The sequence below is a fragment of the Petromyzon marinus genome, unplaced genomic scaffold, assembly GCF_048934315.1.
Source record: "Petromyzon marinus isolate PM22_M1 ecotype Great Lakes invasive population unplaced genomic scaffold, UKy_Petmar_22M1.pri1.0 PM_Scaffold_1, whole genome shotgun sequence".
Taxonomy (NCBI): Eukaryota; Metazoa; Chordata; class Hyperoartia; order Petromyzontiformes; family Petromyzontidae; genus Petromyzon; species Petromyzon marinus.
This window is the reverse complement of record NW_027423057.1, coordinates 4632683-4704771: the sequence shown is the minus strand read 5'-3', so window position 1 is coordinate 4704771 and position 72089 is coordinate 4632683.

Below are 72089 nucleotides of genomic sequence, written 5' to 3'. Positions count from 1 at the left end.
AATATCTGAATTTTCACAGCACAGCAAAATCAGTTGCACCATTCAATTCCGCTCGTCCAGACGGGGAGAATTCAATCACATTCATTCGATGCGACGTTTCTTATGGGATTTAATGAGCGACAACATTTTGACCCCAAACCGAGAGGATTCTGGGATGTTTGTGTTTTTTTGGTAATAACTCTGGAAGGAAACGTCGCAGAACCATCAAGGTGGTACTCGTACTGCTCGCCTCGTCGAGAGGAATCCAAATATATGAATGGTTAAGCTATGTGATATGAAATGGACGAGCGACCAATAAAACAGCATGTATTATGGGGTTGAATCCTTTTTGCTATTCACAAAACAAAACAAAAGCAGTCATGCAAATATCTGAATTTTCACAGCACAGCAAAATCAGTTGCACCATTAAATTCCGCTCGTCCAGACGGGGAGAATTCAATCACATTTATTCGATGCGACGTTTCTTATGGGATTTAATAAGCGACAACATTTTGACCCCAAACCGAGAGGATTCTGGGATGTTTGTGGTTTTTTGGTAATAACTCTGGAAGTAAACGTCGCAGACCCATCAAGGTGGTACTCGTACTGCTCGCCTCATCGAGAGGAATCCAAATATATGAGTTGTTAAGCTATGGGATATGAAATGGACGAGCGACCAATAAAACAACATGTATTATGGGGTTGAATGCTTTTTGCTATTCACAAAATAAAACAAAAGCAGTCATGCAAATATCTGAATTTTCACAGCACAGCAAAATCAGTTGCACCATTCAATTCCGCTCGTCCAGACGGGTAGAATTCAATCACATTCATTCGATGCGACGTTTCTTATGGGATTTAATAAGCGACACCATTTTGACCCCAAACCGAGAGGATTCTGGGATGTTTGTGGTTTTTTGGTAATAACTCTGGAAGGAAACGTCGCAGACCCATCAAGGTGGTACTCGTACTGCTCGCCTCGTCGAGCGGAATCCAAATATATGAGTGTTTCAGCTATGGGATATGAAATGGACGAGCGACCAATAAAACAACATGTATTATGGGGTTGAATGCTTTTTGCTATTCACAAAATAAAACAAAAGCAGTCATGTAAATATCTGAATTTTCACAGCACAGCAAAATCAGTTGCACCATTCAATTCCGCTCGTCCAGACGGGGAGAATTCAATCACATTTATTCGATGCGACGTTTCTTATGGGATTTAATAAGCGACAACATTTTGACCCCAAACCGAGAGGATTCTGGGATGTTTGTGGTTTTTTGGTAATAACTCTGGAAGTAAATGTCGCAGACCCATCAAGGTGGTACTCGTACTGCTCGCCTCATCGAGAGGAATCCAAATATATGAGTTGTTAAGCTATGGGATATGAAATGGACGAGCGACCAATAAAACAACATGTATTATGGGGTTGAATGCTTTTTGCTATTCACAAAATAAAACAAAAGCAGTCATGCAAATATCTGAATTTTCACAGCACAGCAAAATCAGTTGCACCATTCAATTCCGCTCGTCCAGACGGGTAGAATTCAATCACATTCATTCGATGCGACGTTTCTTATGGGATTTAATAAGCGACACCATTTTGACCCCAAACCGAGAGGATTCTGGGATGTTTGTGGTTTTTTGGTAATAACTCTGGAAGGAAACGTCGCAGACCCATCAAGGTGGTACTCGTACTGCTCGCCTCGTCGAGCGGAATTCAAATGTATGAGTGTTTCAGCTATGGGATATGAAATGGACGAGCGACCAATAAAACAGCATGTATTATGGGGTTGAATGCTTTTTGCTATTCACAAAATAAAACAAAAGCAGTCATGCAAATATCTGAATTTTCACAGCACAGCAAAATCAGTTGCACCATTCAATTCCGCTCGTCCAGACGGGGAGAATTCAATCACATTTATTCGATGCGACGTTTCTTATGGGATTTAATAAGCGACAACATTTTGACCCCAAACCGAGAGGATTCTGGGATGTTTGTGGTTTCTTGGTAATAACTCTGGAAGGAAACGTCGCAGACCCATCAAGGTGGTACTCGTACTGCTCGCCTCGTCGAGCGGAATCCAAATATATGAGTGTTTCAGCTATGGGATATGAAATGGACGAGCGACCAATAAAACAACATGTATTATGGGGTTGAATGCTTTTTGCTATTCACAAAATAAAACAAAAGCAGTCATGTAAATATCTGAATTTTCACAGCACAGCAAAATCAGTTGCACCATTCAATTCCGCTCGTCCAGACGGGGAGAATTCAATCACATTTATTCGATGCGACGTTTCTTATGGGATTTAATAAGCGACAACATTTTGACCCCAAACCGAGAGGATTCTGGGATGTTTGTGGTTTTTTGGTAATAACTCTGGAAGTAAACGTCGCAGACCCATCAAGGTGGTACTCGTACTGCTCGCCTCATCGAGAGGAATCCAAATATATGAGTTGTTAAGCTATGGGATATGAAATGGACGAGCGACCAATAAAACAACATGTATTATGGGGTTGAATGCTTTTTGCTATTCACAAAATAAAACAAAAGCAGTCATGCAAATATCTGAATTTTCACAGCACAGCAAAATCAGTTGCACCATTCAATTCCGCTCGTCCAGACGGGTAGAATTCAATCACATTCATTCGATGCGACGTTTCTTATGGGATTTAATAAGCGACACCATTTTGACCCCAAACCGAGAGGATTCTGGGATGTTTGTGGTTTTTTGGTAATAACTCTGGAAGGAAACGTCGCAGACCCATCAAGGTGGTACTCGTACTGCTCGCCTCGTCGAGCGGAATTCAAATGTATGAGTGTTTCAGCTATGGGATATGAAATGGACGAGCGACCAATAAAACAGCATGTATTATGGGGTTGAATGCTTTTTGCTATTCACAAAATAAAACAAAAGCAGTCATGCAAATATCTGAATTTTCACAGCACAGCAAAATCAGTTGCACCATTCAATTCCGCTCGTCCAGACGGGGAGAATTCAATCACATTTATTCGATGCGACGTTTCTTATGGGATTTAATAAGCGACAACATTTTGACCCCAAACCGAGAGGATTCTGGGATGTTTGTGGTTTCTTGGTAATAACTCTGGAAGGAAACGTCGCAGACCCATCAAGGTGGTACTCGTACTGCTCGCCTCATCGAGAGGAATCCAAATATATGAGTTGTTAAGCTATGGGATATGAAATGGACGAGCGACCAATAAAACAACATGTATTATGGGGTTGAATGCTTTTTGCTATTCACAAAATAAAACAAAAGCAGTCATGCAAATATCTGAATTTTCACAGCACAGCAAAATCAGTTGCACCATTCAATTCCGCTCGTCCAGACGGGGAGAATTCAATCACATTTATTCGATGCGACGTTTCTTATGGGATTTAATAAGCGACAACATTTTGACCCCAAACCGAGAGGATTCTGGGATGTTTGTGGTTTTTTGGTAATAACTCTGGAAGTAAACGTCGCAGACCCATCAAGGTGGTACTCGTACTGCTCGCCTCATCGAGAGGAATCCAAATATATGAGTTGTTAAGCTATGGGATATGAAATGGACGAGCGACCAATAAAACAACATGTATTATGGGGTTAAATGCTTTTTGCTATTCACAAAATAAAACAAAAGCAGTCATGCAAATATCTGAATTTTCACAGCACAGCAAAATCAGTTGCACCATTCAATTCCGCTCGTCCAGACGGGTAGAATTCAATCACATTCATTCGATGCGACGTTTCTTATGGGATTTAATAAGCGACACCATTTTGACCCCAAACCGAGAGGATTCTGGGATGTTTGTGGTTTTTTGGTAATAACTCTGGAAGGAAACGTCGCAGACCCATCAAGGTGGTACTCGTACTGCTCGCCTCATCGAGAGGAATCCAAATATATGAGTGTTTCAGCTATGGGATATGAAATGGACGAGCGACCAATAAAACAACATGTATTATGGGGTTGAATGCTTTTTGCTATTCACAAAATAAAACAAAAGCAGTCATGTAAATATCTGAATTTTCACAGCACAGCAAAATCAGTTGCACCATTCAATTCCGCTCGTCCAGACGGGGAGAATTCAATCACATTTATTCGATGCGACGTTTCTTATGGGATTTAATAAGCGACAACATTTTGACCCCAAACCGAGAGGATTCTGGGATGTTTGTGGTTTTTTGGTAATAACTCTGGAAGTAAACGTCGCAGACCCATCAAGGTGGTACTCGTACTGCTCGCCTCATCGAGAGGAATCCAAATATGTGGTTGTTAAGCTATGGGATATGAAATGGACGAGCGACCAATAAAACAACATGTATTATGGGGTTGAATGCTTTTTGCTATTCACAAAATAAAACAAAAGCAGTCATGCAAATATCTGAATTTTCACAGCACAGCAAAATCAGTTGCAGCATTCAATTCCGCTCGTCCAGACGGGGAGAATTCAATCACATTTATTCGATGCGACGTTTCTTATGGGATTTAATAAGCGACAACATTTTGACCCCAAACCGAGAGGATTCTGGGATGTTTGTGGTTTTTTGGTAATAACTCTGGAAGTAAACGTCGCAGACCCATCAAGGTGGTACTCGTACTGCTCGCCTCATCGAGAGGAATCCAAATATATGAGTTGTTAAGCTATGGGATATGAAATGGACGAGCGACCAATAAAACAACATGTATTATGGGGTTGAATGCTTTTTGCTATTCACAAAATAAAACAAAAGCAGTCATGCAAATATCTGAATTTTCACAGCACAGCAAAATCAGTTGCACCATTCAATTCCGCTCGTCCAGACGGGTAGAATTCAATCACATTCATTCGATGCGACGTTTCTTATGGGATTTAATAAGCGACACCATTTTGACCCCAAACCGAGAGGATTCTGGGATGTTTGTGGTTTTTTGGTAATAACTCTGGAAGGAAACGTCGCAGACCCATCAAGGTGGTACTCGTACTGCTCGCCTCATCGAGAGGAATCCAAATATATGAGTGTTTCAGCTATGGGATATGAAATGGACGAGCGACCAATAAAACAGCATGTATTATGGGGTTGAATGCTTTTTGTTATTCACAAAATAAAACAAATGCAGTTATGCAAATATTTGAATTTTCACAGCACAGCAAAATCAGTTGCACCATTCAATTCCGCTCGTCCAGACGGGGAGAATTCAATCACATTTATTCGATGCGACGTTTCTTATGGGATTTAATAAGCGACAACATTTTGACCCCAAACCGAGAGGATTCTGGGATGTTTGTGTTTTTTTGGTAATAACTCTGGAAGGAAACGTCGCAGACCGATCAAGGTGGTACTCGTACTGCTCGCCTCGTCGAGCGGAATCCAAATATATGAGTGTTTCAGCTATGGGATATGAAATGGACGAGCGACCAATAAAACAACATGTATTATGGGGTTGAATGCTTTTTGCTATTCACAAAATAAAACAAAAGCAGTCATGCAAATATCTGAATTTTCACAGCACAGCAAAATCAGTTGCACCATTAAATTCCGCTCGTCCAGACGGGGAGAATTCAATCACATTTATTCGATGCGACGTTTCTTATGGGATTTAATAAGCGACAACATTTTGACCCCAAACCGAGAGGATTCTGGGATGTTTGTGGTTTTTTGGTAATAACTCTGGAAGTAAACGTCGCAGACCCATCAAGGTGGTACTCGTACTGCTCGCCTCATCGAGAGGAATCCATATATATGAGTTGTTAAGCTATGGGATATGAAATGGACGAGCGACCAATAAAACAACATGTATTATGGGGTTGAATGCTTTTTGCTATTCACAAAATAAAACAAAAGCAGTCATGCAAATATCTGAATTTTCACAGCACAGCAAAATCAGTTGCACCATTCAATTCCGCTCGTCCAGACGGGTAGAATTCAATCACATTCATTCGATGCGACGTTTCTTATGGGATTTAATAAGCGACACCATTTTGACCCCAAACCGAGAGGATTCTGGGATGTTTGTGGTTTTTTGGTAATAACTCTGGAAGGAAACGTCGCAGACCCATCAAGGTGGTACTCGTACTGCTCGCCTCATCGAGAGGAATCCAAATATATGAGTGTTTCAGCTATGGGATATGAAATGGACGAGCGACCAATAAAACAGCATGTATTGTGGGGTTGAATGCTTTTTGTTATTCACAAAATAAAACAAATGCAGTTATGCAAATATTTGAATTTTCACAGCACAGCAAAATCAGTTGCACCATTCAATTCCGCTCGTCCAGACGGGGAGAATTCAATCACATTTATTCGATGCGACGTTTCTTATGGGATTTAATAAGCGACAACATTTTGACCCCAAACCGAGAGGATTCTGGGATGTTTGTGTTTTTTTGGTAATAACTCTGGAAGGAAACGTCGCAGACCGATCAAGGTGGTACTCGTACTGCTCGCCTCGTCGAGCGGAATCCAAATATATGAGTGTTTCAGCTATGGGATATGAAATGGACGAGCGACCAATAAAACAACATGTATTATGGGGTTGAATGCTTTTTGCTATTCACAAAATAAAACAAAAGCAGTCATGCAAATATCTGAATTTTCACAGCACAGCAAAATCAGTTGCACCATTAAATTCCGCTCGTCCAGACGGGGAGAATTCAATCACATTTATTCGATGCGACGTTTCTTATGGGATTTAATAAGCGACAACATTTTGACCCCAAACCGAGAGGATTCTGGGATGTTTGTGGTTTTTTGGTAATAACTCTGGAAGTAAACGTCGCAGACCCATCAAGGTGGTACTCGTACTGCTCGCCTCATCGAGAGGAATCCATATATATGAGTTGTTAAGCTATGGGATATGAAATGGACGAGCGACCAATAAAACAACATGTATTATGGGGTTGAATGCTTTTTGCTATTCACAAAATAAAACAAAAGCAGTCATGCAAATATCTGAATTTTCACAGCACATCAAAATCAGTTGCACCATTCAATTCCGCTCGTCCAGACGGGGAGAATTCAATCACATTCATTCGATGCGACGTTTCTTATGGGATTTAATGAGCGACAACATTTTGACCCCAAACCGAGAGGATTCTGGGATGTTTGTGTTTTTTTGGTAATAACTCTGGAAGGAAACGTCGCATACCCATCAAGGTGGTACTCGTACTGCTCGCCTCATCGAGAGGAATCCATATATATGAGTTGTTAAGCTATGGGATATGAAATGGACGAGCGACCAATAAAACAACATGTATTATGGGGTTGAATGCTTTTTGCTATTCACAAAATAAAACAAAAGCAGTCATGCAAATATCTGAATTTTCACAGCACAGCAAAATCAGTTGCACCATTCAATTCCGCTCGTCCAGACGGGGAGAATTCAATCACATTCATTCGATGCGACGTTTCTTATGGGATTTAATGAGCGACAACATTTTGACCCCAAACCGAGAGGATTCTGGGATGTTTGTGGTTTTTTTGGTAATAACTCTGGAAGGAAACGTCGCAGACCCATCAAGGTGGTACTCGTACTGCTCGCCTCGTCGTGCGGAATCCAAATATATGAATGGTTAAGCTATGGGATTTGAAATGGACTAGCGACCAATAAAACAGCATGTATTATGGGGTTGAATGCTTTTTGTTATTCACAAAATAAAACAAATGCAGTCATGCAAATATTTGAATTTTCACAGCACAGCAAAATCAGTTGCACCATTCAATTCCGCTCGTCCAGACGGGGAGAATTCAATCACATTTATTCGATGCGACGTTTCTTATGGGATTTAATAAGCGACAACATTTTGACCCCAAACCGAGAGGATTCTGGGATGTTTGTGTTTTTTTGGTAATAACTCTGGAAGGAAACGTCGCAGAACCATCAAGGTGGTACTCGTACTGCTCGCCTCGTGGAGAGGAATCCAAATATATGAATGGTTAAGCTATGTGATATGAAATGGACGAGCGACCAATAAAACAGCATGTATTATGGGGTTGAATGCTTTTTGCTATTCACAAAACAAAACAAAAGCAGTCATGCAAATATCTGAATTTTCACAGCACAGCAAAATCAGTTGCACCATTCAATTCCGCTCGTCCAGACGGGGAGAATTCAATCACATTCATTCGATGGGACGTTTCTTATGGGATTTAATAAGCGACAACATTTTGACCCCAAACCGAGAGGATTCTGGGATGTTTGTGGTTTTTTGGTAATAACTCTGGAAGGAAACGTCGCAGACCCATCAAGGTGGTACTCGTACTGCTCGCCTCATCGAGAGGAATCCAAATTTATGAGTTGTTAAGCTATGGGATATGAAATGGACGAGCGACCAATAAAACAACATGTATTATGGGGTTGAATGCTTTTTGCTATTCACAAAATAAAACAAAAGCAGTCATGCAAATATCTGAATTTTCACAGCACAGCAAAATCAGTTGCACCATTCAATTCCGCTCGTCCAGACGGGTAGAATTCAATCACATTCATTCGATGCGACGTTTCTTATGGGATTTAATAAGCGACACCATTTTGACCCCAAACCGAGAGGATTCTGGGATGTTTGTGGTTTTTTGGTAATAACTCTGGAAGGAAACGTCGCAGAACCATCAAGGTGGTACTCGTACTGCTCGCCTCGTGGAGAGGAATCCAAATATATGAATGGTTAAGCTATGTGATATGAAATGGACGAGCGACCAATAAAACAGCATGTATTATGGGGTTGAATGCTTTTTGCTATTCACAAAACAAAACAAAAGCAGTCATGCAAATATCTGAATTTTCACAGCACAGCAAAATCAGTTGCACCATTCAATTCCGCTCGTCCAGACGGGGAGAATTCAATCACATTCATTCGATGGGACGTTTCTTATGGGATTTAATAAGCGACAACATTTTGACCCCAAACCGAGAGGATTCTGGGATGTTTGTGTTTTTTTGGTAATAACTCTGGAAGGAAACGTCGCAGACTGATCAAGGTGGTACTCGTACTGCTCGCCTCGTCGAGCGGAATCCAAATATATGAGTGTTTCAGCTATGGGATATGAAATGGACGAGCGACCAATAAAACAACATGTATTATGGGGTTGAATGCTTTTTGCTATTCACAAAATAAAACAAAAGCAGTCATGCAAATATCTGAATTTTCACAGCACAGCAAAATCAGTTGCACCATTCAATTCCGCTCGTCCAGACGGGGAGAATTCAATAACATTTATTCGAAGCGACGTTTCTTATGGGATTTAATAAGCGACAACATTTTGACCCCAAACCGAGAGGATTCTGGGATGTTTGTGTTTTTTTGGTAATAACTCTGGAAGGAAACGTCGCAGAACCATCAAGGTGGTACTCGTACTGCTCGCCTCGTGGAGAGGAATCCAAATATATGAATGGTTAAGCTATGTGATATGAAATGGACGAGCGACCAATAAAACAGCATGTATTATGGGGTTGAATGCTTTTTGCTATTCACAAAACAAAACAAAAGCAGTCATGCAAATATCTGAATTTTCACAGCACAGCAAAATCAGTTGCACCATTCAATTCCGCTCGTCCAGACGGGGAGAATTCAATCACATTCATTCGATGGGACGTTTCTTATGGGATTTAATAAGCGACAACATTTTGACCCCAAACCGAGAGGATTCTGGGATGTTTGTGGTTTTTTGGTAATAACTCTGGAAGAAAACGTCGCAGACCCATCAAGGTGGTACTCGTACTGCTCGCCTCATCGAGAGGAATCCAAATTTATGAGTTGTTAAGCTATGCGATATGAAATGGACGAGCGACCAATAAAACAACATGTATTATGGGGTTGAATGCTTTTTGCTATTCACAAAATAAAACAAAAGCAGTCATGCAAATATCTGAATTTTCACAGCACAGCAAAATCAGTTGCACCATTCAATTCCGCTCGTCCAGACGGGTAGAATTCAATCACATTCATTCGATGCGACGTTTCTTATGGGATTTAATAAGCGACACCATTTTGACCCCAAACCGAGAGGATTCTGGGATGTTTGTGGTTTTTTGGTAATAACTCTGGAAGGAAACGTCGCAGACCCATCAAGGTGGTACTCGTACTGCTCGCCTCATCGAGAGGAATCCAAATATATGAGTGTTTCAGCTATGGGATATGAAATGGACGAGCGACCAATAAAACAGCATGTATTATGGGGTTGAATGCTTTTTGTTATTCACAAAATAAAACAAATGCAGTCATGCAAATATTTGAATTTTCACAGCACAGCAAAATCAGTTGCACCATTCAATTCCGCTCGTCCAGACGGGGAGAATTCAATCACATTTATTCGATGCGACGTTTCTTATGGGATTTAATAAGCGACAACATTTTGACCCCAAACCGAGAGGATTCTGGGATGTTTGTGTTTTTTTGGTAATAACTCTGGAAGGAAACGTCGCAGACTGATCAAGGTGGTACTCGTACTGCTCGCCTCGTCGAGCGGAATCCAAATATATGAGTGTTTCAGCTATGGGATATGAAATGGACGAGCGACCAATAAAACAACATGTATTATGGGGTTGAATGCTTTTTGCTATTCACAAAATAAAACAAAAGCAGTCATGCAAATATCTGAATTTTCACAGCACAGCAAAATCAGTTGCACCATTCAATTCCGCTCGTCCAGACGGGGAGAATTCAATCACATTTATTCGATGCGACGTTTCTTATGGGATTTAATAAGCGATAACATTTTGACCCCAAACCGAGAGGATTCTGGGATGTTTGTGGTTTTTTGGTAATAACTCTGGAAGTAAACGTCGCAGACCCATCAAGGTGGTACTCGTACTGCTCGCCTCATCGAGAGGAATCCATATATATGAGTTGTTAAGCTATGGGATATGAAATGGACGAGCGACCAATAAAACAACATGTATTATGGGGTTGAATGCTTTTTGCTATTCACAAAATAAAACAAAAGCAGTCATGCAAATATCTGAATTTTCACAGCACAGCAAAATCAGTTGCACCATTCAATTCCGCTCGTCCAGACGGGGAGAATTCAATCACATTCATTCGATGCGACGTTTCTTATGGGATTTAATGAGCGACAACATTTTGACCCCAAACCGAGAGGATTCTGGGATGTTTGTGTTTTTTTGGTAATAACTCTGGAAGGAAACGTCGCAGACCCATCAAGGTGGTACTCGTACTGCTCGCCTCATCGAGAGGAATCCATATATATGAGTTGTTAAGCTATGGGATATGAAATGGACGAGCGACCAATAAAACAACATGTATTATGGGGTTGAATGCTTTTTGCTATTCACAAAATAAAACAAAAGCAGTCATGCAAATATCTGAATTTTCACAGCACAGCAAAATCAGTTGCACCATTCAATTCCGCTCGTCCAGACGGGGAGAATTCAATCACATTCATTCGATGCGACGTTTCTTATGGGATTTAATGAGCGACAACATTTTGACCCCAAACCGAGAGGATTCTGGGATGTTTGTGTTTTTTTGGTAATAACTCTGGAAGGAAACGTCGCAGACCCATCAAGGTGGTACTCGTACTGCTCGCCTCGTCGAGAGGAATCCAAATATATGAATGGTTAAGCTATGGGATTTGAAATGGACTAGCGACCAATAAAACAGCATGTATTATGGGGTTGAATGCTTTTTGTTATTCACAAAATAAAACAAATGCAGTCATGCAAATATTTGAATTTTCACAGCACAGCAAAATCAGTTGCACCATTCAATTCCGCTCGTCCAGACGGGGAGAATTCAATCACATTTATTCGATGCGACGTTTCTTATGGGATTTAATAAGCGACAACATTTTGACCCCAAACCGAGAGGATTCTGGGATGTTTGTGTTTTTTTGGTAATAACTCTGGAAGGAAACGTCGCAGACCCATCAAGGTGGTACTCGTACTGCTCGCCTCATCGAGAGGAATCCATATATATGAGTTGTTAAGCTATGGGATATGAAATGGACGAGCGACCAATAAAACAACATGTATTATGGGGTTGAATGCTTTTTGCTATTCACAAAATAAAACAAAAGCAGTCATGCAAATATCTGAATTTTCACAGCACAGCAAAATCAGTTGCACCATTCAATTCCGCTCGTCCAGACGGGGAGAATTCAATCACATTCATTCGATGCGACGTTTCTTATGGGATTTAATGAGCGACAACATTTTGACCCCAAACCGAGAGGATTCTGGGATGTTTGTGTTTTTTTGGTAATAACTCTGGAAGGAAACGTCGCAGACCCATCAAGGTGGTACTCGTACTGCTCGCCTCGTCGAGAGGAATCCAAATATATGAATGGTTAAGCTATGGGATTTGAAATGGACTAGCGACCAATAAAGCAGCATGTATTATGGGGTTGAATGCTTTTTGTTATTCACAAAATAAAACAAATGCAGTCATGCAAATATTTGAATTTTCACAGCACAGCAAAATCAGTTGCACCATTCAATTCCGCTCGTCCAGACGGGGAGAATTCAATCACATTTATTCGATGCGACGTTTCTTATGGGATTTAATAAGCGACAACATTTTGACCCCAAACCGAGAGGATTCTGGGATGTTTGTGTTTTTTTGGTAATAACTCTGGAAGGAAACGTCGCAGAACCATCAAGGTGGTACTCGTACTGCTCGCCTCGTCGAGAGGAATCCAAATATATGAATGGTTAAGCTATGTGATATGAAATGGACGAGCGACCAATAAAACAGCATGTATTATGGGGTTGAATGCTTTTTGCTATTCACAAAACAAAACAAAAGCAGTCATGCAAATATCTGAATTTTCACAGCACAGCAAAATCAGTTGCACCATTCAATTCCGCTCGTCCAGACGGGGAGAATTCAATCACATTCATTCGATGGGACGTTTCTTATGGGATTTAATAAGCGACAACATTTTGACCCCAAACCGAGAGGATTCTGGGATGTTTGTGGTTTTTTGGTAATAACTCTGGAAGGAAACGTCGCAGACCCATCAAGGTGGTACTCGTACTGCTCGCCTCATCGAGAGGAATCCAAATTTATGAGTTGTTAAGCTATGGGATATGAAATGGACGAGCGACCAATAAAACAACATGTATTATGGGGTTGAATGCTTTTTGCTATTCACAAAATAAAACAAAAGCAGTCATGCAAATATCTGAATTTTCACAGCACAGCAAAATAAGTTGCACCATTCAATTCCGCTCGTCCAGACGGGTAGAATTCAATCACATTCATTCGATGCGACGTTTCTTATGGGATTTAATAAGCGACACCATTTTGACCCCAAACCGAGATGATTCTGGGATGTTTGTGGTTTTTTGGTAATAACTCTGGAAGGAAACGTCGCAGACCCATCAAGGTGGTACTCGTACTGCTCGCCTCATCGAGAGGAATCCAAATATATGAGTGTTTCAGCTATGGGATATGAAATGGACGAGCGACCAATAAAACAACATGTATTATGGGGTTGAATGCTTTTTGCTATTCACAAAATAAAACAAAAGCAGTCATGCAAATATCTGAATTTTCACAGCACAGCAAAATCAGTTGCACCATTCAATTCCGCTCGTCCAGACGGGGAGAATTCAATCACATTTATTCGATGCGACGTTTCTTATGGGATTTAATAAGCGACAACATTTTGACCCCAAACCGAGAGGATTCTGGGATGTTTGTGGTTTTTTGGTAATAACTCTGGAAGTAAACGTCGCAGACCCATCAAGGTGGTACTCGTACTGCTCGCCTCATCGAGAGGAATCCATATATATGAGTTGTTAAGCTATGGGATATGAAATGGACGAGCGACCAATAAAACAACATGTATTATGGGGTTGAATGCTTTTTGCTATTCACAAAATAAAACAAAAGCAGTCATGCAAATATCTGAATTTTCACAGCACAGCAAAATCAGTTGCACCATTCAATTCCGCTCGTCCAGACGGGGAGAATTCAATCACATTCATTCGATGCGACGTTTCTTATGGGATTTAATGAGCGACAACATTTTGACCCCAAACCGAGAGGATTCTGGGATGTTTGTGTTTTTTTGGTAATAACTCTGGAAGGAAACGTCGCAGACCCATCAAGGTGGTACTCGTACTGCTCGCCTCATCGAGAGGAATCCATATATATGAGTTGTTAAGCTATGGGATATGAAATGGACGAGCGACCAATAAAACAACATGTATTATGGGGTTGAATGCTTTTTGCTATTCACAAAATAAAACAAAAGCAGTCATGCAAATATCTGAATTTTCACAGCACAGCAAAATCAGTTGCACCATTCAATTCCGCTCGTCCAGACGGGGAGAATTCAATCACATTCATTCGATGCGACGTTTCTTATGGGATTTAATGAGCGACAACATTTTGACCCCAAACCGAGAGGATTCTGGGATGTTTGTGTTTTTTTGGTAATAACTCTGGAAGGAAACGTCGCAGACCCATCAAGGTGGTACTCGTACTGCTCGCCTCGTCGAGAGGAATCCAAATATATGAATGGTTAAGCTATGGGATTTGAAATGGACTAGCGACCAATAAAACAGCATGTATTATGGGGTTGAATGCTTTTTGTTATTCACAAAATAAAACAAATGCAGTCATGCAAATATTTTAATTTTCACAGCACAGCAAAATCAGTTGCACCATTCAATTCCGCTCGTCCAGACGGGGAGAATTCAATCACATTTATTCGATGCGACGTTTCTTATGGGATTTAATAAGCGACAACATTTTGACCCCAAACCGAGAGGATTCTGGGATGTTTGTGTTTTTTTGGTAATAACTCTGGAAGGAAACGTCGCAGACCCATCAAGGTGGTACTCGTACTGCTCGCCTCATCGAGAGGAATCCATATATATGAGTTGTTAAGCTATGGGATATGAAATGGACGAGCGACCAATAAAACAACATGTATTATGGGGTTGAATGCTTTTTGCTATTCACAAAATAAAACAAAAGCAGTCATGCAAATATCTGAATTTTCACAGCACAGCAAAATCAGTTGCACCATTCAATTCCGCTCGTCCAGACGGGGAGAATTCAATCACATTCATTCGATGCGACGTTTCTTATGGGATTTAATGAGCGACAACATTTTGACCCCAAACCGAGAGGATTCTGGGATGTTTGTGTTTTTTTGGTAATAACTCTGGAAGGAAACGTCGCAGACCCATCAAGGTGGTACTCGTACTGCTCGCCTCGTCGAGAGGAATCCAAATATATGAATGGTTAAGCTATGGGATTTGAAATGGACTAGCGACCAATAAAACAGCATGTATTATGGGGTTGAATGCTTTTTGTTATTCACAAAATAAAACAAATGCAGTCATGCAAATATTTGAATTTTCACAGCACAGCAAAATCAGTTGCACCATTCAATTCCGCTCGTCCAGACGGGGAGAATTCAATCACATTTATTCGATGCGACGTTTCTTATGGGATTTAATAAGCGACAACATTTTGACCCCAAACCGAGAGGATTCTGGGATGTTTGTGTTTTTTTGGTAATAACTCTGGAAGGAAACGTCGCAGAACCATCAAGGTGGTACTCGTACTGCTCGCCTCGTCGAGAGGAATCCAAATATATGAATGGTTAAGCTATGTGATATGAAATGGACGAGCGACCAATAAAACAGCATGTATTATGGGGTTGAATGCTTTTTGCTATTCACAAAACAAAACAAAAGCAGTCATGCAAATATCTGAATTTTCACAGCACAGCAAAATCAGTTGCACCATTCAATTCCGCTCGTCCAGACGGGGAGAATTCAATCACATTCATTCGATGGGACGTTTCTTATGGGATTTAATAAGCGACAACATTTTGACCCCAAACCGAGAGGATTCTGGGATGTTTGTGGTTTTTTGGTAATAACTCTGGAAGGAAACGTCGCAGACCCATCAAGGTGGTACTCGTACTGCTCGCCTCATCGAGAGGAATCCAAATTTATGAGTTGTTAAGCTATGGGATATGAAATGGACGAGCGACCAATAAAACAACATGTATTATGGGGTTGAATGCTTTTTTCTATTCACAAAATAAAACAAAAGCAGTCATGCAAATATCTGAATTTTCACAGCACAGCAAAATAAGTTGCACCATTCAATTCCGCTCGTCCAGACGGGTAGAATTCAATCACATTCATTCGATGCGACGTTTCTTATGGGATTTAATAAGCGACACCATTTTGACCCCAAACCGAGATGATTCTGGGATGTTTGTGGTTTTTTGGTAATAACTCTGGAAGGAAACGTCGCAGACCCATCAAGGTGGTACTCGTACTGCTCGCCTCATCGAGAGGAATCCAAATATATGAGTGTTTCAGCTATGGGATATGAAATGGACGAGCGACCAATAAAACAACATGTATTATGGGGTTGAATGCTTTTTGCTATTCACAAAATAAAACAAAAGCAGTCATGCAAATATCTGAATTTTCACAGCACAGCAAAATCAGTTGCACCATTCAATTCCGCTCGTCCAGACGGGGAGAATTCAATCACATTTATTCGATGCGACGTTTCTTATGGGATTTAATAAGCGACAACATTTTGACCCCAAACCGAGAGGATTCTGGGATGTTTGTGGTTTTTTGGTAATAACTCTGGAAGTAAACGTCGCAGACCCATCAAGGTGGTACTCGTACTGCTCGCCTCATCGAGAGGAATCCATATATATGAGTTGTTAAGCTATGGGATATGAAATGGACGAGCGACCAATAAAACAACATGTATTATGGGGTTGAATGCTTTTTGCTATTCACAAAATAAAACAAAAGCAGTCATGCAAATATCTGAATTTTCACAGCACAGCAAAATCAGTTGCACCATTCAATTCCGCTCGTCCAGACGGGGAGAATTCAATCACATTCATTCGATGCGACGTTTCTTATGGGATTTAATGAGCGACAACATTTTGACCCCAAACCGAGAGGATTCTAGGATGTTTGTGTTTTTTTGGTAATAACTCTGGAAGGAAACGTCGCAGACCCATCAAGGTGGTACTCGTACTGCTCGCCTCATCGAGAGGAATCCATATATATGAGTTGTTAAGCTATGGGATATGAAATGGACGAGCGACCAATAAATCAACATGTATTATGGGGTTGAATGCTTTTTGCTATTCACAAAATAAAACAAAAGCAGTCATGCAAATATCTGAATTTTCACAGCACAGCAAAATCAGTTGCACCATTCAATTCCGCTCGTCCAGACGGGGAGAATTCAATCACATTCATTCGATGCGACGTTTCTTATGGGATTTAATGAGCGACAACATTTTGACCCCAAACCGAGAGGATTCTGGGATGTTTGTGTTTTTTTGGTAATAACTCTGGAAGGAAACGTCGCAGACCCATCAAGGTGGTACTCGTACTGCTCGCCTCGTCGAGAGGAATCCAAATATATGAATGGTTAAGCTATGGGATTTGAAATGGACTAGCGACCAATAAAACAGCATGTATTATGGGGTTGAATGCTTTTTGTTATTCACAAAATAAAACAAATGCAGTCATGCAAATATTTGAATTTTCACAGCACAGCAAAATCAGTTGCACCATTCAATTCCGCTCGTCCAGACGGGGAGAATTCACTCACATTTATTCGATGCGACGTTTCTTATGGGATTTAATAAGCGACAACATTTTGACCCCAAACCGAGAGGATTCTGGGATGTTTGTGTTTTTTTGGTAATAACTCTGGAAGGAAACGTCGCAGAACCATCAAGGTGGTACTCGTACTGCTCGCCTCGTCGAGAGGAATCCAAATATATGAATGGTTAAGCTATGTGATATGAAGTGGACGAGCGACCAATAAAACAGCATGTATTATGGGGTTGAATGCTTTTTGCTATTCACAAAACAAAAGCAGTCATGCAAATATCTGAATTTTCACAGCACAGCAAAATCAGTTGCACCATTCAATTCCGCTCGTCCAGACGGGGAGAATTCAATCACATTTATTCGATGCGACGTTTCTTATGGGATTTAATAAGCGACAACATTTTGACCCCAAACCGAGAGGATTCTGGGATGTTTGTGGTTTTTTGGTAATAACTCTGGAAGTAAACGTCGCAGACCCATCAAGGTGGTACTCGTACTGCTCGCCTCATCGAGAGGAATCCATATATATGAGTTGTTAAGCTATGGGATATGAAATGGACGAGCGACCAATAAAACAACATGTATTATGGGGTTGAATGCTTTTTGCTATTCACAAAATAAAACAAAAGCAGTCATGCAAATATCTGAATTTTCACAGCACAGCAAAATCAGTTGCACCATTCAATTCCGCTCGTCCAGACGGGGAGAATTCAATCACATTCATTCGATGCGACGTTTCTTATGGGATTTAATGAGCGACAACATTTTGACCCCAAACCGAGAGGATTCTAGGATGTTTGTGTTTTTTTGGTAATAACTCTGGAAGGAAACGTCGCAGACCCATCAAGGTGGTACTCGTACTGCTCGCCTCATCGAGAGGAATCCATATATATGAGTTGTTAAGCTATGGGATATGAAATGGACGAGCGACCAATAAATCAACATGTATTATGGGGTTGAATGCTTTTTGCTATTCACAAAATAAAACAAAAGCAGTCATGCAAATATCTGAATTTTCACAGCACAGCAAAATCAGTTGCACCATTCAATTCCGCTCGTCCAGACGGGGAGAATTCAATCACATTCATTCGATGCGACGTTTCTTATGGGATTTAATGAGCGACAACATTTTGACCCCAAACCGAGAGGATTCTGGGATGTTTGTGTTTTTTTGGTAATAACTCTGGAAGGAAACGTCGCAGACCCATCAAGGTGGTACTCGTACTGCTCGCCTCGTCGAGAGGAATCCAAATATATGAATGGTTAAGCTATGGGATTTGAAATGGACTAGCGACCAATAAAACAGCATGTATTATGGGGTTGAATGCTTTTTGTTATTCACAAAATAAAACAAATGCAGTCATGCAAATATTTGAATTTTCACAGCACAGCAAAATCAGTTGCACCATTCAATTCCGCTCGTCCAGACGGGGAGAATTCACTCACATTTATTCGATGCGACGTTTCTTATGGGATTTAATAAGCGACAACATTTTGACCCCAAACCGAGAGGATTCTGGGATGTTTGTGTTTTTTTGGTAATAACTCTGGAAGGAAACGTCGCAGAACCATCAAGGTGGTACTCGTACTGCTCGCCTCGTCGAGAGGAATCCAAATATATGAATGGTTAAGCTATGTGATATGAAGTGGACGAGCGACCAATAAAACAGCATGTATTATGGGGTTGAATGCTTTTTGCTATTCACAAAACAAAAGCAGTCATGCAAATATCTGAATTTTCACAGCACAGCAAAATCAGTTGCACCATTCAATTCCGCTCGTCCAGACGGGGAGAATTCAATCACATTCATTCGATGGGACGTTTCTTATGGGATTTAATAAGCGACAACATTTTGACCCCAAACCGAGAGGATTCTGGGATGTTTGTGGTTTTTTGGTAATAACTCTGGAAGGAAACGTCGCAGACCCATCAAGGTGGTACTCGTACTGCTCGCCTCGTCGAGAGGAATCCAAATATATGAATGGTCAAGCTATGTGATATGAAATGGACGAGCGACCAATAAAACAACATCTATTATGGGGTTGAATGCTTTTTGCTATTCACAAAATAAAACAAAAGCAGTCATGTAAATATCTGAATTTTCACAGCACAGCAAAATCAGTTGCACCATTCAATTCCGCTCGTCCAGACGGGGAGAATTCAATCACATTTATTCGATGCGACGTTTCTTATGGGATTTAATAAGCGACAACATTTTGACCCCAAACCGAGAGGATTCTGGGATGTTTGTGGTTTTTTGGTAATAACTCTGGAAGTAAACGTCGCAGATCCATCAAGGTGGTACTCGTACTGCTCGCCTCATCGAGAGGAATCCATATATATGAGTTGTTAAGCTATGGGATATGAAATGGACGAGCGACCAATAAAACAACATGTATTATGGGGTTGAATGCTTTTTGCTATTCACAAAATAAAACAAAAGCAGTCATGCAAATATCTGAATTTTCACAGCACAGCAAAATCAGTTGCACCATTCAATTCCGCTCGTCCAGACGGGGAGAATTCAATCACATTCATTCGATGCGACGTTTCTTATGGGATTTAATGAGCGACAACATTTTGACCCCAAACCGAGAGGATTCTGGGATGTTTGTGTTTTTTTGGTAATAACTCTGGAAGGAAACGTCGCAGACCCATCAAGATGGTACTCGTACTGCTCGCCTCGTCGAGAGGAATCCAAATATATGAATGGTTAAGCTATGGGATTTGAAATGGACTAGCGACCAATAAAACAGCATGTATTATGGGGTTGAATGCTTTTTGTTATTCACAAAATAAAACAAATGCAGTCATGCAAATATTTGAATTTTCACAGCACAGCAAAATCAGTTGCACCATTCAATTCCGCTCGTCCAGACGGGGAGAATTCAATCACATTTATTCGATGCGACGTTTCTTATGGGATTTAATAAGCGACAACATGTTGACCCCAAACCGAGAGGATTCTGGGATGTTTGTGTTTTTTTGGTAATAACTCTGGAAGGAAACGTCGCAGAACCATCAAGGTGGTACTCGTACTGCTCGCCTCGTCGAGAGGAATCCAAATATATGAATGGTCAAGCTATGTGATATGAAATGGACGAGCGACCAATAAAACAACATGTATTATGGGGTTGAATGCTTTTTGCTATTCACAAAATAAAACAAAAGCAGTCATGTAAATATCTGAATTTTCACAGCACAGCAAAATCAGTTGCACCATTCAATTCCGCTCGTCCAGACGGGGAGAATTCAATCACATTTATTCGATGCGACGTTTCTTATGGGATTTAATAAGCGACAACATTTTGACCCCAAACCGAGAGGATTCTGGGATGTTTGTGGTTTTTTGGTAATAACTCTGGAAGTAAACGTCGCAGATCCATCAAGGTGGTACTCGTACTGCTCGCCTCATCGAGAGGAATCCAAATATATGAGTTGTTAAGCTATGGGATATGAAATGGACGAGCGACCAATAAAACAACATGTATTATGGGGTTGAATGCTTTTTGCTATTCACAAAATAAAACAAAAGCAGTCATGCAAATATCTGAATTTTCACAGCACAGCAAAATCAGTTGCACCATTCAATTCCGCTCGTCCAGACGGGGAGAATTCAATCACATTTATTCGATGCGACGTTTCTTATGGGATTTAATAAGCGACAACATTTTGACCCCAAACCGAGAGGATTCTGGGATGTTTGTGTTTTTTTGGTAATAACTCTGGAAGGAAACGTCGCAGAACCATCAAGGTGGTACTCGTACTGCTCGCCTCGTCGAGAGGAATCCAAATATATGAATGGTCAAGCTATGTGATATGAAATGGACGAGCGACCAATAAAACAACATGTATTATGGGGTTGAATGCTTTTTGCTATTCACAAAATAAAACAAAAGCAGTCATGTAAATATCTGAATTTTCACAGCACAGCAAAATCAGTTGCACCATTCAATTCCGCTCGTCCAGACGGGGAGAATTCAATCACATTTATTCGATGCGACGTTTCTTATGGGATTTAATAAGCGACAACATTTTGACCCCAAACCGAGAGGATTCTGGGATGTTTGTGGTTTTTTGGTAATAACTCTGGAAGTAAACGTCGCAGATCCATCAAGGTGGTACTCGTACTGCTCGCCTCATCGAGAGGAATCCATATATATGAGTTGTTAAGCTATGGGATATGAAATGGACGAGCGACCAATAAAACAACATGTATTATGGGGTTGAATGCTTTTTGCTATTCACAAAATAAAACAAAAGCAGTCATGCAAATATCTGAATTTTCACAGCACAGCAAAATCAGTTGCACCATTCAATTCCGCTCGTCCAGACGGGGAGAATTCAATCACATTCATTCGATGCGACGTTTCTTATGGGATTTAATGAGCGACAACATTTTGACCCCAAACCGAGAGGATTCTGGGATGTTTGTGTTTTTTTGGTAATAACTCTGGAAGGAAACGTCGCAGACCCATCAAGGTGGTACTCGTACTGCTCGCCTCGTCGAGAGGAATCCAAATATATGAATGGTTAAGCTATGGGATTTGAAATGGACTAGCGACCAATAAAACAGCATGTATTATGGGGTTGAATGCTTTTTGTTATTCACAAAATAAAACAAATGCAGTCATGCAAATATTTGAATTTTCACAGCACAGCAAAATCAGTTGCACCATTCAATTCCGCTCGTCCAGACGGGGAGAATTCAATCACATTTATTCGATGCGACGTTTCTTATGGGATTTAATAAGCGACAACATTTTGACCCCAAACCGAGAGGATTCTGGGATGTTTGTGTTTTTTTGGTAATAACTCTGGAAGGAAACGTCGCAGAACCATCAAGGTGGTACTCGTACTGCTCGCCTCGTCGAGAGGAATCCAAATATATGAATGGTCAAGCTATGTGATATGAAATGGACGAGCGACCAATAAAACAGCATGTATTATGGGGTTGAATGCTTTTTGCTATTCACAAAACAAAACAAAAGCAGTCATGCAAATATCTGAATTTTCACAGCACAGCAAAATCAGTTGCACCATTCAATTCCGCTCGTCCAGACGGGGAGAATTCAATCACATTCATTCGATGGGACGTTTCTTATGGGATTTAATAAGCGACAACATTTTGACCCCAAACCGAGAGGATTCTGGGATGTTTGTGGTTTTTTGGTAATAACTCTGGAAGGAAACGTCGCAGACCCATCAAGGTGGTACTCGTACTGCTCGCCTCATCGATAGGAATCCAAATATGTGAGTTGTTAAGCTATGGGATATGAAATGGACGAGCGACCAATAAAACAGCATGTATTATGGGGTTGAATGCTTTTTGCTATTCACAAAATAAAACAAAAGCAGTCATGCAAATATCTGAATTTTCACAGCACAGCAAAATCAGTTGCACCATTCAATTCCGCTCGTCCAGACGGGTAGAATTCAATCACATTTATTCGATGCGACGTTTCTTATGGGATTTAATAAGCGACACCATTTTGACCCCAAACCGAGAGGATTCTGGGATGTTTGTGGTTTTTTGGTAATAACTCTGGAAGGAAACGTCGCAGACCCATCAAGGTGGTACTCGTACTGCTCGCCTCATCGAGAGGAATCCAAATATATGAGTGTTTCAGCTATGGGATATGAAATGGACGAGCGACCAATAAAACAGCATGTATTATGGGGTTGAATGCTTTTTGTTATTCACAAAATAAAACAAATGCAGTCATGCAAATATTTGAATTTTCACAGCACAGCAAAATCAGTTGCACCATTCAATTCCGCTCGTCCAGTCGGGGAGAATTCATTCACATTTATTCGATGCGACGTTTCTTATGGGATTTAATAAGCGACAACATTTTGACCCCAAACCGAGAGGATTCTGGGATGTTTGTGTTTTTTTGGTAATAACTCTGGAAGGAAACGTCGCAGACCGATCAAGGTGGTACTCGTACTGCTCGCCTCGTCGAGCGGAATCCAAATATATGAGTGTTTCAGCTATGGGATATGAATTGGACGAGCGACCAATAAAACAACATGTATTATGGAGTTGAATGCTTTTTGCTATTCACAAAATAAAACAAAAGCAGTCATGTAAATATCTGAATTTTCACAGCACAGCAAAATCAGTTGCACCATTCAATTCCGCTCGTCCAGACGGGGAGAATTCAATCACATTTATTCGATGCGACGTTTCTTATGGGATTTAATAAGCGACAACATTTTGACCCCAAACCGAGAGGATTCTGGGATGTTTGTGGTTTTTTGGTAATAACTCTGGAAGTAAACGTCGCAGACCCATCAAGGTGGTACTCGTACTGCTCGCCTCGTCGTCGAGAGGAATCCAAATATATGAATGGTTAAGCTATGGGATTTGAAATGGACTAGCGACCAATAAAACAGCATTTATTATGGGGTTGAATGCTTTTTGTTACTCACAAAATAAAACAAATGCAGTCATGCAAATATTTGAATTTTCACAGCACAGCAAAATCAGTTGCACCATTCAATTCCGCTCGTCCAGACGGGGAGAATTCAATCACATTTATTCGATGGGACGTTTCTTATGGGATTTAATAAGCGACAACATTTTGACCCCAAACCGAGAAGATTCTGGGATGTTTGTGGTTTTTTGGTAATAACTCTGGAAGGAAACGTCGCAGACCCATCAAGGTGGTACTCGTACTGCTCGCCTCATCGAGCAGAATCCAAATATATGAGTGATTCAGCTATGGGATATGAAATGGACGAGCGACCAATAAAACAACATGTATTATGGGGTTGAATGCTTTTTGCTATTCACAAAATAAAACAAAAGCAGTCATGTAAATATCTGAATTTTCACAGCACAGCAAAATCAGTTGCACCATTCAATTCCGCTCGTCCAGACGGGGAGAATTCAATCACATTTATTCGATGCGACGTTTCTTATGGGATTTAATAAGCGACAACATTTTGACCCCAAACCGAGAGGATTCTGGGATGTTTGTGGTTTTTTGGTAATAACTCTGGAAGTAAACGTCGCAGACCCATCAAGGTGGTACTCGTACTGCTCGCCTCATCGATAGGAATCCAAATATGTGAGTTGTTAAGCTATGGGATATGAAATGGACGAGCGACCAATAAAACAACATGTATTATGGAGTTGAATGCTTTTTGCTATTCACAAAATAAAACAAAAGCAGTCATGTAAATATCTGAATTTTCACAGCACAGCAAAATCAGTTGCACCATTCAATTCCGCTCATCCAGACGGGGAGAATTCAATCACATTTATTCGATGCGACGTTTCTTATGGGATTTAATAAGCGACAACATTTTGACCCCAAACCGAGAGGATTCTGGGATGTTTGTGGTTTTTTGGTAATAACTCTGGAAGTAAACGTCGCAGATCCATCAAGGTGGTACTCGTACTGCTCGCCTCATCGAGAGGAATCCATATATATGAGTTGTTAAGCTATGGGATATGAAATGGACGAGCGACCAATAAAACAACATGTATTATGGGGTTGAATGCTTTTTGCTATTCACAAAATAAAACAAAAGCAGTCATGCAAATATCTGAATTTTCACAGCACAGCAAAATCAGTTGCACCATTCAATTCCGCTCGTCCAGACGGGGAGAATTCAATCACATTCATTCGATGCGACGTTTCTTATGGGATTTAATGAGCGACAACATTTTGACCCCAAACCGAGAGGATTCTGGGATGTTTGTGTTTTTTTGGTAATAACTCTGGAAGGAAACGTCGCAGACCCATCAAGGTGGTACTCGTACTGCTCGCCTCGTCGAGAGGAATCCAAATATATGAATGGTTAAGCTATGGGATTTGAAATGGACTAGCGACCAATAAAACAGCATGTATTATGGGGTTGAATGCTTTTTGTTATTCACAAAATAAAACAAATGCAGTCATGCAAATATTTGAATTTTCACAGCACAGCAAAATCAGTTGCACCATTCAATTCCGCTCGTCCAGACGGGGAGAATTCAATCACATTTATTCGATGCGACGTTTCTTATGGGATTTAATAAGCTACAACATTTTGACCCCAAACCGAGAGGATTCTGGGATGTTTGTGTTTTTTTGGTAATAACTCTGGAAGGAAACGTCGCAGAACCATCAAGGTGGTACTCGTACTGCTCGCCTCGTCGAGAGGAATCCAAATATATGAATGGTCAAGCTATGTGATATGAAATGGACGAGCGACCAATAAAACAGCATGTATTATGGGGTTGAATGCTTTTTGCTATTCACAAAACAAAACAAAAGCAGTCATGCAAATATCTGAATTTTCACAGCACAGCAAAATCAGTTGCACCATTCAATTCCGCTCGTCCAGACGGGGAGAATTCAATCACATTCATTCGATGGGACGTTTCTTATGGGATTTAATAAGCGACAACATTTTGACCCCAAACCGAGAGGATTCTGGGATGTTTGTGGTTTTTTGGTAATAACTCTGGAAGGAAACGTCGCAGACCCATCAAGGTGGTACTCGTACTGCTCGCCTCGTCGAGCGGAATCCAAATATATGAGTGTTTCAGCTATGGGATATGAAATGGACGAGCGACCAATAAAACAACATGTATTATGGGGTTGAATGCTTTTTGCTATTCACAAAATAAAACAAAAGCAGTCATGTAAATATCTGAATTTTCACAGCACAGCAAAATCAGTTGCACCATTCAATTCTGCTCGTCCAGACGGGGAGAATTTAATTACATTTATTCGATGCGACGTTTCTTATGGGATTTAATAAGCGACAACATTTTGACCCCAAACCGAGAGGATTCTGGGATGTTTGTGGTTTTTTGGTAATAACTCTGGAAGTAAACGTCGCAGACCCATCAAGGTGGTACTCGTACTGCTCGCCTCATCGATAGGAATCCAAATATGTGAGTTGTTAAGCTATGGGATATGAAATGGACGAGCGACCAATAAAACAGCATGTATTATGGGGTTGAATGCTTTTTGCTATTCACAAAATAAAACAAAAGCAGTCATGCAAATATCTGAATTTTCACAGCACAGCAAAATCAGTTGCACCATTCAATTCCGCTCGTCCAGACGGGTAGAATTCAATCACATTTATTCGATGCGACGTTTCTTATGGGATTTAATAAGCGACACCATTTTGACCCCAAACCGAGAGGATTCTGGGATGTTTGTGGTTTTTTGGTAATAACTCTGGAAGGAAACGTCGCAGACCCATCAAGGTGGTACTCGTACTGCTCGCCTCATCGAGAGGAATCCAAATATATGAGTGTTTCAGCTATGGGATATGAAATGGACGAGCGACCAATAAAACAGCATGTATTATGGGGTTGAATGCTTTTTGTTATTCACAAAATAAAACAAATGCAGTCATGCAAATATTTGAATTTTCACAGCACAGCAAAATCAGTTGCACCATTCAATTCCGCTCGTCCAGTCGGGGAGAATTCATTCACATTTATTCGATGCGACGTTTCTTATGGGATTTAATAAGCGACAACATTTTGACCCCAAACCGAGAGGATTCTGGGATGTTTGTGTTTTTTTGGTAATAACTCTGGAAGGAAACGTCGCAGACCGATCAAGGTGGTACTCGTACTGCTCGCCTCGTCGAGCGGAATCCAAATATATGAGTGTTTCAGCTATGGGATATGAATTGGACGAGCGACCAATAAAACAACATGTATTATGGAGTTGAATGCTTTTTGCTATTCACAAAATAAAACAAAAGCAGTCATGTAAATATCTGAATTTTCACAGCACAGCAAAATCAGTTGCACCATTCAATTCCGCTCGTCCAGACGGGGAGAATTCAATCACATTTATTCGATGCGACGTTTCTTATGGGATTTAATAAGCGACAACATTTTGACCCCAAACCGAGAGGATTCTGGGATGTTTGTGGTTTTTTGGTAATAACTCTGGAAGTAAACGTCGCAGACCCATCAAGGTGGTACTCGTACTGCTCGCCTCGTCGAGAGGAATCCAAATATATGAATGGTTAAGCTATGGGATTTGAAATGGACTAGCGACCAATAAAACAGCATTTATTATGGGGTTGAATGCTTTTTGTTACTCACAAAATAAAACAAATGCAGTCATGCAAATATTTGAATTTTCACAGCACAGCAAAATCAGTTGCACCATTCAATTCCGCTCGTCCAGACGGGGAGAATTCAATCACATTTATTCGATGGGACGTTTCTTATGGGATTTAATAAGCGACAACATTTTGACCCCAAACCGAGAGGATTCTGGGATGTTTGTGGTTTTTTGGTAATAACTCTGGAAGGAAACGTCGCAGACCCATCAAGGTGGTACTCGTACTGCTCGCCTCATCGAGCGGAATCCAAATATATGAGTGATTCAGCTATGGGATATGAAATGGACGAGCGACCAATAAAACAACATGTATTATGGGGTTGAATGCTTTTTGCTATTCACAAAATAAAACAAAAGCAGTCATGTAAATATCTGAATTTTCACAGCACAGCAAAATCAGTTGCACCATTCAATTCTGCTCGTCCAGACGGGGAGAATTCAATCACATTTATTCGATGCGACGTTTCTTATGGGATTTAATAAGCGACAACATTTTGACCCCAAACCGAGAGGATTCTGGGATGTTTGTGGTTTTTTGGTAATAACTCTGGAAGTAAACGTCGCAGACCCATCAAGGTGGTACTCGTACTGCTCGCCTCATCGATAGGAATCCAAATATGTGAGTTGTTAAGCTATGGGATATGAAATGGACGAGCGACCAATAAAACAACATGTATTATGGAGTTGAATGCTTTTTGCTATTCACAAAATAAAACAAAAGCAGTCATGTAAATATCTGAATTTTCACAGCACAGCAAAATCAGTTGCACCATTCAATTCCGCTCGTCCAGACGGGGAGAATTCAATCACATTTATTCGATGCGACGTTTCTTATGGGATTTAATAAGCGACAACATTTTGACCCCAAACCGAGAGGATTCTGGGATGTTTGTGGTTTTTTGGTAATAACTCTGGAAGTAAACGTCGCAGACCCATCAAGGTGGTACTCGTACTGCTCGCCTCGTCGAGAGGAATCCAAATATATGAATGGTTAAGCTATGGGATTTGAAATGGACTAGCGACCAATAAAACAGCATTTATTATGGGGTTGAATGCTTTTTGTTACTCACAAAATAAAACAAATGCAGTCATGCAAATATTTGAATTTTCACAGCACAGCAAAATCAGTTGCACCATTCAATTCCGCTCGTCCAGACGGGGAGAATTCAATCACATTTATTCGATGGGACGTTTCTTATGGGATTTAATAAGCGACAACATTTTGACCCCAAACCGAGAGGATTCTGGGATGTTTGTGGTTTTTTGGTAATAACTCTGGAAGGAAACGTCGCAGACCCATCAAGGTGGTACTCGTACTGCTCGCCTCGTCGAGCGGAATCCAAATATATGAGTGATTCAGCTATGGGATATGAAATGGACGAGCGACCAATAAAACAACATGTATTATGGGGTTGAATGCTTTTTGCTATTCACAAAATAAAACAAAAGCAGTCATGTAAATATCTGAATTTTCACAGCACAGCAAAATCAGTTGCACCATTCAATTCCGCTCGTCCAGACGGGGAGAATTCAATCACATTTATTCGATGCGACGTTTCTTATGGGATTTAATAAGCGACAACATTTTGACCCCAAACCGAGAGGATTCTGGGATGTTTGTGGTTTTTTGGTAATAACTCTGGAAGTAAACGTCGCAGACCCATCAAGGTGGTACTCGTACTGCTCGCCTCATCGATAGGAATCCAAATATGTGAGTTGTTAAGCTATGGGATATGAAATGGACGAGCGACCAATAAAACAACATGTATTATGGAGTTGAATGCTTTTTGCTATTCACAAAATAAAACAAAAGCAGTCATGTAAATATCTGAATTTTCACAGCACAGCAAAATCAGTTGCACCATTCAATTCCGCTCGTCCAGACGGGGAGAATTCAATCACATTTATTCGATGCGACGTTTCTTATGGGATTTAATAAGCGACAACATTTTGACCCCAAACCGAGAGGATTCTGGGATGTTTGTGGTTTTTTGGTAATAACTCTGGAAGTAAACGTCACAGACCCATCAAGGTGGTACTCGTACTGCTCGCCTCGTCGAGAGGAATCCAAATATATGAATGGTTAAGCTATGGGATATGAAATGGACTAGCGACCAATAAAACAGCATGTATTATGGGGTTGAATGCTTTTTGTTACTCACAAAATAAAACAAATGCAGTCATGCAAATATTTGAATTTTCACAGCACCGCAAAATCAGTTGCACCATTCAATTCCGCTCGTCCAGACGGGGAGAATTCAATCACATTTATTCGATGGGACGTTTCTTATGGGATTTAATAAGCGACAACATTTTAACCCCAAACCGAGAGGATTCTGGGATGTTTGTGGTTTTTTGGTAATAACTCTGGAAGGAAACGTCGCAGACCCATCAAGGTGGTACTCGTACTGCTCGCCTCGTCGAGCGGAATCCAAATATATGAGTGATTCAGCTATGGGATATGAAATGGACGAGCGACCAATAAAACAACATGTATTATGGGGTTGAATGCTTTTTGCTATTCACAAAATAAAACAAAAGCAGTCATGTAAATATCTGAATTTTCACAGCACAGCAAAATCAGTTGCACCATTCAATTCCGCTCGTCCAGACGGGGAGAATTCAATCACATTTATTCGATGCGACGTTTCTTATGGGATTTAATAAGCGACAACATTTTGACCCCAAACCGAGAGGATTCTGGGATGTTTGTGGTTTTTTGGTAATAACTCTGGAAGTAAACGTCGCAGACCCATCAAGGTGGTACTCGTACTGCTCGCCTCATCGATAGGAATCCAAATATGTGAGTTGTTAAGCTATGGGATATGAAATGGACGAGCGACCAATAAAACAGCATGTATTATGGGGTTGAATGCTTTTTGCTATTCACAAAATAAAACAAAAGCAGTCATGCAAATATCTGAATTTTCACAGCACAGCAAAATCAGTTGCACCATTCAATTCCGCTCGTCCAGACGGGTAGAATTCAATCACATTTATTCGATGCGACGTTTCTTATGGGATTTAATAAGCGACACCATTTTGACCCCAAACCGAGAGGATTCTGGGATGTTTGTGGTTTTTTGGTAATAACTCTGGAAGGAAACGTCGCAGACCCATCAAGGTGGTACTCGTACTGCTCGCCTCATCGAGAGGAATCCAAATATATGAGTGTTTCAGCTATGGGATATGAAATGGACGAGCGACCAATAAAACAGCATGTATTATGGGGTTGAATGCTTTTTGTTATTCACAAAATAAAACAAATGCAGTCATGCAAATATTTGAATTTTCACAGCACAGCAAAATCAGTTGCACCATTCAATTCCGCTCGTCCAGTCGGGGAGAATTCAATCACATTTATTCGATGCGACGTTTCTTATGGGATTTAATAAGCGACAACATTTTGACCCCAAACCGAGAGGATTCTGGGATGTTTGTGTTTTTTTGGAAATAACTCTGGAAGGAAACGTCGCAGACCGATCAAGGTGGTACTCGTACTGCTCGCCTCGTCGAGCGGAATCCAAATATATGAGTGTTTCAGCTATGGGATATGAAATGGACGAGCGACCAATAAAACAACATGTATTATGGAGTTGAATGCTTTTTGCTATTCACAAAATAAAACAAAAGCAGTCATGTAAATATCTGAATTTTCACAGCACAGCAAAATCAGTTGCACCATTCAATTCCGCTCGTCCAGACGGGGAGAATTTAATTACATTTATTCGATGCGACGTTTCTTATGGGATTTAATAAGCGACAACATTTTGACCCCAAACCGAGAGGATTCTGGGATGTTTGTGGTTTTTTGGTAATAACTCTGGAAGTAAACGTCGCAGACCCATCAAGGTGGTACTCGTACTGCTCGCCTCATCGATAGGAATCCAAATATGTGAGTTGTTAAGCTATGGGATATGAAATGGACGAGCGACCAATAAAACAGCATGTATTATGGGGTTGAATGCTTTTTGCTATTCACAAAATAAAACAAAAGCAGTCATGCAAATATCTGAATTTTCACAGCACAGCAAAATCAGTTGCACCATTCAATTCCGCTCGTCCAGACGGGTAGAATTCAATCACATTTATTCGATGCGACGTTTCTTATGGGATTTAATAAGCGACACCATTTTGACCCCAAACCGAGAGGATTCTGGGATGTTTGTGGTTTTTTGGTAATAACTCTGGAAGGAAACGTCGCAGACCCATCAAGGTGGTACTCGTACTGCTCGCCTCATCGAGAGGAATCCAAATATATGAGGGTTTCAGCTATGGGATATGAAATGGACGAGCGACCAATAAAACAGCATGTATTATGGGGTTGAATGCTTTTTGTTATTCACAAAATAAAACAAATGCAGTCATGCAAATATTTGAATTTTCACAGCACAGCAAAATCAGTTGCACCATTCAATTCCGCTCGTCCAGTCGGGGAGAATTCATTCACATTTATTCGATGCGACGTTTCTTATGGGATTTAATAAGCGACAACATTTTGACCCCAAACCGAGAGGATTCTGGAATGTTTGTGTTTTTTTGGTAATAACTCTGGAAGGAAACGTCGCAGACCGATCAAGGTGGTACTCATACTGCTCGCCTCGTCGAGCGGAATCCAAATATATGAGTGTTTCAGCTATGGGATATGAATTGGACGAGCGACCAATAAAACAACATGTATTATGGAGTTGAATGCTTTTTGCTATTCACAAAATAAAACAAAAGCAGTCATGTAAATATCTGAATTTTCACAGCACAGCAAAATCAGTTGCACCATTCAATTCCGCTCATCCAGACGGGGAGAATTCAATCACATTTATTCGATGCGACGTTTCTTATGGGATTTAATAAGCGACAACATTTTGACCCCAAACCGAGAGGATTCTGGGATGTTTGTGGTTTTTTGGTAATAACTCTGGAAGTAAACGTCGCAGACCCATCAAGGTGGTACTCGTACTGCTCGCCTCGTCGAGAGGAATCCAAATATATGAATGGTTAAGCTATGGGATTTGAAATGGACTAGCGACCAATAAAACAGCATGTATTATGGGGTTGAATGCTTTTTGTTACTCACAAAATAAAACAAATGCAGTCATGCAAATATTTGAATTTTCACAGCACAGCAAAATCAGTTGCACCATTCAATTCCGCTCGTCCAGACGGGGAGAATTCAATCACATTTATTCGATGGGACGTTTCTTATGGGATTTAATAAGCGACAACATTTTGACCCCAAACCGAGAGGATTCTGGGATGTTTGTGGTTTTTTGGTAATAACTCTGGAAGGAAACGTCGCAGACCCATCAAGGTGGTACTCGTACTGCTCGCCTCGTCGAGCGGAATCCAAATATATGAGTGATTCAGCTATGGGATATGAAATGGACGAGCGACCAATAAAACAACATGTATTATGGGGTTGAATGCTTTTTGCTATTCACAAAATAAAACAAAAGCAGTCATGTAAATATCTGAATTTTCACAGCACAGCAAAATCAGTTGCACCATTCAATTCCGCTCGTCCAGACGGGGAGAATTCAATCACATTTATTCGATGCGACGTTTCTTATGGGATTTAATAAGCGACAACATTTTGACCCCAAACCGAGAGGATTCTGGGATGTTTGTGGTTTTTTGGTAATAACTCTGGAAGTAAACGTCGCAGACCCAACAAGGTGGTACTCGTACTGCTCGCCTCATCGATAGGAATCCAAATATGTGAGTTGTTAAGCTATGGGATATGAAATGGACGAGCGACCAATAAAACAGCATGTATTATGGGGTTGAATGCTTTTTGCTATTCACAAAATAAAACAAAAGCAGTCATGCAAATATCTGAATTTTCACAGCACAGCAAAATCAGTTGCACCATTCAATTCCGCTCGTCCAGACGGGTAGAATTCAATCACATTTATTCGATGCGACGTTTCTTATGGGATTTAATAAGCGACACCATTTTGACCCCAAACCGAGAGGATTCTGGGATGTTTGTGGTTTTTTGGTAATAACTCTGGAAGGAAACGTCGCAGACCCATCAAGGTGGTACTCGTACTGCTCGCCTCATCGAGAGGAATCCAAATATATGAGTGTTTCAGCTATGGGATATGAAATGGACGAGCGACCAATAAAACAGCATGTATTATGGGGTTGAATGCTTTTTGTTATTCACAAAATAAAACAAATGCAGTCATGCAAATATTTGAATTTTCACAGCACAGCAAAATCAGTTGCACCATTCAATTCCGCTCGTCCAGTCGGGGAGAATTCAATCACATTTATTCGATGCGACGTTTCTTATGGGATTTAATAAGCGACAACATTTTGACCCCAAACCGAGAGGATTCTGGGATGTTTGTGTTTTTTTGGAAATAACTCTGGAAGGAAACGTCGCAGACCGATCAAGGTGGTACTCGTACTGCTCGCCTCGTCGAGCGGAATCCAAATATATGAGTGTTTCAGCTATGGGATATGAAATGGACGAGCGACCAATAAAACAACATGTATTATGGAGTTGAATGCTTTTTGCTATTCACAAAATAAAACAAAAGCAGTCATGTAAATATCTGAATTTTCACAGCACAGCAAAATCAGTTGCACCATTCAATTCCACTCGTCCAGACGGGGAGAATTCAATCACATTTATTCGATGCGACGTTTCTTATGGGATTTAATAAGCGACAACATTTTGACCACAAACCGAGAGGATTCTGGGATGTTTGTGGTTTTTTGGTAATAACTCTGGAAGTAAACGTCGCAGACCCATCAAGGTGGTACTCGTACTGCTCGCCTCATCGAGAGGAATCCATATATATGAGTTGTTAAGCTATGGGATATGAAATGGACGAGCGACCAATAAAACAGCATGTATTATGGGGTTGAATGCTTTTTGCTATTCACAAAACAAAACAAAAGCAGTCATGCAAATATCTGAATTTTCACAGCACAGCAAAATCAGTTGCACCATTCAATTCCGCTCGTCCAGACGGGGAGAATTCAATCACATTCATTCGATGCGACGTTTCTTATGGGATTTAATGAGCGACAACATTTTGACCCCAAACAGAGAGGATTCTGGGATGTTTGTGGTTTTTTGGTAATAACTCTGGAAGGAAACGTCGCAGCCCCATCAAGGTGGTACTCGTACTGCTCGCCTCGTCGAGAGGAATCCAAATATATGAATGGTTAAGCTATGGGATTTGAAATGGACTAGCGACCAATAAAACAGCATGTATTATGGGGTTGAATGCTTTTTGTTACTCACAAAATAAAACAAATGCAGTCATGCAAATATTTGAATTTTCACAGCACAGCAAAATCAGTTGCACCATTCAATTCCGCTCGTCCAGACGGGGAGAATTCAATCACATTTATTCGATGGGACGTTTCTTATGGGATTTAATAAGCGACAACATTTTGACCCCAAACCGAGAGGATTCTGGGATGTTTGTGGTTTTTTGGTAATAACTCTGGAAGGAAACGTCGCAGACCCATCAAGGTGGTACTCGTACTGCTCGCCTCGTCGAGCGGAATCCAAATATATGAGTGATTCAGCTATGGGATATGAAATGGACGAGCGACCAATAAAACAACATGTATTATGGGGTTGAATGCTTTTTGTTATTCACAAAATAAAACAAAAGCAGTCATGCAAATATCTGAATTTTCACAGCACAGCAAAATCAGTTGCACCATTCAATTCCGCTCGTCCAGACGGGGAGAATTCAATCACATTCATTCGATGCGACGTTTTTTATGGGATTTAATGAGCAACAACATTTTGACCCCAAATCGAGAGGATTCTGGGATGTTTGTGTTTTTTTGGTAATAACTCTGGAAGGAAACGTCGCAGACCCAGCAACGTGGTACTCGTACTGCTCGCTTCGTCGAGAGGAATCCAAATATATGAATGCTTAATCTATGGGATATGAAATGGACGAGCGACCAATAAAACAGCATGTATCATGGGGTTGAATGCTTTTTGCTATTCACAAAATAAAACAAAAGCAGTCATGCAAATATCTGAATTTTCACAGCACAGCAAAATCAGTTGCACCATTCAATTCCGCTCGTCCAGACGGGGAGAATTCAATCACATTCATTCGATGCGACGTTTCTTATAGGATTTAATAAGCGACAACATTTTGACCCCAAACCGAGAGGATTCTGGGATGTTTGTGGTTTTTTGGTAATAACTCTGGAAGGAAACGTCGCAGACCCATCATGGTGGTACTCGTACTGCTCGACTCGTCGAGAGGAATCCAAATATATGAGTGGTTAAGCTATGGGATATGAAATGGACGAGCGACCAATAAAACAGCATGTATTATGGGGTTGAATGCTTTTTGCTATTCACAAAATAAAACAAAAGCAGTCATGCAAATATCTGAATTTTCACAGCACAGCAAAATCAGTTGCACCATTCAATTCCGCTCGTCCAGACGGGTAGAATTCAATCACATTTATTCGATGCGACGTTTCTTATGGGATTTAATAAGCGACACCATTTTGACCCCAAACCGAGAGGATTCTGGGATGTTTGTGGTTTTTTGGTAATAACTCTGGAAGGAAACGTCGCAGACCCATCAAGGTGGTACTCGTACTGCTCGCCTCATCGAGAGGAATCCAAATATATGAGTGTTTCAGCTATGGGATATGAAATGGACGAGCGACCAATAAAACAGCATGTATTATGGGGTTGAATGCTTTTTGTTATTCACAAAATAAAACAAATGCAGTCATGCAAATATTTGAATTTTCACAGCACAGCAAAATCAGTTGCACCATTCAATTCCGCTCGTCCAGACGGAGAGAATTCAATCACATTCATTCGATGCGACGTTTATTATGGGATTTAATAAGCGACAACATTTTGACCCCAAACCGAGAGGATTCTGGGATGTTTGTGTTTTTTTGGTAATAACTCTGGAAGGAAACGTCGCAGACCGATCAAGGTGGTACTCGTACTGCTCGCCTCGTCGAGCGGAATCCAAATATATGAGTGTTTCAGCTATGGGATATGAAATGGACGAGCGACCAATAAAACAACATGTATTATGGAGTTGAATGCTTTTTGCTATTCACAAAATAAAACAAAAGCAGTCATGTAAATATCTGAATTTTCACAGCACAGCAAAATCAGTTGCACCATTCAATTCCGCTCGTCCAGACGGGGAGAATTCAATCACATTTATTCGATGCGACGTTTCTTATGGGATTTAATAAGCGACAACATTTTGACCCCAGACCGAGAGGATTCTGGGATGTTTGTGGTTTTTTGGTAATAACTATGGAAGTAAACGTCGCAGACCCATCAAGGTGGTACTCGTACTGCTCGCCTCATCGAGAGGAATCCAAATATATGAGTGTTTCAGCTATGGGATATGAAATGGACGAGCGACCAATAAAACAGCATGTATTATGGGGTTGAATGCTTTTTGCTATTCACAAAATAAAACAAAAGCAGTCATGCAAATATCTGAATTTTCACAGCACAGCAAAATCAGTTGCACCATTCAATTCCGCTCGTCCAGACGGGGAGAATTCAATCACATTCATTCGATGCGACGTTTCTTATGGGATTTAATGAGCGACAACATTTTGACCCCAAACCGAGAGGATTCTGGGATGTTTGTGGTTTTTTGGTAATAACTCTGGAAGTAAACGTCGCAGACCGATCAAGGTGGTACTCGTACTGCTCGCCTCGTCGAGCGGAATCCAAATATATGAGTGATTCAGCTATGGGATATGAAATGGACGAGCGACCAATAAAACAGCATGTATTATGGGGTTGAATGCTTTTTGCTATTCACAAAATAAAACAAAAGCAGTCATGCAAATATCTGAATTTTCACAGCACAGCAAAATCAGTTGCACCATTCAATTCCGCTCGTCCAGACGGGGAGAATTCAATCACATTCATTCGATGCGACGTTTCTTATGGGATTTAATGAGCGACAACATTTTGACCCCAAACCGAGAGGATTCTGGGATGTTTGTGGTTTTTTGGTAATAACTCTGGAAGGAAACGTCGCAGACCCATCAAGGTGGTACTCGTACTGCTCGCCTCGTCGAGAGGAATCCAAATATATGAATGGTTAAGCTATGGGATTTGAAATGGACTAGCGACCAATAAAACAGCATGTATTATGGGGTTGAATGCTTTTTGTTACTCACAAAATAAAACAAATGCAGTTATGCAAATATTTGAATTTTCACAGCACAGCAAAATCAGTTGCACCATTCAATTCCGCTCGTCCAGACGGGGAGAATTCAATCACATTTATTCGATGCGACGTTTCTTATGGGATTTAATAAGCGACAACATTTTGACCCCAAACCGAGAGGATTCTGGGATGTTTGTGGTTTTTTGGTAATAACTCTGGAAGTAAACGTCGCAGACCCATCAAGGTGGTACTCGTACTGCTCGCCTCATCGAGAGGAATCCAAATATATGAGTTGTTAAGCTATGGTATATGAAATGGACGAGCGACCAATAAAACAGCATGTATTATGGGGTTGAATGCTTTTTGCTATGCACAAAATAAAACAAAAGCAGTCATGCAAATATCTGAATTTTCACAGCACAGCAAAATCAGTTGCACCATTCAATTCCGCTCGTCCAGACGGGTAGAATTCAATCACATTTATTCGATGCGACGTTTCTTATGGGATTTAATAAGCGACACCATTTTGACCCCAAACCGAGAGGATTCTGGGATGTTTGTGGTTTTTTGGTAATAACTCTGGAAGGAAACGTCGCAGACCCATCAAGGTGGTACTCGTACTGCTCGCCTCGTCGAGAGGAATCCAAATATATGAATGGTTAAGCTATGGGATTTGAAATGGACTAGCGACCAATAAAACAGCATGTATTATGGGGTTGAATGCTTTTTGTTATTCACAAAATAAAACAAAAGCAGTCATGCAAATATCTGAATTTTCACAGCACAGCAAAATCAGTTGCACCATTCAATTCCGCTCGTCCAGACGGGGAGAATTCAATCACATTCATTCGATGCGACGTTTTTTATGGGATTTAATGAGCAACAACATTTTGACCCCAAATCGAGAGGATTCTGGGATGTTTGTGTTTTTTTGGTAATAACTCTGGAAGGAAACGTCGCAGACCCAGCAACGTGGTACTCGTACTGCTCGCTTCGTCGAGAGGAATCCAAATATATGAATGGTTAATCTATGGGATATGAAATGGACGAGCGACCAATAAAACAGCATGTATTATGGGGTTGAATGCTTTTTGCTATTCACAAAATAAAACAAAAGCAGTCATGCAAATATCTGAATTTTCACAGCACAGCAAAATCAGTTGCACCATTCAATTCCGCTCGTCCAGACGGGGAGAATTCAATCACATTCATTCGATGCGACGTTTCTTATGGGATTTAATAAGCGACAACATTTTGACCCCAAACCGAGAGGATTCTGGGATGTTTGTGGTTTTTTGGTAATAACTCTGGAAGGAAACGTCGCAGACCCATCATGGTGGTACTCGTACTGCTCGACTCGTCGAGAGGAATCCAAATATATGAGTGGTTAAGCTATGGGATATGAAATGGACGAGCGACCAATAAAACAACATGTATTATGGGGTTGAATGCGTTTTGCTATTCACAAAATAAAACAAAAGCAGTCATGCAAATATCTGATTTAACACAGCACAGCAAAATCAGTTGCACCATTCAATTCCGCTCGTCCAGACGGGGAGAATTCAATCACATTTATTCGATGCGACGTTTCTTATGGGATTTAATAAGCGACATCATTTTGACCCCAAACCGAGAGGATTCTGGGATGTTTGTGGTTTTTTGGTAATAACTCTGGAAGTAAACGTCGCAGACCCATCAAGGTGGTACTCGTACTGCTCGCCTCATCGATAGGAATCCAAATATGTGAGTTGTTAAGCTATGGGATATGAAATGGACGAGCGACCAATAAAACAGCATGTATTATGGGGTTGAATGCTTTTTGCTATTCACAAAATAAAACAAAAGCAGTCATGCAAATATCTGAATTTTCACAGCACAGCAAAATCAGTTGCACCATTCAATTCCGCTCGTCCAGACGGGTAGAATTCAATCACATTTATTCGATGCGACGTTTCTTATGGGATTTAATAAGCGACACCATTTTGACCCCAAACCGAGAGGATTCTGGGATGTTTGTGGTTTTTTGGTAATAACTCTGGAAGGAAACGTCGCAGACCCATCAAGGTGGTACTCGTACTGCTCGCCTCATCGAGAGGAATCCAAATATATGAGTGTTTCAGCTATGGGATATGAAATGGACGAGCGACCAATAAAACAGCATGTATTATGGGGTTGAATGCTTTTTGTTATTCACAAAATAAAACAAATGCAGTCATGCAAATATTTGAATTTTCACAGCACAGCAAAATCAGTTGCACCATTCAATTCCGCTCGTCCAGACGGAGAGAATTCAATCACATTCATTCGATGCGACGTTTATTATGGGATTTAATAAGCGACAACATTTTGACCCCAAACCGAGAGGATTCTGGGATGTTTGTGTTTTTTTGGTAATAACTCTGGAAGGAAACGTCGCAGACCGATCAAGGTGGTACTCGTACTGCTCGCCTCGTCGTGCGGAATCCAAATATATGAGTGTTTCAGCTATGGGATATGAAATGGACGAGCGACCAATAAAACAACATGTATTATGGAGTTGAATGCTTTTTGCTATTCACAAAATAAAACAAAAGCAGTCATGTAAATATCTGAATTTTCACAGCACAGCAAAATCAGTTGCACCATTCAATTCCGCTCGTCCAGACGGGGAGAATTCAATCACATTTATTCGATGCGACGTTTCTTATGGGATTTAATAAGCGACAACATTTTGACCCCAAACCGAGAGGATTCTGGGATGTTTGTGGTTTTTTGGTAATAACTATGGAAGTAAACGTCGCAGACCCATCAAGGTGGTACTCGTACTGCTCGCCTCATCGAGAGGAATCCAAATATATGAGTTGTTAAGCTATGGTATATGAAATGGACGAGCCACCAATAAAACAGCATGTATTATGGGGTTGAATGCTTTTTGCTATTCACAAAACAAAACAAAAGCAGTCATGCAAATATCTGAATTTTCACAGCACAGCAAAATCAGTTGCACCATTCAATTCCGCTCGTCCAGACGGGGAGAATTCAATCACATTCATTCGATGCGACGTTTCTTATGGGATTTAATGAGCGACAACATTTTGACCCCAAACCGAGAGGATTCTGGGATGTTTGTGGTTTTTTGGTAATAACTCTGGAAGTAAACGTCGCAGACCGATCAAGGTGGTACTCGTACTGCTCGCCTCGTCGAGCGGAATCCAAATATATGAGTGATTCAGCTATGGGATATGAAATGGACGAGCGACCAATAAAACAGCATGTATTATGGGGTTGAATGCTTTTTGCTATTCACAAAATAAAACAAAAGCAGTCATGCAAATATCTGAATTTTCACAGCACAGCAAAATCAGTTGCACCATTCAATTCCGCTCGTCCAGACGGGGAGAATTCAATCACATTCATTCGATGCGACGTTTCTTATGGGATTTAATGAGCGACAACATTTTGACCCCAAACCGAGAGGATTCTGGGATGTTTGTGGTTTTTTGGTAATAACTCTGGAAGGAAACGTCGCAGACCCATCAAGGTGGTACTCGTACTGCTCGCCTCGTCGAGAGGAATCCAAATATATGAATGGTTAAGCTATGGGATTTGAAATGGACTAGCGACCAATAAAACAGCATGTATTATGGGGTTGAATGCTTTTTGTTACTCACAAAATAAAACAAATGCAGTCATGCAAATATTTGAATTTTCACAGCACAGCAAAATCAGTTGCACCATTCAATTCCGCTCGTCCAGACGGGGAGAATTCAATCACATTTATTCGATGCGACGTTTCTTATGGGATTTAATAAGCGACAACATTTTGACCCCAAACCGAGAGGATTCTGGGATGTTTGTGGTTTTTTGGTAATAACTCTGGAAGTAAACGTCGCAGACCCATCAAGGTGGTACTCGTACTGCTCGCCTCATCGAGAGGAATCCAAATATATGAGTTGTTAAGCTATGGTATATGAAATGGACGAGCGACCAATAAAACAGCATGTATTATGGGGTTGAATGCTTTTTGCTATGCACAAAATAAAACAAAAGCAGTCATGCAAATATCTGAATTTTCACAGCACAGCAAAATCAGTTGCACCATTCAATTCCGCTCGTCCAGACGGGTAGAATTCAATCACATTTATTCGATGCGACGTTTCTTATGGGATTTAATAAGCGACACCATTTTGACCCCAAACCGAGAGGATTCTGGGATGTTTGTGGTTTTTTGGTAATAACTCTGGAAGGAAACGTCGCAGACCCATCAAGGTGGTACTCGTACTGCTCGCCTCGTCGAGAGGAATCCAAATATATGAATGGTTAAGCTATGGGATTTGAAATGGACTAGCGACCAATAAAACAGCATGTATTATGGGGTTGAATGCTTTTTGTTATTCACAAAATAAAACAAAAGCAGTCATGCAAATATCTGAATTTTCACAGCACAGCAAAATCAGTTGCACCATTCAATTCCGCTCGTCCAGACGGGGAGAATTCAATCACATTCATTCGATGCGACGTTTTTTATGGGATTTAATGAGCAACAACATTTTGACCCCAAATCGAGAGGATTCTGGGATGTTTGTGTTTTTTTGGTAATAACTCTGGAAGGAAACGTCGCAGACCCAGCAACGTGGTACTCGTACTGCTCGCTTCGTCGAGAGGAATCCAAATATATGAATGGTTAATCTATGGGATATGAAATGGACGAGCGACCAATAAAACAGCATGTATTATGGGGTTGAATGCTTTTTGCTATTCACAAAATAAAACAAAAGCAGTCATGCAAATATCTGAATTTTCACAGCACAGCAAAATCAGTTGCACCATTCAATTCCGCTCGTCCAGACGGGGAGAATTCAATCACATTCATTCGATGCGACGTTTCTTATGGGATTTAATAAGCGACAACATTTTGACCCCAAACCGAGAGGATTCTGGGATGTTTGTGGTTTTTTGGTAATAACTCTGGAAGGAAACGTCGCAGACCCATCATGGTGGTACTCGTACTGCTCGACTCGTCGAGAGGAATCCAAATATATGAGTGGTTAAGCTATGGGATATGAAATGGACGAGCGACCAATAAAACAACATGTATTATGGGGTTGAATGCGTTTTGCTATTCACAAAATAAAACAAAAGCAGTCATGCAAATATCTGATTTAACACAGCACAGCAAAATCAGTTGCACCATTCAATTCCGCTCGTCCAGACGGGGAGAATTCAATCACATTTATTCGATGCGACGTTTCTTATGGGATTTAATAAGCGACATCATTTTGACCCCAAACCGAGAGGATTCTGGGATGTTTGTGGTTTTTTGGTAATAACTCTGGAAGTAAACGTCGCAGACCCATCAAGGTGGTACTCGTACTGCTCGCCTCATCGATAGGAATCCAAATATGTGAGTTGTTAAGCTATGGGATATGAAATGGACGAGCGACCAATAAAACAGCATGTATTATGGGGTTGAATGCTTTTTGCTATTCACAAAATAAAACAAAAGCAGTCATGCAAATATCTGAATTTTCACAGCACAGCAAAATCAGTTGCACCATTCAATTCCGCTCGTCCAGACGGGTAGAATTCAATCACATTTATTCGATGCGACGTTTCTTATGGGATTTAATAAGCGACACCATTTTGACCCCAAACCGAGAGGATTCTGGGATGTTTGTGGTTTTTTGGTAATAACTCTGGAAGGAAACGTCGCAGACCGATCAAGGTGGTACTCGTACTGCTCGCCTCGTCGAGCGGAATCCAAATATATGAGTGTTTCAGCTATGGGATATGAAATGGACGAGCGACCAATAAAACAACATGTATTATGGAGTTGAATGCTTTTTGCTATTCACAAAATAAAACAAAAGCAGTCATGTAAATATCTGAATTTTCACAGCACAGCAAAATCAGTTGCACCATTCAATTCCGCTCGTCCAGACGGGGAGAATTCAATCACATTTATTCGATGCGACGTTTCTTATGGGATTTAATAAGCGACAACATTTTGACCCCAAACCGAGAGGATTCTGGGATGTTTGTGGTTTTTTGGTAATAACTCTGGAAGTAAACGTCGCAGACCCATCAAGGTGGTACTCGTACTGCTCGCCTCATCGAGAGGAATCCATATATATGAGTTGTTAAGCTATGGGATATGAAATGGACGAGCGACCAATAAAACAGCATGTATTATGGGGTTGAATGCTTTTTGCTATTCACAAAACAAAACAAAAGCAGTCATGCAAATATCTGAATTTTCACAGCACAGCAAAATCAGTTGCACCATTCAATTCCGCTCGTCCAGACGGAGAGAAATCAATCATATTCATTCGATGCGACGTTTCTTATGGGATTTAATGAGCGACAACATTTTGACCCCAAACCGAGAGGATTCTTGGATGTTTGTGTTTTTTTGGTAATATCTCTGGAAGGAAACGTCGCAGACCCATCAAGGTGGTACTCGTACTGCTCGCCTCGTCGAGAGGAATCCAAATATATGAATGGTTAAGCTATGGGATTTGAAATGGACTAGCGACCAATAAAACAGCATGTATTATGGGGTTGAATGCTTTTTGCTATTCACAAAATAAAACAAAAGCAGTCATGTAAATATCTGAATTTTCACAGCACAGCAAAATCAGTTGCACCATTCAATTCCGCTCGTCCAGACGGGGAGAATTCAATCACATTTATTCGATGCGACGTTTCTTATGGGATTTAATAAGCGACAACATTTTGACCCCAAACCGAGAGGATTCTGGGATGTTTGTGGTTTTTTGGTAATAACTCTGGAAGTAAACGTCGCAGACCCATCAAGGTGGTACTCGTACTGCTCGCCTCATCGAGAGGAATCCAAATATATGAGTTGTTAAGCTATGGTATATGAAATGGACGAGCGACCAATAAAACAGCATGTATTATGGGGTTGAATGCTTTTTGCTATTCACAAAATAAAACAAAAGCAGTCATGCAAATATCTGAATTTTCACAGCAACGGCAAAATCAGTTGCACCATTCAATTCCGCTCGTCCAGACGGGTAGAATTCAATCACATTTATTCGATGCGACGTTTCTTATGGGATTTAATAAGCGACACCATTTTGACCCCAAACCGAGAGGATTCTGGGATGTTTGTGGTTTTTTGGTAATAACTCTGGAAGGAAACGTCGCAAACCCATCAAGGTGGTACTCGTACTGCTCGCCTCATCGAGAGGAATCCAAATATATGAGTGTTTCAGGTATGGGATATGAAATGGACGAGCGACCAATAAAACAGCATGTATTATGGGGTTGAATGCTTTTTGTTATTCACAAAATAAAACAAAAGCAGTCATGTAAATATCTGAATTTTCACAGCACAGCAAAATCAGTTGCACCATTCAATTCCGCTCGTCCAGACGGGGATAATTCAATCACATTTATTCGATGCGACGTTTCTTATGGGATTTAATAAGCGACAACATTTTGACCCCAAACCGAGAGGATTCTGGGATGTTTGTGGTTTTTTGGTAATAACTCTGGAAGTGAACGTCGCAGACCCATCAAGGTGGTACTCGTACTGCTCGCCTCATCGAGAGGAATCCAAATATATGAGTGTTTCAGGTATGGGATATGAAATGGACGAGCGACCAATAAAACAGCATGTATTATGGGGTTGAATGCTTTTTGTTATTCACAAAATAAAACAAAAGCAGTCATGTAAATATCTGAATTTTCACAGCACAGCAAAATCAGTTGCACCATTCAATTCCGCTCGTCCAGACGGGGATAATTCAATCACATTTATTCGATGCGACGTTTCTTATGGGATTTAATAAGCGACAACATTTTGACCCCAAACCGAGAGGATTCTGGGATGTTTGTGGTTTTTTGGTAATAACTCTGGAAGTGAACGTCGCAGACCCATCAAGGTGGTACTCGTACTGCTCGCCTCATCGAGAGGAATCCATATATATGAGTTGTTAAGCTATGGGATATGAAATGGACGAGCGACCAATAAAACAACATGTATTATGGGGTTGAATGCTTTTTGCTATTCACAAAATAAAACAAAAGCAGTCATGCAAATATCTGAATTTTCACAGCACAGCAAAATCAGTTGCACCATTCAATTCCGCTCGTCCAGACGGGGAGAATTCAATCACATTCATTCGATGCGACGTTTCTTATGGGATTTAATGAGCGACAACATTTTGACCCCAAACCGAGAGGATTCTGGGATGTTTGTGTTTTTTTGGTAATAACTCTGGAAGGAAACGTCGCAGACCCATCAAGGTGGTACTCGTACTGCTCGCCTCGTCGAGAGGAATCCAAATATATGAATGGTTAAGCTATGGGATTTGAAATGGACTAGCGACCAATAAAACAGCATGTATTATGGGGTTGAATGCTTTTTGTTATTCACAAAATAAAACAAATGCAGTCATGCAAATATTTGAATTTTCACAGCACAGCAAAATCAGTTGCACCATTCAATTCCGCTCGTCCAGACGGGGAGAATTCAATCACATTTATTCGATTCGACGTTTCTTATGGGATTTAATAAGCGACAACATTTTGTCCCCAAACCGAGAGGATTCTGGGATGTTTGTGTTTTTTTGGTAATAACTCTGGAAGGAAACGTCGCAGAACCATCAAGGTGGTACTCGTACTGCTCGCCTCGTCGAGAGGAATCCAAATATATGATTGGTCAAGCTATGTGATATGAAATGGACGAGCGACCAATAAAACAGCATGTATTATGGGGTTGAATGCTTTTTGCTATTCACAAAATAAAACAAAAGCAGTCATGCAAATATCTGAATTTTCACAGCACAGCAAAATCAGTTGCACCATTCAATTCCGCTCGTCCAGACGGGGAGAATTCAATCACATTCATTCGATGCGACGTTTTTTATGGGATTTAATGAGCAACAAAATTTTGACCCCAAATCGAGAGGATTCTGGGATGTTTGTGTTTTTTTGGTAATAACTCTGGAAGGAAACGTCGCAGACCCAGCAACGTGGTACTCGTACTGCTCGCTTCGTCGAGAGGAATCCAAATATATGAATGGTTAATCTATGGGATATGAAATGGACGAGCGACCAATAAAACAGCATGTATTATGGGGTTGAATGCTTTTTGCTATTCACAAAATAAAACAAAAGCAGTCATGCAAATATCTGAATTTTCACAGCACAGCAAAATCAGTTGCACCATTCAATTCCGCTCGTCCAGACGGGGAGAATTCAATCACATTCATTCGATGCGACGTTTCTTATGGGATTTAATAAGCGACAACATTTTGACCCCAAACCGAGAGGATTCTGGGATGTTTGTGTTTTTTTGGTAATAACTCTGGAAGGAAACGTCGCAGACCCAGCAACGTGGTACTCGTACTGCTCGCTTCGTCGAGAGGAATCCAAATATATGAATGGTTAATCTATGGGATATGAAATGGACGAGCGACCAATAAAACAGCATGTATTATGGGGTTGAATGCTTTTTGCTATTCACAAAATAAAACAAAAGCAGTCATGCAAATATCTGAATTTTCACAGCACAGCAAAATCAGTTGCACCATTCAATTCCGCTCGTCCAGACGGGGAGAATTCAATCACATTCATTCGATGCGACGTTTCTTATGGGATTTAATAAGCGACAACATTTTGACCCCAAACCGAGAGGATTCTGGGATGTTTGTGGTTTTTTGGTAATAACTCTGGAAGGAAACGTCGCAGACCCATCATGGTGGTACTCGTACTGCTCGACTCGTCGAGAGGAATCCAAATATATGAGTGGTTAAGCTATGGGATATGAAATGGACGAGCGACCAATAAAACAACATGTATTATGGGGTTGAATGCGTTTTGCTATTCACAAAATAAAACAAAAGCAGTCATGCAAATATCTGATTTAACACAGCACAGCAAAATCAGTTGCACCATTCAATTCCGCTCGTCCAGACGGGGAGAATTCAATCACATTTATTCGATGCGACGTTTCTTATGGGATTTAATAAGCGACATCATTTTGACCCCAAACCGAGAGGATTCTGGGATGTTTGTGGTTTTTTGGTAATAACTCTGGAAGTAAACGTCGCAGACCCATCAAGGTGGTACTCGTACTGCTCGCCTCATCGATAGGAATCCAAATATGTGAGTTGTTAAGCTATGGGATATGAAATGGACGAGCGACCAATAAAACAGCATGTATTATGGGGTTGAATGCTTTTTGCTATTCACAAAATAAAACAAAAGCAGTCATGCAAATATCTGAATTTTCACAGCACAGCAAAATCAGTTGCACCATTCAATTCCGCTCGTCCAGACGGGTAGAATTCAATCACATTTATTCGATGCGACGTTTCTTATGGGATTTAATAAGCGACACCATTTTGACCCCAAACCGAGAGGATTCTGGGATGTTTGTGGTTTTTTGGTAATAACTCTGGAAGGAAACGTCGCAGACCCATCAAGGTGGTACTCGTACTGCTCGCCTCATCGAGAGGAATCCAAATATATGAGTGTTTCAGCTATGGGATATGAAATGGACGAGCGACCAATAAAACAACATGTATTATGGAGTTGAATGCTTTTTGCTATTCACAAAATAAAACAAAAGCAGTCATGTAAATATCTGAATTTTCACAGCACAGCAAAATCAGTTGCACCATTCAATTCCGCTCGTCCAGACGGGGAGAATTCAATCACATTTATTCGATGCGACGTTTCTTATGGGATTTAATAAGCGACAACATTTTGACCCCAAACCGAGAGGATTCTGGGATGTTTGTGGTTTTTTGGTAATAACTCTGGAAGTAAACGTCGCAGACCCATCAAGGTGGTACTCGTACTGCTCGCCTCATCGAGAGGAATCCATATATATGAGTTGTTAAGCTATGGGATATGAAATGGACGAGCGACCAATAAAACAGCATGTATTATGGGGTTGAATGCTTTTTGCTATTCACAAAACAAAACAAAAGCAGTCATGCAAATATCTGAATTTTCACAGCACAGCAAAATCAGTTGCACCATTCAATTCCGCTCGTCCAGACGGAGAGAAATCAATCATATTCATTCGATGCGACGTTTCTTATGGGATTTAATGAGCGACAACATTTTGACCCCAAACCGAGAGGATTCTTGGATGTTTGTGTTTTTTTGGTAATAACTCTGGAAGGAAACGTCGCAGACCCATCAAGGTGGTACTCGTACTGCTCGCCTCGTCGAGAGGAATCCAAATATATGAATGGTTAAGCTATGGGATTTGAAATGGACTAGCGACCAATAAAACAGCATGTATTATGGGGTTGAATGCTTTTTGCTATTCACAAAATAAAACAAAAGCAGTCATGTAAATATCTGAATTTTCACAGCACAGCAAAATCAGTTGCACCATTCAATTCCGCTCGTCCAGACGGGGAGAATTCAATCACATTTATTCGATGCGACGTTTCTTATGGGATTTAATAAGCGACAACATTTTGACCCCAAACCGAGAGGATTCTGGGATGTTTGTGGTTTTTTGGTAATAACTCTGGAAGTAAACGTCGCAGACCCATCAAGGTGGTACTCGTACTGCTCGCCTTATCGAGAGGAATCCAAATATATGAGTTGTTAAGCTATGGTATATGAAATGGACGAGCGACCAATAAAACAGCATGTATTATGGGGTTGAATGCTTTTTGCTATTCACAAAATAAAACAAAAGCAGTCATGCAAATATCTGAATTTTCACAGCAACGGCAAAATCAGTTGCACCATTCAATTCCGCTCGTCCAGACGGGGAGAATTCAATCACATTTATTCGATGCGACGTTTCTTATGGGATTTAATAAGCGACACCATTTTGACCCCAAACCGAGAGGATTCTGGGATGTTTGTGGTTTTTTGGTAATAACTCTGGAAGGAAACGTCGCAAACCCATCAAGGTGGTACTCGTACTGCTCGCCTCATCGAGAGGAATCCAAATATATGAGTGTTTCAGCTATGGGATATGAAATGGACGAGCGACCAATAAAACAGCATGTATTATGGGGTTGAATGCTTTTTGTTATTCACAAAATAAAACAAAAGCAGTCATGTAAATATCTGAATTTTCACAGCACAGCAAAATCAGTTGCACCATTCAATTCCGCTCGTCCAGACGGGGATAATTCAATCACATTTATTCGATGCGACGTTTCTTATGGGATTTAATAAGCGACAACATTTTGACCCCAAACCGAGAGGATTCTGGGATGTTTGTGGTTTTTTGGTAATAACTCTGGAAGTGAACGTCGCAGACCCATCAAGGTGGTACTCGTACTGCTCGCCTCATCGAGAGGAATCCATATATATGAGTTGTTAAGCTATGGGATATGAAATGGACGAGCGACCAATAAAACAACATGTATTATGGGGTTGAATGCTTTTTGCTATTCACAAAATAAAACAAAAGCAGTCATGCAAATATCTGAATTTTCACAGCACAGCAAAATCAGTTGCACCATTCAATTCCGCTCGTCCAGACGGGGAGAATTCAATCACATTCATTCGATGCGACGTTTCTTATGGGATTTAATGAGCGACAACATTTTGACCCCAAACCGAGAGGATTCTGGGATGTTTGTGTTTTTTTGGTAATAACTCTGGAAGGAAACGTCGCAGAACCATCAAGGTGGTACTCGTACTGCTCGCCTCGTCGAGAGGAATCCAAATATATGATTGGTCAAGCTATGTGATATGAAATGGACGAGCGACCAATAAAACAGCATGTATTATGGGGTTGAATGCTTTTTGCTATTCACAAAATAAAACAAAAGCAGTCATGCAAATATCTGAATTTTCACAGCACAGCAAAATCAGTTGCACCATTCAATTCCGCTCGTCCAGACGGGGAGAATTCAATCACATTCATTCGATGCGACGTTTCTTATGGGATTTAATAAGCGACAACATTTTGACCCCAAACCGAGAGGATTCTGGGATGTTTGTGTTTTTTTGGTAATAACTCTGGAAGGAAACGTCGCAGACCCAGCAACGTGGTACTCGTACTGCTCGCTTCGTCGAGAGGAATCCAAATATATGAATGGTTAATCTATGGGATATGAAATGGACGAGCGACCAATAAAACAGCATGTATTATGGGGTTGAATGCTTTTTGCTATTCACAAAATAAAACAAAAGCAGTCATGCAAATATCTGAATTTTCACAGCACAGCAAAATCAGTTGCACCATTCAATTCCGCTCGTCCAGACGGGGAGAATTCAATCACATTCATTCGATGCGACGTTTCTTATGGGATTTAATAAGCGACAACATTTTGACCCCAAACCGAGAGGATTCTGGGATGTTTGTGGTTTTTTGGTAATAACTCTGGAAGGAAACGTCGCAGACCCATCATGGTGGTACTCGTACTGCTCGACTCGTCGAGAGGAATCCAAATATATGAGTGGTTAAGCTATGGGATATGAAATGGACGAGCGACCAATAAAACAACATGTATTATGGGGTTGAATGCGTTTTGCTATTCACAAAATAAAACAAAAGCAGTCATGCAAATATCTGATTTAACACAGCACAGCAAAATCAGTTGCACCATTCAATTCCGCTCGTCCAGACGGGGAGAATTCAATCACATTTATTCGATGCGACGTTTCTTATGGGATTTAATAAGCGACATCATTTTGACCCCAAACCGAGAGGATTCTGGGATGTTTGTGGTTTTTTGGTAATAACTCTGGAAGTAAACGTCGCAGACCCATCAAGGTGGTACTCGTACTGCTCGCCTCATCGATAGGAATCCAAATATGTGAGTTTTTAAGCTATAGGATATGAAATGGACGAGCGACCAATAAAACAGCATGTATTATGGGGTTGAATGCTTTTTGCTATTCACAAAATAAAACAAAAGCAGTCATGCAAATATCTGAATTTTCACAGCACAGCAAAATCAGTTGCACCATTCAATTCCGCTCGTCCAGACGGGTAGAATTCAATCACATTTATTCGATGCGACGTTTCTTATGGGATTTAATAAGCGACACCATTTTGACCCCAAACCGAGAGGATTCTGGGATGTTTGTGGTTTTTTGGTAATAACTCTGGAAGGAAACGTCGCAGACCCATCATGGTGGTACTCGTACTGCTCGACTCGTCGAGAGGAATCCAAATATATGAGTGGTTAAGCTATGGGATATGAAATGGACGAGCGACCAATAAAACAACATGTATTATGGGGTTGAATGCGTTTTGCTATTCACAAAATAAAACAAAAGCAGTCATGCAAATATCTGATTTAACACAGCACAGCAAAATCAGTTGCACCATTCAATTCCGCTCGTCCAGACGGGGAGAATTCAATCACATTTATTCGATGCGACGTTTCTTATGGGATTTAATAAGCGACATCATTTTGACCCCAAACCGAGAGGATTCTGGGATGTTTGTGGTTTTTTGGTAATAACTCTGGAAGTAAACGTCGCAGACCCATCAAGGTGGTACTCGTACTGCTCGCCTCATCGATAGGAATCCAAATATGTGAGTTTTTAAGCTATAGGATATGAAATGGACGAGCGACCAATAAAACAGCATGTATTATGGGGTTGAATGCTTTTTGCTATTCACAAAATAAAACAAAAGCAGTCATGCAAATATCTGAATTTTCACAGCACAGCAAAATCAGTTGCACCATTCAATTCCGCTCGTCCAGACGGGTAGAATTCAATCACATTTATTCGATGCGACGTTTCTTATGGGATTTAATAAGCGACACCATTTTGACCCCAAACCGAGAGGATTCTGGGATGTTTGTGGTTTTTTGGTAATAACTCTGGAAGGAAACGTCGCAGACCCATCAAGGTGGTACTCGTACTGCTCGCCTCATCGAGAGGAATCCAAATATATGAGTGTTTCAGCTATGGGATATGAAATGGACGAGCGACCAATAAAACAGCATGTATTATGGGGTTGAATGCTTTTTGTTATTCACAAAATAAAACAAATGCAGTCATGCAAATATTTGAATTTTCACAGCACAGCAAAATCAGTTGCACCATTCAATTCCGCTCGTCCAGACGGAGAGAATTCAATCACATTCATTCGATGCGACGTTTATTATGGGATTTAATAAGCGACAACATTTTGACCCCAAACCGAGAGGATTCTGGGATGTTTGTGTTTTTTTGGTAATAACTCTGGAAGGAAACGTCGCAGACCGATCAAGGTGGTACTCGTACTGCTCGCCTCGTCGAGCGGAATCCAAATATATGAGTGTTTCAGCTATGGGATATGAAATGGACGAGCGACCAATAAAACAACATGTATTATGGAGTTGAATGCTTTTTGCTATTCACAAAATAAAACAAAAGCAGTCATGTAAATATCTGAATTTTCACAGCACAGCAAAATCAGTTGCACCATTCAATTCCGCTCGTCCAGACGGGGAGAATTCAATCACATTTATTCGATGCGACGTTTCTTATGGGATTTAATAAGCGACAACATTTTGACCCCAAACCGAGAGGATTCTGGGATGTTTGTGGTTTTTTGGTAATAACTCTGGAAGTAAACGTCGCAGACCCATCAAGGTGGTACTCGTACTGCTCGCCTCATCGAGAGGAATCCATATATATGAGTTGTTAAGCTATGGGATATGAAATGGACGAGCGACCAATAAAACAGCATGTATTATGGGGTTGAATGCTTTTTGCTATTCACAAAACAAAACAAAAGCAGTCATGCAAATATCTGAATTTTCACAGCACAGCAAAATCAGTTGCACCATTCAATTCCGCTCGTCCAGACGGAGAGAAATCAATCATATTCATTCGATGCGACGTTTCTTATGGGATTTAATGAGCGACAACATTTTGACCCCAAACCGAGAGGATTCTTGGATGTTTGTGTTTTTTTGGTAATAACTCTGGAAGGAAACGTCGCAGACCCATCAAGGTGGTACTCGTACTGCTCGCTTCGTCGAGAGGAATCCAAATATATGAATGGTTAAGCTATGGGATTTGAAATGGACTAGCGACCAATAAAACAGCATGTATTATGGGGTTGAATGCTTTTTGCTATTCACAAAATAAAACAAAAGCAGTCATGTAAATATCTGAATTTTCACAGCACAGCAAAATCAGTTGCACCATTCAATTCCGCTCGTCCAGACGGGTAGAATTCAATCACATTTATTCGATGCAACGTTTCTTATGGGATTCAATAAGCGACACCATTTTGACCCCAAACCGAGAGGATTCTGGGATGTTTGTGGTTTTTTGGTAATAACTCTGGAATGAAACGTCGCAAACCCATCAAGGTGGTACTCGTACTGCTCGCCTCATCGAGAGGAATCCAAATATATGAGTGTTTCAGCTATGGGATATGAAATGGACGAGCGACCAATAAAACAGCATGTATTATGGGGTTGAATGCTTTTTGTTATTCACAAAATAAAACAAAAGCAGTCATGTAAATATCTGAATTTTCACAGCACAGCAAAATCAGTTGCACCATTCAATTCCGCTCGTCCAGACGGGGATAATTCAATCACATTTATTCGATGCGACGTTTCTTATGGGATTTAATAAGCGACAACATTTTGACCCCAAACCGAGAGGATTCTGGGATGTTTGTGGTTTTTTGGTAATAACTCTGGAAGTGAACGTCGCAGACCCATCAAGGTGGTACTCGTACTGCTCGCCTCATCGAGAGGAATCCAAATATATGAGTTGTTAAGCTATGGGATATGAAATGGACGAGCGACCAATAAAACAACATGTATTATGGGGTTGAATGCTTTTTGCTATTCACAAAATAAAACAAAAGCAGTCATGCAAATATCTGAATTTTCACAGCACAGCAAAATCAGTTGCACCATTCAATTCCGCTCGTCCAGACGGGGAGAATTCAATCACATTCATTCGATGCGACGTTTCTTATGGGATTTAATGAGCGACAACATTTTGACCCCAAACCGAGAGGATTCTGGGATGTTTGTGTTTTTTTGGTAATAACTCTGGAAGGAAACGTCGCAGACCCATCAAGGTGGTACTCGTACTGCTCGCCTCGTCGAGAGGAATCCAAATATATGAATGGTTAAGCTATGGGATTTGAAATGGACTAGCGACCAATAAAACAGCATGTATTATGGGGTTGAATGCTTTTTGTTATTCACAAAATAAAACAAATGCAGTCATGCAAATATTTGAATTTTCACAGCACAGCAAAATCAGTTGCACCATTCAATTCCGCTCGTCCAGACGGGGAGAATTCAATCACATTTATTCTATGCGACGTTTCTTATGGGATTTAATAAGCGACAACATTTTGACCCCAAACCGAGAGGATTCTGGGATGTTTGTGTTTTTTTGGTAATAACTCTGGAAGGAAACGTCGCAGAACCATCAAGGTGGTACTCGTACTGCTCGCCTCGTCGAGAGGAATCCAAATATATGATTGGTCAAGCTATGTGATATGAAATGGACGAGCGACCAATAAAACAGCATGTATTATGGGGTTGAATGCTTTTTGCTATTCACAAAATAAAACAAAAGCAGTCATGCAAATATCTGAATTTTCACAGCACAGCAAAATCAGTTGCACCATTCAATTCCGCTCGTCCAGACGGGGAGAATTCAATCACATTCATTCGATGCGACGTTTTTTTATGGGATTTAATGAGCAACAAAATTTTGACCCCAAATCGAGAGGATTCTGGGATGTTTGTGTTTTTTTGGTAATAACTCTGGAAGGAAACGTCGCAGACCCAGCAACGTGGTACTCGTACTGCTCGCTTCGTCGAGAGGAATCCAAATATATGAATGGTTAATCTATGGGATATGAAATGGACGAGCGACCAATAAAACAGCATGTATTATGGGGTTGAATGCTTTTTGCTATTCACAAAATAAAACAAAAGCAGTCATGCAAATATCTGAATTTTCACAGCACAGCAAAATCAGTTGCACCATTCAATTCCGCTCGTCCAGACGGGGAGAATTCAATCACATTCATTCGATGCGACGTTTTTTTATGGGATTTAATGAGCAACAAAATTTTGACCCCAAATCGAGAGGATTCTGGGATGTTTGTGTTTTTTTGGTAATAACTCTGGAAGGAAACGTCGCAGACCCAGCAACGTGGTACTCGTACTGCTCGCTTCGTCGAGAGGAATCCAAATATATGAATGGTTAATCTATGGGATATGAAATGGACGAGCGACCAATAAAACAGCATGTATTATGGGGTTGAATGCTTTTTGCTATTCACAAAATAAAACAAAAGCAGTCATGCAAATATCTGAATTTTCACAGCACAGCAAAATCAGTTGCACCATTCAATTCCGCTCGTCCAGACGGGGAGAATTCAATCACATTCATTCGATGCGACGTTTCTTATGGGATTTAATAAGCGACAACATTTTGACCCCAAACCGAGAGGATTCTGGGATGTTTGTGTTTTTTTGGTAATAACTCTGGAAGGAAACGTCGCAGACCCATCAAGGTGGTACTCGTACTGCTCGCCTCGTCGAGAGGAATCCAAATATATGAATGGTTAAGCTATGGGATTTGAAATGGACTAGCGACCAATAAAACAGCATGTATTATGGGGTTGAATGCTTTTTGTTATTCACAAAATAAAACAAATGCAGTCATGCAAATATTTGAATTTTCACAGCACAGCAAAATCAGTTGCACCATTCAATTCCGCTCGTCCAGACGGGGAGAATTCAATCACATTTATTCGATGCGACGTTTCTTATGGGATTTAATAAGCGACAACATTTTGACCCCAAACCGAGAGGATTCTGGGATGTTTGTGTTTTTTTGGTAATAACTCTGGAAGGAAACGTCGCAGAACCATCAAGGTGGTACTCATACTGCTCGCCTCGTCGAGAGGAATCCAAATATATGATTGGTCAAGCTATGTAATATGAAATGGACGAGCGACCAATAAAACAGCATGTATTATGGGGTTGAATGCTTTTTGCTATTCACAAAATAAAACAAAAGCAGTCATGCAAATATCTGAATTTTCACAGCACAGCAAAATCAGTTGCACCATTCAATTCCGCTCGTCCAGACGGGGAGAATTCAATCACATTCATTCGATGCGACGTTTCTTATGGGATTTAATGAGCGACAACATTTTGACCCCAAACCGAGAGGATTCTGGGATGTTTGTGTTTTTTTGGTAATAACTCTGGAAGGAAACGTCGCAGACCCATCAAGGTGGTACTCGTACTGCTCGCCTCGTCGAGAGGAATCCAAATATATGAATGGTTAAGCTATGGGATTTGAAATGGACTAGCGACCAATAAAACAGCATGTATTATGGGGTTGAATGCTTTTTGCTATTCACAAAATAAAACAAAAGCAGTCATGCAAATATCTGAATTTTCACAGCACAGCAAAATCAGTTGCACCATTCAATTCCGCTCGTCCAGACGGGGAGAATTCAATCACATTCATTCGATGCGACGTTTCTTATGGGATTTAATAAGCGACAACATTTTGACCCCAAACCGAGAGGATTCTGGGATGTTTGTGTTTTTTTGGTAATAACTCTGGAAGGAAACGTCGCAGACCCATCAAGGTGGTACTCGTACTGCTCGCCTCGTCGAGAGGAATCCAAATATATGAATGGTTAAGCTATGGGATTTGAAATGGACTAGCGACCAATAAAACAGCATGTATTATGGGGTTGAATGCTTTTTGTTATTCACAAAATAAAACAAATGCAGTCATGCAAATATTTGAATTTTCACAGCACAGCAAAATCAGTTGCACCATTCAATTCCGCTCGTCCAGACGGGGAGAATTCAATCACATTTATTCGATGCGACGTTTCTTATGGGATTTAATAAGCGACAACATTTTGACCCCAAACCGAGAGGATTCTGGGATGTTTGTGTTTTTTTGGTAATAACTCTGGAAGGAAACGTCGCAGAACCATCAAGGTGGTACTCGTACTGCTCGCCTCGTCGAGAGGAATCCAAATATATGATTGGTCAAGCTATGTGATATGAAATGGACGAGCGACCAATAAAACAGCATGTATTATGGGGTTGAATGCTTTTTGCTATTCACAAAATAAAACAAAAGCAGTCATGCAAATATCTGAATTTTCACAGCACAGCAAAATCAGTTGCACCATTCAATTCCGCTCGTCCAGACGGGGAGAATTCAATCACATTCATTCGATGCGACGTTTCTTATGGGATTTAATGAGCGACAACATTTTGACCCCAAACCGAGAGGATTCTGGGATGTTTGTGTTTTTTTGGTAATAACTCTGGAAGGAAACGTCGCAGACCCATCAAGGTGGTACTCGTACTGCTCGCCTCGTCGAGAGGAATCCAAATATATGAATGGTTAAGCTATGGGATTTGAAATGGACTAGCGACCAATAAAACAGCATGTATTATGGGGTTGAATGCTTTTTGTTATTCACAAAATAAAACAAATGCAGTCATGCAAATATTTGAATTTTCACAGCACAGCAAAATCAGTTGCACCATTCAATTCCGCTCGTCCAGACGGGGAGAATTCAATCACATTTATTCTATGCGACGTTTCTTATGGGATTTAATAAGCGACAACATTTTGACCCCAAACCGAGAGGATTCTGGGATGTTTGTGTTTTTTTGGTAATAACTCTGGAAGGAAACGTCGCAGAACCATCAAGGTGGTACTCGTACTGCTCGCCTCGTCGAGAGGAATCCAAATATATGATTGGTCAAGCTATGTGATATGAAATGGACGAGCGACCAATAAAACAGCATGTATTATGGGGTTGAATGCTTTTTGCTATTCACAAAATAAAACAAAAGCAGTCATGCAAATATCTGAATTTTCACAGCACAGCAAAATCAGTTGCACCATTCAATTCCGCTCGTCCAGACGGGGAGAATTCAATCACATTCATTCGATGCGACGTTTTTTTATGGGATTTAATGAGCAACAAAATTTTGACCCCAAATCGAGAGGATTCTGGGATGTTTGTGTTTTTTTGGTAATAACTCTGGAAGGAAACGTCGCAGACCCAGCAACGTGGTACTCGTACTGCTCGCTTCGTCGAGAGGAATCCAAATATATGAATGGTTAATCTATGGGATATGAAATGGACGAGCGACCAATAAAACAGCATGTATTATGGGGTTGAATGCTTTTTGCTATTCACAAAATAAAACAAAAGCAGTCATGCAAATATCTGAATTTTCACAGCACAGCAAAATCAGTTGCACCATTCAATTCCGCTCGTCCAGACGGGGAGAATTCAATCACATTCATTCGATGCGACGTTTCTTATGGGATTTAATAAGCGACAACATTTTGACCCCAAACCGAGAGGATTCTGGGATGTTTGTGTTTTTTTGGTAATAACTCTGGAAGGAAACGTCGCAGACCCATCAAGGTGGTACTCGTACTGCTCGCCTCGTCGAGAGGAATCCAAATATATGAATGGTTAAGCTATGGGATTTGAAATGGACTAGCGACCAATAAAACAGCATGTATTATGGGGTTGAATGCTTTTTGTTATTCACAAAATAAAACAAATGCAGTCATGCAAATATTTGAATTTTCACAGCACAGCAAAATCAGTTGCACCATTCAATTCCGCTCGTCCAGACGGGGAGAATTCAATCACATTTATTCGATGCGACGTTTCTTATGGGATTTAATAAGCGACAACATTTTGACCCCAAACCGAGAGGATTCTGGGATGTTTGTGTTTTTTTGGTAATAACTCTGGAAGGAAACGTCGCAGACCCATCAAGGTGGTACTCGTACTGCTCGCCTCGTCGAGAGGAATCCAAATATATGAATGGTTAAGCTATGGGATTTGAAATGGACTAGCGACCAATAAAACAGCATGTATTATGGGGTTGAATGCTTTTTGTTATTCACAAAATAAAACAAATGCAGTCATGCAAATATTTGAATTTTCACAGCACAGCAAAATCAGTTGCACCATTCAATTCCGCTCGTCCAGACGGGGAGAATTCAATCACATTTATTCGATGCGACGTTTCTTATGGGATTTAATAAGCGACAACATTTTGACCCCAAACCGAGAGGATTCTGGGATGTTTGTGTTTTTTTGGTAATAACTCTGGAAGGAAACGTCGCAGAACCATCAAGGTGGTACTCGTACTGCTCGCCTCGTCGAGAGGAATCCAAATATATGATTGGTCAAGCTATGTGATATGAAATGGACGAGCGACCAATAAAACAGCATGTATTATGGGGTTGAATGCTTTTTGCTATTCACAAAATAAAACAAAAGCAGTCATGCAAATATCTGAATTTTCACAGCACAGCAAAATCAGTTGCACCATTCAATTCCGCTCGTCCAGACGGGGAGAATTCAATCACATTCATTCGATGCGACGTTTTTTATGGGATTTAATGAGCAACAAAATTTTGACCCCAAATCGAGAGGATTCTGGGATGTTTGTGTTTTTTTGGTAATAACTCTGGAAGGAAACGTCGCAGACCCAGCAACGTGGTACTCGTACTGCTCGCTTCGTCGAGAGGAATCCAAATATATTAATGGTTAATCTATGGGATATGAAATGGACGAGCGACCAATAAAACAGCATGTATTATGGGGTTGAATGCTTTTTGCTATTCACAAAATAAAACAAAAGCAGTCATGCAAATATCTGAATTTTCACAGCACAGCAAAATCAGTTGCACCATTCAATTCCGCTCGTCCAGACGGGGAGAATTCAATCACATTCATTCGATGCGACGTTTCTTATGGGATTTAATAAGCGACAACATTTTGACCCCAAACCGAGAGGATTCTGGGATGTTTGTGGTTTTTTGGTAATAACTCTGGAAGGAAACGTCGCAGACCCATCATGGTGGTACTCGTACTGCTCGACTCGTCGAGAGGAATCCAAATATATGAGTGGTTAAGCTATGGGATATGAAATGGACGAGCGACCAATAAAACAACATGTATTATGGGGTTGAATGCTTTTTGCTATTCACAAAAAAAAACAAAAGCAGTCATGCAAATATCTGAATTTTCACAGCACAGCAAAATCAGTTGCACCATTCAATTCCGCTCGTCCAGACGGGGAGAATTCAATCACATTCATTCGATGCGACGTTTCTTATGGGATTTAATAAGCGACAACATTTTGACCCCAAACCGAGAGGATTCTGGGATGTTTGTGGTTTTTTGGTAATAACTCTGGAAGGAAACGTCGCAGACCCATCAAGGTAGTACTCGTACTGCTCGCTTCGTCGAGAGGAATCCAAATATAACAATGGTTAATCTATGGGATATGAAATGGACGAGCGACCAATAAAATAGCATGTATTATGGGGTTGAATGCTTTTTGCTATTCACAAAATAAACAAAAGCAGTCATGCAAATATCTGAATTTTCACAGCACAGCAAAATCAGTTGCACCATTCAATTCCGCTCGTCCAGACGGGGAGAATTCAATCACATTCATTCGATGCCACCTTTCTTATGGGATTTAATAAGCGACAACATTTTTACCTCAAACCGAGAGGATTCTGGGATGTTTGTGTTTTTTTGGTAATAACTCTGGAATGAAACGTCGCAGACCCATCAAGGTGGTTCTCCTACTGCTCGCCTCGTCAAGAGGAATCCAAATATATGAATGGTTAAGCTATGGGATATGAAATGGACGAGTGACCAATAAAAAAGCATGTATTATGGGGTTGAATGCTTTTTGCTATTCACAAAATAAAACAAAAGCAGTCATGCAAATATCTGAATTTTCACAGCACAGCAAAATCAGTTGCACCATTCAATTCCGCTCGTCCAGACGGGGAGAATTCAATCACATTCATTCGATGCGACGTTTCTTATGGGATTTAATAAGCGACAACATTTTGACCCCAAACCGAGAGGATTCTGGGATGTTTGTGGTTTTTTGGTAATAACTCTGGAAGGAAACGTTGCAGACCCATCATGGTGGTACTCGTACTGCTCGACTCGTCGAGAGGAATCCAAATATATGAGTGGTTAAGCTATGGGATATGAAATGGACGAGCGACCAATAAAACAACATGTATTATGGGGTTGAATGCGTTTTGCTATTCATAACTCTGGAAGGAAACGTCGCAGACCCATCATGTTGGTACTCGTACTGCTCGCCTCGTCGAGCGGAATCCAAATATATGAGTGGTTCAGCTATGGGATATGAAATGGACGAGCGACCAATAAAACAACATGTATTATGGGGTTGAATGCTTTTTGCTATTCACAAAAAAAAACAAAAGCAGTCATGCAAATATCTGAATTTTCACAGCACAGCAAAATCAGTTGCACCATTCAATTCCGCTCGTCGAGACGGGGAGAATTCAATCACATTCATTCGATGCGACGTTTCTTATGGGATTTAATAAGCGACAACATTTTGACCCCAAACCGAGAGGATTCTGGGATGTTTGTGGTTTTTTGGTAATAACTCTGGAAGGAAACGTCGCAGACCCATCATGTTGGTACTCGTACTGCTCGCTTCGTCGAGAGGAATCCAAATATATGAGTTGTTAAGCTATGGTATATGAAATGGACGAGCGACCAATAAAACAGCATGTATTATGGGGTTGAATGCTTTTTGCTATTCACAAAATAAAACAAAAGCAGTCATGCAAATATCTGAATTTTCACAGCACAGCAAAATCAGTTGCACCATTCAATTCCGCTCGTCCAGACGGGTAGAATTCAATCACATTTATTCGATGCGACGCTTCTTATGGGATTTAATAAGCGACAACATTTTTTACCTCAAACCGAGAGGATTCTGGGATGTTTGTGGTTTTTTGGTAATAACTCTGGAATGAAACGTCGCAGACCCATCAAGGTGGTTCTCCTACTGCTCGCCTCGTCGAGAGGAATCCAAATATATGAATGGTTAAGCTATGGGATATGAAATGGACGAGTGACCAATAAAAAAGCATGTATTATGGGGTTGAATGCTTTTTGCTATTCACAAAATAAAACAAAAGCAGTCATGCAAATATCTGAATTTTCACAGCACAGCAAAATCAGTTGCACCATTCAATTCCGCTCGTCCAGACGGAGAGAATTCAATCACATTCATTCGATGCGACGTTTATTATGGGATTTAATAAGCGACAACATTTTGACCCCAAACCGAGAGTATTCTGGGATGTTTGTGTTTTTTTGGTAATAACTCTGGAAGGAAACGTCGCAGACCCATCATGTTGGTACTCGTACTGCTCGCCTCGTCGAGCGGAATCCAAATATATGAGTGTTTCAGCTATGGGATATGAAATGGACGAGCGACCAATAAAACAACATGTATTATGGGGTTGAATGCTTTTTGCTATTCACAAAATAAAACAAAAGCAGTCATGCAAATATCTGAATTTTCACAGCACAGCAAAATCAGTTGCACCATTCAATTCCGCTCGTCCAGACGGGTAGAATTCAATCACATTCATTCGATGCGACGTTTCTTATGGGATTTAATGAGCGACAACATTTTGACCCCAAATCGAGAGGATTCTGGGATGTTTGTGATTTTTTGGTAATAACTCTGGAAGGAAACGTCGCAGACCCATCAAGGTAGTACTCGTACTGCTCGCTTCGTCGAGAGGAATCCAAATATAACAATGGTTAATCTATGGGATATGAAATGGACGAGCGACCAATAAAACAGCATGTATTATGGGGTTGAATGCTTTTTGCTATTCACAAAATAAAACAAAAGCAGTCATGCAAATATCTGAATTTTCACAGCACAGCAAAATCAGTTGCACCATTCAATTCCGCTCGTCCAGACGGGGAGAATTCAATCACATTCATTCGATGCCACCTTTCTTATGGGATTTAATAAGCGACAACATTTTTACCTCAAACCGAGAGGATTCTGGGATGTTTGTGTTTTTTTGGTAATAACTCTGGAATGAAACGTCGCAGACCCATCAAGGTGGTTCTCCTACTGCTCGCCTCGTCAAGAGGAATCCAAATATATGAATGGTTAAGCTATGGGATATGAAATGGACGAGTGACCAATAAAAAAGCATGTATTATGGGGTTGAATGCTTTTTGCTATTCACAAAATAAAACAAAAGCAGTCATGCAAATATCTGAATTTTCACAGCACAGCAAAATCAGTTGCACCATTCAATTCCGCTCGTCCAGACGGGGAGAATTCAATCACATTCATTCGATGCGACGTTTCTTATGGGATTTAATAAGCGACAAGATTTTGACCCCAAACCGAGAGGATTCTGGGATGTTTGTGGTTTTTTGGTAATAACTCTGGAAGGAAACGTCGCAGACCCATCATGTTGGTACTCGTACTGCTCGCCTCGTCGAGCGGAATCCAAATATATGAGTGTTTCAGCTATGGGATATGAAATGGACGAGCGACCAATAAAACAACATGTATTATGGGGTTGAATGCTTTTTGCTATTCACAAAATAAAACAAAAGCAGTCATGCAAATATCTGAATTTTCACAGCACAGCAAAATCAGTTGCACCATTCAATTCCGCTCGTCCAGACGGGGAGAATTCAATCACATTCATTCGATGCGACGTTTCTTATGGGATTTAATGAGCGACAACATTTTGACCCCAAATCGAGAGGATTCTGGGATGTTTGTGATTTTTTGGTAATAACTCTGGAAGGAAACGTCGCAGACCCATCAAGGTAGTACTCGTACTGCTCGCTTCGTCGAGAGGAATCCAAATATAACAATGGTTAATCTATGGGATATGAAATTGACGAGCGACCAATAAAACAGCATGTATTATGGGGTTGAATGCTTTTTGCTATTCACAAAATAAAACAAAAGCAGTCATGCAAATATCTGAATTTTCACAGCACAGCAAAATCAGTTGCACCATTCAATTCCGCTCGTCCAGACGGGGAGAATTCAATCACATTCATTCGATGCCACCTTTCTTATGGGATTTAATAAGCGACAACATTTTTACCTCAAACCGAGAGGATTCTGGGATGTTTGTGGTTTTTTGGTAATAACTCTGGAATGAAACGTCGCAGACCCATCAAGGTGGTTCTCCTACTGCTCGGCTCGTCAAGAGGAATCCAAATATATGAATGGTTAAGCTATGGGATATGAAATGGATGAGTGACCAATAAAAAAGCATGTATTATGGGGTTGAATGCTTTTTGCTATTCACAAAATAAAACAAAAGCAGTCATGCAAATATCTGAATTTTCACAGCACAGCAAAATCAGTTGCACCATTCAATTCCGCTCGTCCAGACGGGGAGAATTCAATCACATTCATTCGATGCGACGTTTCTTATGGGATTTAATGAGCGACAACATTTTGACCCCAAACCGAGAGGATTCTGGGATGTTTGTGGTTTTTTGGTAATAACTCTGGAAGGAAACGTCGCAGACCCATCATGTTGGTACTCGTACTGCTCGCCTCGTCGAGCGGAATCCAAATATATGAGTGGTTCAGCTATGGGATATGAAATGGACGAGCGACCAATAAAACAACATGTATTAAGGGGTTGAATGCTTTTTGCTATTCACAAAATAAAACAAAAGCAGTCATGCAAATATCTGAATTTTCACAGCACAGCAAAATCAGTTGCACCATTCAATTCCGCTCGTCCATACGGGGAGAATTCAATCACATTCATTCGATGCGACGTTTCTTATGGGATTTAATAAGCGACAACATTTTGACCCCAAACCGAGAGGATTCTGGGATGTTTGTGGTTTTTTGGTAATAACTCTGGAAGGAAACGTCGCAGACCCATCATGTTGGTACTCGTACTGCTCGCCTCGTCGAGCGGAATCCAAATATATGAGTGGTTCAGCTATGGGATATGAAATGGACGAGCGACCAATAAAACAACATGTATTATGGGGTTGAATGCTTTTTGCTATTCACAAAATAAAACAAAAGCAGTCATGCAAATATCTGAATTTTCACAGCACAGCAAAATCAGTTGCACCATTCAATTCCGCTCGTCCAGACGGGGAGATTTCAATCACATTCATTCGATGCGACGTTTCTTATGGGATTTAATGAGCGACAACATTTTGACCCCAAATCGAGAGGATTCTGGGATGTTTGTGATTTTTTGGTAATAACTCTGGAAGGAAACGTCGCAGACCCATCATGTTGGTACTCGTACTGCTCGCCTCGTCGAGCGGAATCCAAATATATGAGTGGTTCAGCTATGGGATATGAAATGGACGAGCGACCAATAAAACAACATGTATTATGGGGTTGAATGCTTTTTGCTATTCACAAAATAAAACAAAAGCAGTCATGCAAATATCTGAATTTTCACAGCACAGCAAAATCAGTTGCACCATTCAATTCCGCTCGTCCAGACGGGGAGAATTCAATCACATTCATTCGATGCCACCTTTCTTATGGAATTTAATAAGCGACAACATTTTGACCTCAAACCGAGAGGATTCTGGGATGTTTGTGGTTTTTTGGTAATAACTCTGGAAGGTAACGTCGCAGACCCATCAAGGTGGTACTCGAACTGCTCGCCTCGTCGAAATGAATCCAAATATATGAATGGTTAATCTATGGGATATGAAATGGACGAGCGACCAATAAAACAACATGTATTATGGGGTTGAATGCTTTTTGCTATTCACAAAATAAAACAAAAGCAGTCATGCAAATATCTGAATTTTCACAGCACAGCAAAATCAGTTGCACCATTCAATTCCGCTCGTCCAGACGGGGAGAATTCAATCACATTCATTAGATGCGACGTTTCTCATGGGATTTAATGAGCGACAACATTTTGACCCCAAACCGAGAGGATTCTGGGATGTTTGTGGTTTTTGCTGTCTGAAAGCCACTGTAAGCGTGAACAATCAATTAAGAATTGTAAGCCATCTGGCTTCCATGAGAGATTCGTTCATGAGGCTATCCACATATACAAGCACAGAGACAATTTCAACCGAGAAGATGGATTCTATCTTAGCAATCATTGGAAAGATTTGATAAACCATTTCAGTTCTTAATTGATTGTTAACGCTTACAGTGGCTTTCAGACAGCATACATTATAAAAAATTTCGTCTCCCCCCTCCTCTTTTCAGAATATAGATGGACTAGTCCTGGGTAAACTGCCAAATCGCTGCGCGTGGCGCTAACGTTTTTTATAGATAAATAAATGCGCCGTTTAAAAATAAATGTATGCAAACCAACACACCTGAAGATGACCGTTTGAGTTATGGTCGAAACGTCGTGAGAATTTTTTTATTGTTCTATATATATTTTATTATTTTGTTGTTCTCTTCAACGTGACTTTACCAAAAAAACTAAGAATATGTTATGTCATTGTCACGTCACGTGATGTGATGTCACATTGCTGGTGCGCTCTAACATTATTTCAATGCAATTACAATTGACTGTATACCATTAAAACTGATAATTTGATGTTATAATATAGTACAATGACAGGTGTACATTTAATGTTGATTATTATCACATAAAATGTTCAGTATTACTTGTGGGAATTTCGGCAAACTTGTCCGTAACTGTTTAAATTGACTTACTCTTGTTAAAACTGTCATGATCCTTTTTATAATATCTCAAAAAAATTTACAGGTTGAAATTGTGAATTCGCTTATAAAAAAATGTTTCCACATGATCAACATGCCACCATCAGAGACAACCACGACGTTTCAGTGATGTTACAATAAAAAAAAACTGGCAAATCGCTTGACAATCTATAATACGTTGACTTTAGGCATAATTTAAACTTGATGTGGATCCATCTTCTTTGGTTCTTTCGGTAAAGTCACGTAGAATGAGAATAAAATAATAAATTGATAAAATAAAATAACACAATAATATTCTCACGACATTTCGGCCACAACACAAGCGGCCTTCATCAGGTGAAGGGGACGAGACTGTCTGGAGGACAGCGCTGGAGTGAGAAAGCCACGCTGAGATCACGACCTTTAAGCTGTGTGAGAAGAAACAAAGCGCCTTGACAAAGGAATTAGCATATAATTTAGCATTGAAATGGCTGAGTGATTAGATTGTGACTGGTCACAGAAAAGGCTATGTTAAAGTTAAAGCATACACATCCGCAAAGGCACCCCTTGACAAAGGAATTAGCATAGAATTTAGCATTGAAATAGCTAAGTTAAAGTATACACATCCGCAGAGGCACTCCAAGACAAAGGAATTAGCATAGAATTTAGCATTGAAATAGCTGAGTGATTAGCTTGTAACTGGTCACAGAAATAGCTATGTTAAAGTCAGAGCATATACATTCACCGAGGCACCTAGTACAAATCAAACAGGAGAATTAAGCATTGAAATAACTAGGCGAATTTAGCATTGTTGAAGTTAAGGCCTACACATCTGAGCTATTCACAGTAACTGGGTATACAATACAATATATAATGAATACTATATAGTGAACCAATAAAAAATACTAAAATATAAATTACCTCAATGTTATCAATAAACTCTATATTCTCCAATCAGCTAAGCTACCAACAATAAGTCGTTATATATCACAATGCTATATGGCGAAAAATGGGTGGATTCTTACCCTCAACTTTAGCAACACGGATAGCTACGGGTCCCGTTCAGACGGACGAGTTCATCCATGGTCGGAACAGAGGAGGGGGAGAGAGAGAGCTGCGAGGCGCTGTTATACTCCATGTTGTAAACCATACCATTAACCGTGGTGTGAGAGGTATTAAGAGTCAATGCCAGCGAAAGAGCTGCGGTCTGAAGGTCATCGTAAAATACAATTAATTAAGAATGGAAATGGTTTAAAACATCTTTCCAATGGTTACTAAGCCAGAATCCATCTTCTCGGTTGAAATGGTCTCTGTGCTTGTATATGTGAATGGCCTCATTAATTATTTTATTCTCATTCTACGTGACTTTACCGAAAGAACCAAAGAAGACGAATCCTTGCAGTCATGAAAGCTTTAAATTGATGTGGATCCTGAAGTTCAGTCAAATAACTTTGGAGGAAATATTTCACACGGTGTATTTCCCCTGTGGGTGTGTGTCAATGAATCTGTCAGTTTGTATGCATGATTCACGTACATGCAGCACAATAATTAACTGCTGACCATGTTGTGTTGGTAGATTTGGATGTTGCTGAGGAAAGATGGATTCCATGGAGACAATGTTTTTTTTTCTTGCTCACTGTAGCCTCTTTCTGATACAATGGGGTGCACTGCATTGTGAGATGTTCGCACGGATTATTTGTCTCGATTGAAAGACGAAACAAGTATTAAATCAAGAAACGAAACTCTGAGCAATTACCAAAATGACAGGAAGAATTCGGGAAATATGTTTTTATGTTTGAATTTCGGTACAATGGTAATTGAAAACAACATAACGTGTAAGGAGAAATCCTGGCGGGTGGCATTCATAGTATTTAAAGTGTAAACCTCCGTGTATGCGAGTTTGCATATGCATGCCTGTGTGCATGTGTGAGACTTGCATATCAGTCATTCAACCCATGGCACCTGGGTCTGTCCCGTGACCTTCTGCCACAACCACTGGCACACTCCAAGGATAAGGCCGGCGTCCTCTGGTCTCGGTAGATGCATCTATGGTCTCAATGCTGACCTTGGATGTGTCTGTCTTCTTGGTGAATTCTCCGGTGGTCTGGACAGAGGAATCTCTGAGTCCATTGTCGATCACAACCACGGGCCCACTCCAAGGATAAGGCCGGCGTCCTCTGGTCTCGGTTGATGCATCTCTAGTCTCAATGTTGACCTTGGATGTGTCTGTCTTCTTGGTGAAGTCCCCAGTGGTCTGGACAGAGGAATCTCTGAGTCCATCGTCGATCACAACCACGGGCCCACTCCAAGGATAAGGCCGGCGTCCTCTGGTCTCGGTGGATGCATCTCTAGTCTCAATGCTGACCTTGGATGTGTCCGCTGTCTTCTTGGTGAAGTCCCCGGTGGTCTGGACAGAGGAATCTCTGAGTCCATTGTCGATCACAACCACGGGCCCACTCCAAGAATAAAGCCGGCGTCCTCTGGTCTCGGTGGATGCATCTCTAGTCTCAATGCTGACCTTGGATGTGTCTGTCTTCTTGGTGAAGTCCGCAGTGGTTGGACAGAGGAATCTCTGAGTCCATTGTCGATCACAACCACGGGCCCACTCCAAGGATAAGGCCGGCATCCTCTGGTCTCGGTGGATGCATCTATGGTCTCAATGCTGACCTTGGATGTGTCTGTCTTCTTGGTGAATTCCCCGGTGGTCTGGACAGAGGAATCTCTGAGTCCATTGTCGATCACAACCACGGGCCCACTCCAAGGATAAGGCCGGCGTCCTCTGGTCTCGGTGGATGCATCTCTAGTCTCAATGCTGACCTTGGATGTGTCTGTCTTCTTGGTGAAGTCCCCAGTGGTCTGGACAGAGGAATCTCTGAGTCCATCGTCGATCACAACCACGGGCCCACTCCAAGGATAAGGCCGGCGTCCTCTGGTCTCGGTGGATGCATCTCTAGTCTCAATGCTGACCTTGGATGTGTCCGCCGTCTTCTTGGTGAAGTCCCCGCTGGTCTGGACAGATGAATCTCTGAGCCCATTGTCGATCACAACCACGGGCCCACTCCAAGAATAAGGCCGGCGTCCTCTGGTCTCGGTGGATGCATCTCTAGTCTCAATGCTGACCTTGGATGTGTCTGTCTTCTTGGTGAAGTCCCCAGTGGTTTGGACAGAGGAATCTCTGAGTCCATTGTCGATCACAACCACGGGCCCACTCCAAGGATAAGGTCGGCGTCCTCTGGTCTCGGTGGATGCATCTCTAGTCTCAATGCTGACCTTGGATGTGTCCGTCTTCTTGGTGAAGTCCCCGCTGGTCTGGACAGAGGAATCTCTGAGTCCATTGTCGATCACAACCACGGGCCCACTCCAAGGATAAGGCCGGCGTCCTCTGGTCTCTGTGGATGCATCTCTGGTCTCAATGCTGACCTTGGATGTGTCCGTCGTCTTGGTGAAGTCCCCGCTGGTCTGGCCAGAGGAATCTCTGAGTCCATTGTCGATCACAACCACGGGCCCACTCCAAGGATAAGGCCGGCGTCCTCTGGTCTCGGTGGATGCATCTCTGGTCTCAATGCTGACCTTGGATGTGTCTGTCTTCTTGGTGAAGTCCCCAGTGGTTTGGACAGAGGAATCTCTGAGTCCATTGTCGATCACAACCACGGGCCCACTCCAAGGATGAGGCCGGCGTCCTCTGGTCTCGGTGGATGCATCTGTGGTCTCCATGCAGGCCCTTATGATATCGGTCTCATGTCTGATCTTTCGGAATCTGGGTCGTCTTACTATTTTCACTTTCTTGATAATTGCTTCATATTTTGTTTTCATCACTGCCCTCTGTTGATGTTTTATGATCCACATGTGGCAGATGATGAGAATAACATGAATAGCAGACATGTCTATGGATATTTTATGGACAATGGTCCACAATAAATTTGCAGTTTTCATAATCCCGTTATATGCCATTGCATGCCCAACACCATTCCATATCTTTTTTAACAACTCAAACACTGCAGTTGCATCTTTGATGGAGGCCTCGCTCATAGCAATTATCGCAGAACTGGCCATATGGCCAAAGGTTTGCAGCCAATCCAGGTACTGACTGTTGAAAAGTATGAGAAATATGTAAAAAATCAAACCAAACGTTGCCATTTTTTCAAATTCTTTACACAAGCTCCAATATTAAATCGGTCTGGTGCAAGATGCTTTGTTTCCTGTGACGAGTCGACACTGCTGACAGTTTGAGAGTGCTTCAGCTTATATAGCCTGAGGGCCGGTGTGACGTCATTGTGACGTCACAATGATGGCACAGTAACGTCTGTGACATAACTGTTATGTCATTGTCACGTCACGTGATGTGATGTCACATTGCTGGTGCGCTCTAACATTATTTCAATGCAATTACAATTGACTGTATACCATTAAAACTGATAATTTGATGTTATAATATAGTACAATAACAGGTGTACATTTTATGTTGATTATTATCACGTAAAATGTTGAGTATTACTTGTGGGAATTTCGGCAAACCTGTCCGTAACCGTTTAAATTGACTTACTCTTGTTAAAACTATCATGATCCTTTTTATAATATCTCAAAAAAATTACAGTTTGAAATTGTGAATTCGCTTATAAAAAAATGTTTCCACATGATCAGCATGCCACCATCAGAGACAACCACGTTGTTTCAGTGAGGTTACAATAAAAAAAGACTTGGCAAATCGCTTGACAATCTATAATACGTTGACTTTAGGCATAATTTAAACTTGATGTGGATCCATCTTCTTTGGTTCTTTCGGTAAAGTCACGTAGAATGAGAATAAAAT